This window comes from Ctenopharyngodon idella, chromosome 23, assembly GCF_019924925.1.
Source record: "Ctenopharyngodon idella isolate HZGC_01 chromosome 23, HZGC01, whole genome shotgun sequence".
NCBI classification, from domain to species: Eukaryota; Metazoa; Chordata; class Actinopteri; order Cypriniformes; family Xenocyprididae; genus Ctenopharyngodon; species Ctenopharyngodon idella.
This window is the reverse complement of record NC_067242.1, coordinates 4,404,045-4,464,992: the sequence shown is the minus strand read 5'-3', so window position 1 is coordinate 4,464,992 and position 60,948 is coordinate 4,404,045. Positions and strand designations below refer to the sequence as shown.

Below are 60,948 nucleotides of genomic sequence, written 5' to 3'. Positions count from 1 at the left end.
ATCATTTTGGAAAATGTTTTTTTTTATTTATTTATTTATTTTTTTTATTACTTTAGTTACCATTCAATTCAATTCACAATTATTTGTATAGCGTTTTTCACAATACATATAGTTTCAAAGTAGCTTTACAGAAAATGCATGTGTCTACATTACAATTTAGAGTAATTTGTTACCAGAGGTGACTGTGTCCCAGTAATGTCCATATGTCCAGAAATGTACTGTTCTAAGGTAATGCATCATGCAGTCAGCTAACATCTTGTATTCATTTAGGCAGAAACAATGATCTCATTATTATTACAAGTTGTGATCATAATGATTGCTATATATAGAAATGGGCACTCCGATGGGCACCCCGAGGTAGAAAACAGAAAAGCAAATGGAAAATAATTAGCGTAGCTAGCTGCTGTTCATAACTTTTCAAGCAAAAGATAATCATATGCATTTCATCTGATATAACTGGAGTACAGGGTTATAAGATGTATTCTGTGAATGCTTGGCTAAAGAGATGTGTCTTTACTCTAGATTTGAAATGGGAGAGTGTGTCTGAGCTCTAAACATTATCAGGAAGTCTATTCTAGAGTCTAGGAGCCAAATGTGAAAATTATCTCCCTCCTTTAGTGGACTTAGATATCCTATGTACTACCAAAAGTCTAGAGTTTTCTGATCTTAAAGAGTGTGATTGATAGTAGGACGATAGATGATATTTTGGGCCTTATAGGTCAGTTGCAATACTTTGTAATCAATACGGAACGTAACAGGTAACCAGTGTAGGGATGATAAAATTGGTGTTATATCATCAAATTTTCCTGACCTGGTAAGAACTCTCGCAGCTGCATTTTGGACTAACTGTAGCTTGTTTACTGAGGATGCAGGACAACCAGCTAGTAATGCATTACAGTATTCTAGTCTCGAAGTCATGAATGCATGAACTAGCTTTTCTGCATCAGAAACAGGTTCCGTAGCTTAGCAATGTTTCTGAGGTGGAGGAAGGCTGTTTTTGTAACAAATGAAATATGATTTTCGAAAGGCAAGTTGCTGTTTAATATAACACCCAGGTCTTTAAATATAGATGATGCAAATTGTATTCTAAGAGATTCTGTGTACAGGTTTTTGGTCCAATAAGTAATACCTCAGTATTATCTGAATTTAATAGAAGAAAATTACCGGTCATCCAATATTTATATCTTTAACATGCTTGGATATAATTTAGAGATTTCATCTGTTCGTGATGACATATATAACTGAGTATCATCGGCATAGCAGTGGAAACTAATTCCGTGTTTTCTAATAATATTACCAAGGGGCAGCATGTATATTGAAAATAGCAGAGGGCCTAACACAGATCCTTGAGGCACTCCATAATTTACTGACGTTAATGTTGGATAAATCGTCTTTTAAATAAACAAAATGGTAACGGTCTTGATAGGTATGATCTAAACCACCTTAATACCTGTCCCTGAATACCAGTGTAATTTTGTAATTGATCTAAGAGTACGTCATGATCTATAGTGTTGAACGCAGCACTAAGATCAAGTAAAACTAGTATTGAGATGCAGCTATGGTCAGAAGCTAGAAGTAAGTCATTTGTAATCTTAACAAGCCCATGATGGGGTCTGAATATCGGACTGAAATTTATTCTTTTTTTGCAGGAAGGAGCACAACTGAGCAGAGACAACTTTTTCAAGTATTTTAGACATATGTAACGGAGGCCAGCTAGTCGCTGTGCGAGTAAACCTCACTCCTCTGATCTCAAGAGATGCTCTATCGACTGACGCTAGGGGTTGCAGCCTTTAGCCTCCTTATAAGATTGCTGACTCCCACACCAGAGACCCAGGTTTGAGGCCCGCGCAGAGCGAGGCGAGTAGGACCTGGGGTGAGGGGTTGCATTGGTGCCGTGACCTGGATGGGAGTGAGGTTTAGGGGGGTGAGTGTAACGGAGGCCAGCTAGTAGTCACTGTGAGAGTAAACCTCACTCCTCTGATCTCAAGAGATGCTCTAGCGACTGACGCTAGGGGTTGCAGCCTTTAGCCTCCTTGTTAGATTGCCGACTCCCACGCCGGAGACCCAGGTTCGAGGCCCGTGCAGAGCGGGGCGAGTAGGACCTGGGGTGAGAGGTTACATTGGTGCCTTGACCCAGATGGGAGTGAGGTTTAGGGGGGTGAGTGTAATGGAGGCCAGCTAGTAGTCGCTGTGCGAGAAAACCTCACTCCTCTGATCTCAAGAGATGCTCTAGCGACTGATGCTAGGGGTTGCAGCCTGTAGCCTCCTTGTTAGAGCGTCAGACTCCCACGCCGGACACCCAGGTTCGAGGCCCGCGCAGAGCGGTTACACATAAATGGAAGATTTGAAATGGGTCTGATATTTGTCAATTTATTTGGATCTAGTTGTGGTTTCTTAATGAGGGGCTTAATAACTGCCAGCTTGAACAGTCTCGGGACATGACCTAGAGATACAGACGAATTAATAATATTGAGAAGGCGCTCTTCTGCTACAGGTAACAACTCTTTTAGTAATTTAGTGGGTATTGGATCTAATAAACATGTTGTTGGTTTAGATGTAATGAGTTTATTTAACTCTTTCTGTCCTATAGCCGTAAAGGACAGGAAGATTTCTTTACCAACGTTGGTTTCCTTTCATTCTGTAAACCTGTTTTGTGATGCAGGCCTATGAGCAATGTAATTTCCAACAAATGTGTCTTCAGGTTTCTTTGGAACTTCTTTTAAACTAAAATTAAAAACATAGGACAAGGCAACTTAGCTTCTCATTTGGGTCAAACACCTCAGATCATGTCACAAGTTTCATTTCCCTGTAATTTCAAACAATGCTTTACTGACATGCCCTCAGAGACACTTCCTGATATGGACAAGAGGACAAGATATATTTATGCAATTACTGTAGCTTGTAATTGTCACACAGCCGCAGTGAAAAGAAGGGGTGAGGGTTCAATTGCAATAAAGTTTATTTTAGAAAACACAGACGGAGGTGCAGATACAGGAACAAGAGGTTCAACAAACAAGTCCGATCCATGGAGGCTCCACCTCGCAACTTACAACGAACAAGGAACAAACAAGGAACATAAGATAAATCAAAACAAGGCTGAAGAAATCCAGGCAAAAACACTAATTCAAACGATGCGGAAACAAACTCAACAGTTTTACAAGAGGGATGTAAAGACTGAAACACAGGTGTATACTGTATATACACAAGATAACAAGGGACAGGTGAAGATTAGGGTTAGGGTTACAAACAAGGGTAACTATGGGGGAAAAAGTCCTACAACACTATATTAAACATTGATGGAGCAACTGATTTTTTTTGTGAAAATAATTAATTAAAAGTGGTTTGATTTGTTTTGTTTATTAATCTTATAAATGAATGAGATGGCAAGGTGGGTCTTTTACAGAAACAAAATTATTTTAAAAAAGTAAAGGAGATGTAAAGAAGATCCCATACCAATTTAATTAAAGTAGTAATAATAAATTATATTTTATTATATGATTTGATTAATATCATATTTCTAAATATGATGGTTTCATTATAAATATGGGGATTATCTCTAAGGTAGACACCCAACTTAATATACACCGATCAGGCATTACATTATGACCACCTTCCTAATATTGTGTTCTTCCCACTTTTGCTGCCAAAACAGCCCTGACCCATCGAGGCATGGACTCCACTACACCCCTGAAGGTGTGCTGTGGTATCTGGCACCAAGATGTTAGCAGCAGATCCTTTAAGTCCTGTAAGTTGCGAGGTGGAGCCTCCATGGATCGGACTTGTTTGTTCAGCACATCCCACAGATGCTCGATTGGATTGAGATCTGGAGAATTTGGAGGCCAAGTCAACACCTCAAACTCTTTGTTGTGCTCCTCAAACCATTGCTGAACCGTTTTTGCTTTGTGGCAGGGCGCATTATCCTGCTGAAAGAGGCCACAGCCACCAGGGAATACCATTTTCATGAAAGGTTGTACATGGTCTGCAACAATGCTTAGGTAGGTGGTACGTGTCAAAGTAACATCCACGTGGATGGCAGGACCCAAGGTTTCCCAGCAGAACATTGCCCAAAGCATCACACTGACCCATGACCCTTCCTTGGACCACTTTTGATAGATACTGACCACTGCAGACCGGGAACACCCCACTAAAGCTGAGGTTTTGGAGATGCTCTGACCCAGTCGTCTAGCCATCACAATTTGGCAAATTTCCACATGCATCTTGAAAAGCGGATGTTTTGGAAAGTGCTGCGACAATTTTTGTGTCATCTACTGGTTTAGAGGATAATAAAATCAAATGATCAGAAGTTCAGCAAATGAAAAAAACATGTCCTGTATGTATGCCAGTACTTTGTCAAAATTCATGAAGACCACTCTTAATCTCCTTGAACTATAATTTACGAACTGAAATGTAAAACCTTTTTAAGAATTATAGGAGTTGAAATGGTATTTGGGAACTTTATGATGTTATATTTGCACAATCAACTTTTTAATTGGTAACACTACCAATTTGTTAACATTAGTTCTCATAGTAAGTTAATGCATAGTGTTACCTTTTTATTTTAGTTTCAGGCCTCAAAGGTAAACTTTAAGGGACAATTGGAAATAGCATAATACCTCGACCAGTCAAATGAAGTGGTTAATTTGATAAATTATCAATCCATTATTTTATTCTTTTAACATATATAATAGAAATATGGACTTCTTTAACAAAAAGAATGAATAAACGTTATGGTTCATAAATCTTTAAATTACTGTCATAACATGTTTCATGCTTAATTGGTAAAAATATTTTATTTTCAGGACTTTAATTTGTCATCTATGTCATCGACAGTATGGAATATGCTGCTGTCATCAGAAGCAAGGTCACAGAGTTGCATATCAGATTGACCTGATCTTGGGATCATCTTGACTTTAGACGTTTTGGTTCCATGGAAGTATTTTTCTCCAGTGGAAGAGGAAGTCTTGAGCCTTTATTAATCAGCATGAAGCTCTTCACCGGCACATCTGCCTGGAGCCTCCTCAGCAGACCCATCTACTCTTCTACACAGATCGTGAGTCCAACGCTTTTAATGATTCTTTCTGAACTTAAAGTTTCTGAACTTTGCTTTCAGTTATTAATAATTTGCCATTACATTTTTAACTCTGTAGGTTTTAACTAATTTCTGCATATTTCTCTTGCCTTACTAAATTCAAGTGCACATTTAAAACTGTTATACAATGAAATATGGTCACCGTGATTTTGCCAAGTAAGACATGTTCCTGGATTAACATATTTTGTTGATCCTGGAACAACATTCCTGTCTGAAAATTTTGTCCTAACTCTATCCCTTCCCATAACTTATCCATAAAATCAGAGGGAAATGATAGGTGAATAACACTGAAGCACTAACCTGCTTCAGTGTTATTGGCGCTCCGAACCGCTGATTTGACACGCTGATTCATAATGCTCCGAAGCTTCATGAAGCAGAGTTTTGAAATCGGCCATCACTATATAAGTCGTTGTTGTTTTTTTGGCGCACCAAAACATATTCTCGGCGCTTTAGGATATTAATATTGAACCACTGTACTCACATGAACTGATTTAAATATGTTTTTAGTTCCAGGACATATTTTGTTGATCCTGGAACAACATTACTGTCTGAAAATTTTGTCCTAACTCTATCCCTTTCCATAACTTATCCCTAAAATCAGAGGGAAATGATAGGTGAATAACACTAAAGCACTAACCCTGGTTGTAAGCCTAAACTTGACATAAACTGTAAACTTGTCCATCTAATCTGATTGGTTGATTCGAAAGTTGTTCCAGGGCCAACAAAGATGTTGATCCAGGTACATGTTGTACTTGGTGAAATTCGGTTCACCTTTACAACATTTCTGCTGTGTATCATTATTTGTATCTACTCGCATTCAGTGTTACTGTATCAGGATTTTATGTAGCACATGCATATTAAAATAGATATTTTATAATATTTATTTCAGTTTTTGAGCTTGTATAGAGATTTTTTCCCCCTTGTTGTTTCCACTATACAGACACAAATGACTTGAGATTTGAGCAAAAGTAATTTCTATTAAGCAAAAATGTTACAAGAGTTAGGGAAAGTTACTTTTAAAAGTAATGTGTTACAATATTGCATTACTATGGAAGCTGGTTTCGGCCATGAAATAAAAAATAAAAAGGTAATTGCAACTTTTTATCTCACAATTCTGACTTTTTTTCTCAGAATTGTGAGATATAAAGTCAGAATTCTGAGATATAAAGTCAGAATTGGGAGATAAAATCGCAATTGCGTGTTGTACAATTGTGAGGGAAAAAAGACTGATGTTTTTAAATCTCACAATTCTGACTTTACATCTCGCAATTGCATGTTATAAAGTCAGAATTGCAAGATATAAACACAATTCTAAGAAAAAAAGTCAGAATTGTGAGAAAAAAAGAATTGCGTAATAAAAAATAAAAAAGTCAGAATTGTCAGAACTTTGTATCTCGCAATTCTGACTTTATAACTTGCAATTCTGACTTTATATCACGCGATTCTGACTTCATAACTCACAATTCTGAGAAATAAAGTCAAAAATGTTAGATAAAAAGTCGCAATTACCTTTTTTTTTTAAATTTTTTTATTTAGTGGTGGAAATAAGCTTCCATACATTACTCCCTAAAAAGGTAACTAATTGTGTTACTTTTTATGGTAAGTAATGCATTACGTTACTTTTGCATTACTTTTTCTCAGCTGGGCTGGGCTTGCTTGCTTGTTTTTCAATTCTAAAAAAGGTTGAAGGTCAGCAGCAAATACAATAGGTAATAAAGTGAAATTAAATACATAAAGTATATTTGTGTTAATTTAACATATCTGATTGCGTAACTTACATTGTTTCAAAAGCTAAATGCTGTTCTTTTGAACTTTCTATTTATCAAAGTATCCTGAAATTAAATGTATCATGGTTTCCAGAAAAATATGAAGCAGCACAACTGTTTTCAACATTGATAATAATCAGAAATGTTTCTTGAGCAGCAAATCAGCATATTAGAATGATTTCTGAAAGATCATGTGACACTGAAGACTGGAATAATGATGCTGAAGATTCAACTTTGATCACAAGAATTAACTACATTTTACAACATATTCCACAATATTTCTCTTTTAACTATATTTTGGATCTAATAAATGCAGCACTGGTGAGCACAAAAGACTTTTAAAAACATTTTTAAAAATCTTACCGACCTCAAACTTTTGAATGGTAGATAATGGTTTAGAAAAATGTTATGAGTAACTGTTTTTGTGATGGGAATGTGACAGGAAGGCTCTTGCTGCTGCTACCGCGTTGCTCAGTTGAGAATGATATTTCATCAGTGCTTTATGATTCTCACAGTTTCACTGAGAGTTAGCTTTTCCTAAAATAGTCTAACACCATATTGCATCACTATCTTCCCACAGGGGAAGACAGAAAGAAATAGATAGAGTCTTGATCATTCAACACACATGTAGACGCATGCACACACCTACTATCTGTCCTTTCCTCTGCATCTGGGAAGAATCACCAGATGTATAGAAATACAAAATCTCTGTATATTTCAAAATTCTCTGTATCTCTGTTTATCTAACGTTAACATGATCTGTCCTCCAGGCAAACATCAAGATATCTTGTGTACATCATGTCACTCCAATCCTACCCTACTTGGTCCTGGGGACGTGGCCGTATTACCATTGACAAATCAAACTCCGATGAGTCTAATCTGCCTGAGTTTGAAGCTTTTGATTCTGTGACACCAAGAGCACCCAGTAATGTTCTATTTACATTCTTATTCATTCATATTCAATTGAAATTTTTGCTATGTGAATCAATGGTTTGGATGCACATTTAATGTAATTTTTCCTTAAAACACCCCACACCCAACTATAATGAACCCAACTATAATGACAACATTGCTATGTTCTAAAATCTAGTGAGCTGCCTATCCAGACAGCATCATATGCCAACTGATTAGCAACTTTAGCTTGCTAATGTCAAAGTTGCAAAGGTTCTACCTTCTGTACTGTCTAACAGAGCATTTCAGTTGGTCCGTTTGGAAATTAAGACTTTGCATTTGCTGTTGTGACATTTTGGAAGCATGTAGTTTGTCGTTACACAAACTGTCAGGGACAGATAACAACTGTCAAACTTAGAGTTGTGCCTTAGCCTGTAAACTTGACTAATGTACTGGCAAAGTTCTCTGAAAGTTATGAACAAATGTTTAAAAAAAATTCCCTTCACAGTTATCTGGTTTTTAATAATGTTCTCAAAGCTTTAGCACAAAAACAATATTTGTGACGCGTGCTGACAAAATGAGTCACAATGAGCAAAAATTAGTTATTGTGAATAACTATAACTACTATAATTGTTATTATGAAGCTTCGGAGCGTTATGAATCAGCGTGTCGAATCATGATTTGGATCGCATGTCAAACCGCCAAACTGCTGAAATCATGTGACTTTGGCGCTCCGAACCGCTGATTCGACACGCTGATTCATAACGCTCCGAAGCTTCATGAAGCAGAGTTTTGAAATCGGCCATCGCTATATAAGTCGTTGTTGTTTTTTTTGGCACACCAAAACATATTCTCGGCGCTTTATAATATTAATATTGAACCACTGTACTCACATGAACTGATTTAAATATGTTTTTAGTACATTAATGGATCTTGAGAGAGGAAATGTCATTGCTGGCTATGTAGGCTTCACTGAGCCATCGGATTTCAACAAAAATATCTTAATTTGTGTTCCGAAGATTAACTAAGGTCTTACGGGTGTGGAACGACATGAGGGTGAGTAATAAATGACATAATTTTCATTTTTGGGTGAACTAACCCTTTAAAACCTTCAAAATGATGTACGATTTGTTGGAATCCGACAAAAAATGAGTGAGCTACACCTGTTTGAAGTCGACAGAGTCAGCAAAGTCAATTCTGAGAAAAAATCGAGTTAAAGTTTTCTGAAGGTTCCAAAACAAAATCACCTACCAACCATACCTTAAAATCCCTGGTAATACTACCAAATTTGGCACAAACCAAGTCAAACCCCATATCTATAGGAAAAATATATATATTCAACTTTTTTCCCCATGATTCCACAATTGTTTGATTAACAATAATGAAACATACAGCCTATATTAAGACCTAGCCTACTGTATGGATCTAATATAATGTATCAAATATTTTTCCCCAACAGTTAACCAAACGTTCACTTAAGACATAACATATAATGTTTGCGTGAATACTCGCCAAGACAGATTTTTTTGAAATACTGTAATTCTGTGTATATGCGTATATCCGGATCGCGCTCTGTCTGAGGCGTCTTTGTGCGCGCGCTTCGGATCTGTCAGTCAGCGTGAGTAAGATCGATTTGTTTACATCAGCAAAAATTTGAAAATTTCATTGGTTCAGACTCGTGCCATTGAGAATTGGCTATGAATATTCAGAAAGTTGGAATGCGGCACTTTAAAACAATACCAAATTTGTGCTTAGAGGAAGCGCTGGTAGTCGAGAAGCGAGCAGAGAAAAACAGCATTTTCATGGCCAAAGGAAAGGTACTTCTCTCAGAAAACATATATACAAATAAAGATACTTTTATGTTTAATTGCTATTTGGAGCATTGGGATCACTAGACAAGTGCTTAATGAACAAATTTTTGTGAAAACTTCAATTTCGACCAAAATTGACATTTTTCACTAGTTTTGCCTGTAGCTTGAAATTAGCCCGTGCGCATTCAGACTCATTTTGCCAGCACAGGTCATATTTATACTTTGTTCATGGAATGTTTTTTTTTTTTTTTTTTTTTTTTTTTTTTAAACAGTTAGATGTTTGCCTAACATATTTAAATGTTACTACTTGTTCAAGAATGTTCAGAGAACATTCAAAAGTAATGTTCCCATAATGTTTGCAAAATGATAAAATGAAATGTTATCTTAACATTTGCATAACCAAGAATGTTTTTAAACATTTTTAAAACATTTAATAAACTGGACGTTTTGAACGTCCAGAGAACATTCACAAAAAACTTTTTCATAACTTAAAGGGATAGTTCACCCAAAAATGAAGATTCTGTCATCATTTACTCACCCTCAAGTTGTTCCAAGCCTGTATGAGTTTACTGCTGAACACAAAAGAAGATATTTTGAAGAATGTCAGTAACCAAACAGTTGACGGACCCCGTTGACTTACATAATATTTCCCCCCGCCCTTTTATGGAAGTCAATGAGGCCCATCAACTGGTTCCCCATTTTCATCAAAATATCTACTTTTGGACGTACAGGATGTAGAAAGAAAGAAACTCATACAGGTTTGGAACAACTTGAGAATGAGTAAATGATGACAGAATTTTCATTTTTGCGTGAACTATCCCTTTAATGGGAACGTTATCCAAATGTTCTTAGAACATGTTTTTGTTGGCTGGGTAGATGCTCATCCATTGTCATTAATCAATAAGATTAGAGAAAGGATGCCTTTAAATACCACACCATTTTTTGCCTTTTTTCCAGCGACACAAACTCTCTCAGTACTGGGTGTTGATATGCGTGCAGCAGACAACAAGAGAGTCCACAACACCAGCAGATACAAGAACACCAACCTCATTGTGCGCAGGAATAAAGAATTCATCATCACCATCAGCTTTGACCAACCCTTCAATAACCAGCGGGACAATGTGCAGATTGAGTTCCTGATTGGTGAGCAGATCTTTTAAATCATATAATTTCCAACTGTCATGAGAAAACTTGTTGGCAATTTCTTAATAATTTGTGTGCTTCTAACAGAAAAATATTAGTTAGAAAGCACCACTAAACCTAATCGTCAGTGGGGCACAAGCAATTTGTACAAAAACTTACAAATAAGATAGCATTGATTAACACAAATTAGCCACCAAAACATAATAGTTACAAACTGACATAGGCGTCTGTTGCAATTTATTTGAAGGACAGTTACATGTTTTCTTGGTTGGTAAACCATCCTCTACTTCCAAGTTCCAGGAACTCTGATTCCTAAAGCACTGGAGAAACACCAAATTTCTCCACTATGGTATTATGGTAGGATAAAAGAATGGCAGAGAGTCGCTGGGCTTCTTAAAGGGATAGTTCACCCAAAACTTAACAATCATTGACTCACATGTCGTTCCAAACCCATATGACATTATTTCTTCTGCGGAGCAAAAAAGAATATATTTTGAATAATGTTGGTAACCAAACAGTTTTGGTGACCATTGATCTTTGTATTGACAAAAAACACTAAGACATTTCTCAAAAAACTTCTTTTACGTTCCACACAAGAAAGTCATACAGGTTTGGAACTAGACAAAAGCAATTTTCATTTTGGGGTGGACTATCCCTTTAAGAAAAGACAGTGTAGCGATCCATAGTATTGTGTCTAGTTAGTACTGAACCTGACAAAAGCTGTGAAGGTGCCCACACAGCAGAGGAGGAGAAAAATAATGACATCATGAAATGGATAGGCCTGAATGACTTGGCTTGAAATCGTGAACCAGAAATAGACATACCGAGATAGAATTACATCTGTGATGTTTTTAATGCTTGAGAGGAACATGAACTTACATAAACAATGCCATTAATGGACTGGATATAACTCTCACCATTTAATTCAGTCTCAATGTCAGTTTTGTGTTCATTATTGCCGGTCCTGTGGGAAGATGTCCTCATGAGATTTGTGTCCTTGTTACTGGAGGTGATCCTGAGAGCGCCATTGTTTTTTGTTTTGTTTATTTCACTTGGAAAAGCCAGATTTATAAATTCAGCTCGCCCAAACACTAGGTATCTGTGTTTGTCCATACAATCAAAGCCAATGGGATCCAATGTTGTTTTGGACCCTGATGACATTTTTTGTATGGGCGAAAATGGTTCTTTAACTGCTTTAAACATACTTTAAAACGTCAGTTTTGTTCCTCATAAGAAAGAAAGTCATACGAGTTTGTAATGAGTACATTTTCATTTTTGGTGGGTGAACTATCCTTTAAAGAGCCCTTATTTTACCTTATTACAAAGTCAAAACATTGTTGCAGCTCCTCTCTTCCCAGTCTGTCAGTAACGCTCTGTTTATTTCTCGTCTCTATGAAGCCCCTCCTTTTGAAAAGCACAATGTGCTCTAATTGGTCGGCTGGACCAGTGTGTTGTGATTGGTCAAGCGTTTCGAGCATGTTTGGGAAATGTCACGCCCTTTACAATAACTGCGAGTTTCAATACACTAACTAACTCAACCAGGCCCCGCCTCTTTATTTTGCGTATGACTTGAGAAGGTATTATTTAAATTAGGAATATTGTGATGTGTCCGTTCCCAGAAGACAACTCAAGAAACAGTGCTTAAAGGATTAGTTCACTTTTAAATAAACTTTAGCTGATAATTTACTCACCCCCATGTCATCCAAGATGTCCATGTCTTTCTTTCTTCAGTCGAAAAAAAATTAAGGTTTTTGATGAAAACATTCCAGGATTTTTCTCCATATAATGGACTTCAATGGACACCAAACGGTTCAAGGTCCAAATGACAGTTTCAGTGCAGCTTCAAAGGGCTTTAAACGATACCAGACGAGGAATAAGGGTCTTATCTAGCGAAACGATAGGTCATTTTCGAAAAAAAAAATACAGTTGTATGTGCTTTATATAAACAAACGTTCGGATTCTCCAAAATGCTTACGCTGTATGTCCTACGCCTTCCCTATTCAACTTACGGAAAAAATGTAACTGGCGCTGCGTTCGTTCCGTAAGTTGAATAGGGAAGGCGTAGGACATACAGCGTAAGCTTTTTGAAGAATACAGAAATGCGGTTTTGGCGCAGGCACTGAGAAGGCGAACGTTTGTTTATATAAAGCATATACAGTTGTATTTTTTTCCAAAATGACCGATCGTTTCGCTAGATAAGACCCTTATTCATCGTCTGGTATCGTTTAAAGCCCTTTGAAGCTGCAATGAAACTGTCATTTGGACCTTGAACCGTTTGGTGTCCATTGAAGTCCACTATATGGAGAAAAATCCTGGAATGTTTTCATCAAAAACCTTAATTTTTTTTCGACTGAAGAAAGAAAGACACGGACATCTTGGATGACATGGGGGTGAGTAAATTATCAGCAAAAGTTTATTTAAAAGTGGACTAATCCTTTAATGATATAGAGAAAAACTTCCTTTGGAATGGATTTTTGTAACTTTGCAGGCTTTTTTCATGCACAAACAGCAACATTACACACTAATTGAAAGTTGAAAATGTAAAAAAGCAAAACAGGTCCTTTTTACTAGCATCTATCTGTCCTCACAGGCAGTTCACCTGATGAAACCAAGGGCACCTACATCATTTTGTCCATTGGAATAGAGAAACTTTTTGGGCGCTGGAAGAGTCGTGTGGTGGAAACACGAGGCAATATTGTGACAGTGGGCGTAACACCAGACGCCAGCTGCATCATTGGCCGCTTTCGAACCTTTGTTGTGGTTGTGAGTGATTTTGGAAAACAGCGCACTCAGAGGAACCCCGACACCGATTTCTATGTGCTTTTCAATCCTTGGGACCCCGGTGAGTACGAGTACAACACTTTGTACTGCGCTCTGATGTCATCTTTATAGATGGCAACAAATTTTAATATTTTTGATTATGATAATGCATGTATTTTGTATATGTTGCAACACAGCGGATCAGGTGTACATGCCCAGAGAAACCGACAGACAGGAGTATGTAATGAATGATGTGGGGATCATCTACAATGGAGAATTCAACAACATTACCTCCCGTTCATGGAACTTTGGGCAGGTTGGCAGTTTTCTGGAGATGTTTGTTCACAAAGAAAACAAACGGTCTTCCGCTTACGGTGGACTATTCAAACTGACACATTCATTGAACATTTTATGTGGTTTCCTATAGTTTGAACAGGGGGTTCTGGATGCCTGTCTTTTGGCTCTGGATGCTGGGAAAGTACCAATACTGTACCGAGGAAATGCCACTGAAATTGTTCGGCAAGGATCAGCTCTGGTATGGTTCAAACTGACAAAGAAAAAATTATCAGCTTGGCGATCACTGACTATCGAGTTCAGTTGCACTTTTGGTTGATTATAAAAACAATGCATATATAACAAATATTATTTGTGGTTTAAATAGGCAAATACTTAAGAGTCGATGACTGGATCATTATTGCTGTGATTATTATGTTTCTGTTATATGTTATATGTTTGGCAACAGTTCTTTTAACCCTAATGGATGGAGTGTGTAGCTTTTCATTTCTTAAACAACCATGTAGGAAGACGCATCATGGCCATATTCCAGGATGACAAAGCCAAGATTCATCAGGCTCAGATTGTGAAAGAAAGGCTGGGAGGGAGCATGAAGAATCATTTTTACAGATGAATTGGCACCTCTGAGTCCAGACCTTATATTCATTGAAAGACTTTGGGATGTGCTGGAGCAGACTTTACAGAGTGCTCACCTCTTGCATTGTCAATTCAAGATCTTGACCAAAAATTGATGCAATTTGCTGATGCAAGTGATGTTATTTCCATCAAGAGGTGCATCAATTTTTTGTCAAGATCTTGTATTGACAATGCAAGAGTCAAGCACTCTGTAAAGTCTACTCCAGCACATCCCAAAGTCTTTTAATGAATTCAAGGTCTGGATTAAGAAATTAAAAGCTACACACTCCATCACACTGTTGCCAAACATACAACATGCTAGAAACATAATAATCATTGTAATAATGATCCAGTCATAGACTCTTAAGTTTTTGCATATTTAAATACAAACAGCAACTTTTTTTTTTGGGCCGGGCATTGTAGGATAAACTACTGTAATAAAAGTTTTTTTTTTCTGACATACTTCCTAAGCAGCTGGTCTTATATGAATTCACATGGCATGTATACTTAGGCTTTTTGGTGGTATATTTTCAGATGAACTCCCAGGACGATGATGGTGTCCTGGTTGGCAACTGGAGTGGTGATTACTCCATTGGCACAGCACCCACTGCCTGGACAGGAAGTCCTGAAATCCTGCTAAAATATGCCAAAGAGGGTTGTGTGCCTGTGTGCTTCGCTCAGTGCTGGGTGTTTGCCGGGGTGCTGAACACTTGTGAGTAGGGCCATTGCATGTTTATTTTGTTAGTTCCAAAATTTAGGTTATTTAGACCCTTGCAAAAAAGACTGTGGTGTAATCATGACACTTTGATGGTCTCACCCAGTTATGCGCTGTCTCGGGATCCCTGCACGGGTCATCACCAATTTCTGCTCAGCTCATGACAACACAGGCAACCTGAAGACAGATATTGTGCTGGATGAAGACGGGAGAGTGGACCGAAGCCGAACAAGAGATTCAGTCTGGTGAGATACAGTCTGATAGGTAAAGATGGTCAGGGCCGTCCGCACCAGGCACTGTGGCGAACGTGAATGGACCAACCGATGGGGGCCCGGCTAACTCTAACTCACACTGGACCCTGCCTCATGCTTGGGACAGCTCTGATGATGGTTTAATGCTGTTTAATGACAATGTCACTGTGTTCCACAGGAACTACCACTCCTGGAATGAGGTATACATGAGGAGGCCTGATCTGCCTGAAAAATTCTCTGGCTGGCAGGTGGTTGACTGCACTCCTCAGGAGATCAGTGATGGTATGATCCTCAACATCCTCTACACACACAGGCTTTCCTCTAAACTTAACTGATAAAGTAAGTAGGCACTATCCATGAAAAGATTCGAAAATTGGGGTCCCATTACTTTGCACATTAGGCAATAAAGGCACAAATTATAATGCTGAGTGTATCTGTCAGGGTTAACCTTTCAACACTGTTAACTAAGTTATTGTAAGAAAAATGACAGAACAAATATGACCTGTTCATCAGTCATCTCTGCCTAGATAGCTATTCTACTGCTATTCTATTTATTCTGCTATATTCTATCTACAATGTCACCAAGGCTCGCCCCAGTCGGCCTGATGGTGCACGGCAGTGATCAAAAGTACATAATGGCTCATAACTCCTAAACCATTCGTTGCAGGCTCAAGTATCGTATATCATTGGAATCAATGGCTAAAGGCGGAATTTTGAATTAAGTCCTAGGTATTTTAGTTCTAGGTATTTTGCCAGATCGGAACCAAACCAGTGCAGAAAGATTTTCTGGTGTCTGGTTGTCAGTAATTTTTGGAAAAAAGTCGAAATTTCGATTCATGTCCACAACGGGATGCCAAAACATTCAAAGTGGGCGTGGCTACTTTTACTAAAACGGCTATCCCTCTTGAATGGAATGAGATCATTTCACCAAACTCGGTACACCTTTGGGCTTGGTCTGCGGTCGCGTGAAAAAGGATGCGGCGACTGGCCACTTGGTGGTGCTATAAAATGAAAAAACACAAAAACGGCTATAGCTACACAACAATCAGTCCGATTGACTTGAAAACTGGCATGCAGTGTCTTTGTCCAAGCGATTATCCAACAGGATATTCACATTTCTCATGGCCACTGTTGGCCAATGAAGTTTGAGCAACTGTCTGACAAGATTGACAGAGGCCGATAGGAAATAAATTCGCTGAGCCTGTTTGACTCACGACCCTAGAGGCCTGTGAAAAATTCGAGGGGGGCACCTTAGCTTTTTTCACATGCATAAAGGATTGTATAGCATGTGATTTTTCACACATGCCCACAACATTCTTAAATATGGTAGAACTCCTCATTCTGAGCAACTTTGCCTCTATAGGACCACTGCTGTCAATTGAATCGTTTGTTAAGTGTTGGGGATTGTTTCAAAAACTTACTTTCGTGAACTAGTCCTAGGTTTTTGGCTCACCTCGATAACTGTTAGAAAGCTTTAAAACATATATTTCCTTAGTAAATTGCCTCTTTTGGCTGTAAATGGTCTTTTCCATCTATGATCTATGTGGTTACAGGCTTGCTAAATAAAACATAGTACCTTTTTAAGCATGTGTGTAACAGACGTAGGCTAGTAAGAGCTGTGCGTGTAAACCTCACTCCCCTGAACTCAAGAGGTGCTCTAGCGACTGACGCTAGAGACTGCTGTCTTTAGCCTCCTTGTTAGAGAGCCCACCTCCCATGCAGACGGCCCTCGGTTCGTGTCCCGCTTGGAGCGGGCAGGTGCGAACTAGAGGGGCTACATGTGCTTAAAGGCCTTAAAGCACTTGAACCCTGTTAATTGCTGCTTGCAGCTATATTTTTTATGATAATTTTATTAGAACCTTTAGTACAGGTTTTCATTTTATATTTATATATTTCAGTTATTTTTGATGATTTTAAAATGAATTTACATACAAATCGTGGTAACAGGGATAAAAAAAAAAACGGAATAAATGACTAATAAAATATAATATTTATATATTATTTTATTATTTTAAATATACAATATTTTCCAGAGATAAGAACCTCATTTCACTGATACCTCTTTGAAAATGGTTTTCTGGCCCTATTTTGTAGCGCGTTCATGGAAAGTGCCAAGAGCTTGAAATAGCATGCTAGTCTTTTAAAGGCCTGCATATAGACCCTCCATCTTCTTGGAGATTTAAGGGATGTCTGAGGTTCTCTGTTCCATTAGTATCTGCTCTGACCTTATGCTTTTGAAACACAGTGTTATATAATAACCTGTAATATTCCATGTGGAACCTTATGGAAATGTAGTAGTGGTACCATAGTGCAGTGATGTAATCAGATGGTAATGGCATACCATTTAATACATTACCATATTCAGATGCTATTGTACATACATGGCAGTTAAAAAAAATACCATGGTATATCATGGTAGTGTTCATATAGTCATCATGGCAATAATATATATTATTTCCTACCTGTTATGCTATATAAAACAAATAAAATTTATTTTCCTTCTCTTATTCAGGTCTTTATCGATGTGGCCCGACGTCTGTCAATGCCATCAAAGAGGGAGAGCTCAGCTATCCGTTTGATGCAAAGTTTGTCTTTGCAGAGGCAAGAAACATGTCAATTCTCTTTGATGTTTTTACCTTTAGATTTACTAACCTCTTCTTTAGTTTCCAAGATCTTAAAATCTCAGCTGCAAATTGCATTCACAAAATGGATAAACTCTTTCTTCTGTCTCCAGCTGAACAGTGATGTGATTTACCGTCAATCTGACAAGTATGGAAATTCAAAGGTCCTCTATGTGGACACTGCGTATGTGGGAAAGGTCCTTGTCACCAAAAGGGTGAACAGTAACACCTATGAGGATATCACTTCTAACTATAAATATCCAGAAGGTAAATTTCATTTGGTCCAAGAACACCTGGACATGGGTCACACATTCCCTGTAAAATCTTTCAACCTTCTTACTGACTCCAGGCAGTGACAAGGATAAGCAGACCATGCAGAATGCAGAGCGTCGTGGCGTTCCTACGAGGGATTACTTGCCAATCACCGAAGCAGGTGTGGACATCGAGCTCCAGGCTGACACCATCAAAATTGGTGACAACTTCAAGCTGACAATGAACATCAAGAACCAGACCAGCCAAACCTGCACCGTCAGTGCCACCATCACTGGCTCTGCGGTGTATTACACAGGTGTCACCAGCACAACCTTTACGCTCGAAAAAAGAACTGCAACTGTGAATCCATGGAACAGTGAGTCAGACTTTTCAAGTCTGTTGTAGGTTTAGGGCACATGCATTTTAGAAATAAAATCATTTCAATCATTTCACAGCCACAAAACTGATGATAGATGTGCAAGCTGTGGACTACATGCCCTACCTGGTAGAACAGGCCAACTTGCTCTTTGTGGTGTACGGACGCATTGAGGAAACCGGCGTGTCCCTTTCGACAATGAGAGTTGTCACTCTCCGTCCTCCTGAACTCACAATAAAGGTATATGTCCTCTGTTACAAACTGTAGAGGAACACGTGTGATACGTTTCATCCTTTATGTTAACAGTTGTCATTATAATTCAACTACAGGTGACTGGAATGCCCCGGGTTGGCAAGGATCTGTTGGTCATCATGTCATTCCGAAATCCCTATAATTTCATCCTGAAAAACGTTCAGCTCCGCCTTGATGCACCTGGTCTGATAACGACCAGAATGAAATCATATGAGTAAGATAACCCATCACAGTTATTTTTCCATTATCCAGACATTACTTAATTAGATGACATTAATTAGATGATTAAACACAATAAAATACAGTATTGTAATGCTGCAAGATATCTATAGATCTACAGAAAGATGTACAAACAATGAGTGTGTGTATGTGGTTCAGGTATTCCCTACATTATGGGGACAAAATGTCTCCACAAAGATGGCAATATCTGAAATCCTTGTGGGGACATTTTTGGTCCCCATGAGGAAGATGTTTTTTTATGAATGTAAAAATGCAGAAAGTTTTTTGTGATGGGTAGGTTTAGGGGTAGAGGATAGAATATACAATTTGTACAGTATAAAAATCATATAGAGAGTCCCTATAAAACATGAAAACATATGTGTTTGAGTGTTTGTGTGCTTGTACAATCTTTCTGAAGACCAGTTTGAGTTTTAGATCATTGAAGTAAGGACCAAGAGAGTAAAGTGAGGACATTTTGGCTGGTCCTCATTTTCTGAGAGCCCTTTAAAAGCCTGTTTAAGAGTCAAGACTTGGTTGTTGGGTCAAGGTTATAATTAGGTTAAGGGTATGTTTGGGTAAGGGTTTGGGTTAGGCATTTAGTTGTGATGGTTAGGGTAATTTAGCTAGAGCTAGCATTCCCTGTTGAAAAAAAACAGCATATGCTGGTTAGGTATGTTTTGAAGCATGGCAGCTGGTTTAAGCTGAATTATGCTGGTCCTTAGACGGTCATGAGCTGGTTTAAGCTGGTCCTTAGCTACTCATGAGCTGGTTTAAGCTGGTCAAGTGCTGGTCCTAAGCTGGTCCTAAGCAACTAGCTCCAGCTCAGGACCAGCTTATAACCAGCTCAGGACCAGCTTAAACCAGCTCATGACAAACTAAGGACCAGCATAACCAGCTCAAACCAGCTGGCATGCTTCAAAACATACCTAACCAGCATATGCTGTTTTTTTAAACAGGGTTGTGTCATTGAATGTCCTTACAAAGATACAGTGGGTACGGAAAGTATTCAGACCCCCTTAAATTTTTCACTCTTTGTTATATTGCAGCCATTTGCTAAAATCATTTAAGTTCATTTTTTTTCCTCATTAATGTACACACAGCACCCCATATTGACAGAAAAACACAGAATTGTTGACATTTTTGCAGATTTATTAAAAAAGAAAAACTGAAATATCACATGGTCCTAAGTATTCAGACCCTTTGCTGTGACACTCATATATTTAACTCAGGTGCTGTCCATTTCTTCTGATCATCCTTGAGATGGTTCTACACCTTCATTTGAGTCCAGCTGTGTTTGATTATACTGATTGGACTTGATTAGGAAAGCCACACACCTGTCTATATAAGACCTTACAGCTCACAGTGCATGTCAGAGCAAATGAGAATCATGAGGTCAAAGGAACTGCCTGAAGAGCTCAGAGACAGAATTGTGGCAAGGCACAGAACTGGCCAAGGTTACAAAAAAAATTCTGCTGCACTTAAGGTTCCTAAGAGCACAGTGGCCTCCATAATCCTTAAATGGAAGACGTTTGAGACGACCAGAACCCTTCCTAGAGCTGGCCGTCCAGCCAAACTGAGCTATCGGGGGAGAAGAGCCTTGGTGAGAGAGGTAAAGAAGAACCCAAAGATCACTGTGGCTGAGCTCCAGAGATGCAGTCGGGAGATGGGAGAAAGTTGTAGAAAGTCAACCATCACTGCAGCCCTACACCAGTCGGGGCTTTATGGCAGAGTGGCCCGACGGAAGCCTCTCCTCAGTGCAAGACACATGAAAGCCCGCATGGAGTTTGCTAAGATGGTGAGAAATAAGATTCTCTGGTCTGATGAGACCAAGATAGAACTTTTTGGCCTTAATTCTAAGCGGTATGTGTGGAGAAAACCAGGCACTGCTCATCACCTGTCCAGTACAGTCCCAACAGTGAAGCATGGTGGTGGCAGCATCATGCTGTGGGGGTGTTTTTCAGCTACAGGGACAGAACGACTGGTTGCAATCGAGGGAAAGATGAATGCGGTACAGGGATATCCTGGACGAAAACCTTCTCCAGAGTGCTCAGGACCTCAGACTGGGCCGAAGGTTTACCTTCCAACAAGAAGGTGACTGTTCAGCTCCGTGACTGTTCTTGAATGGCCCAGCCAGAGCCCTGACTTAAACCCAATTGAGCATCTCTGGAGAGACCTAAAAATGGCTGTCCACCAACGTTTACCATCCAACCTGACAGAACTGGAGAGGATCTGCAAGGAGGAATGGCAGAGGATCCCCAAATCCAGGTGTGAAAAACTTGCTGCATCTTTCCCAAAAAGACTCATGGCTGTATTAGATCAAAAGGGTGCTTCTACTAAATACTGAGCAAAGGGTCTGAATACTTAGGACCATGTGATATTTCAGTTTTTCTTTTTTAATAAATCTGCAAAAATGTCAACAATTCTGTGTTTTTCTGTCAATATGGGGTGCTGTGTGTACATTAATGAGGAAAAAAATGAACTTAAATGATTTTAGCAAATGCCTGCAATATAACAAAGAGTGAAAAATTTAAGGGGGTCTGAATACTTTCCGTATCCACTGTAGAGGTACAAGAATGAGTGTCTGTGTGTGTGTTTCTGCATGCATATACACTATATCCATTTCCACTTGCAGGCAGATTCTACCTGGTGGCTCAGTGCAATACACTGAAACCATCACCCCTCAGACTCCTGGGAAGAAGATGCTGATAGGGTGTCTGGACTGCGCTGCACTGAGGCAGGTCACCAATCAGCTGGAAATCAACGTGCTGTAACGAATAACTGATTGCCATGAGGGAACGGGAGAGAAAAGACAGAGGAGAAAGAGAAAGGATGGATTGGAAAGGGTTCCCAGTACCATTTTGGTGTGTTGCTTTGCTTTCTTCACTAATATTATCAAAATACAAACTAATGTTAATTTTTTTTATTTCTTTACATAACAATCATACCCATATCTGCCAACATTGGATTGTTAAAATAGGGAGATTTATATGGGTACTGTCATGGTTCATGTGGTAAACTTAATGATACAGAGGAATGGGCCTACAAGCATTTTTAAGCAAAAGCTCAGTTAGCCTAACTGTACAAAATACAAAATCAACCCATGGTCCTGTCCCAAATGAAACCCTTAGCCCTTGTAGACTTCCTCTGAGTCCACTCTTTCGTGACCTAATGCCGCTTTGACTGCAGAGTTAGAAGTCTGGTGAGGAGCTCGCAAGGATGCATATCGGCCGCAAGGGGGCACTAAAATGACAAATGGGACATCCTACGGTCTTGTGGACTCAACGGACACGTGCACGTGGTAACCATTGTAAGTCCACAAGACCGCAAAAGCACACGAAGTGTGCCATTTGGGACAGGGCCTGAGAACATTTTCGTGGGTGCGCTCAAATTTCGCAAGCTCACGTGAAAATATGACCTACATAAAAATCTCTTTCACATGCTCAGATTTTCAAGTAGGCCTAAGTGCGAAAGTGTTCTCGTGCCACGCGAAAATCTGAGAGTGTGACAAAATGAGAGCTATGAAATATAATAAAGGTCTATTGGAATTTAAAAGAAATTATAAAAGATTCTTTGAAATTACACATGAATTTAAATTACATATGACTTGTGTAACTTAATTAACACAGCATTAATCGCAATATACTTCTGATTTCATCTGCTACAATGCTATGTTTTACTCATGTAAACTAACAATAAAGATTTAGCATGAAAGATTTGGATTTATATGTTATTTATACTGCAAATCTTCATTTAGACATTAACACCTCACACCATGATATCATGTTCACTGTATCCACTGTAAAGGACATATTCAAAATGACATTCTGGAAAAATGTCAACTATTTTTACTTTATGTATTTCCCCACATTCATGCATTTGGCAGACGCTTTTATTCAAAACTATTTACATGTCATAGCAAACATTTTTTCATGCACTGCCTGGCAATCAAACCCTGACCTTGGTGTTGCTAACAACATGCATGAGCAACAAGCTACAAGAATATAGATCATCTATCATAAATTGATTGGATCATAAAAATGGTTGTATCAGGGGATGGGGTTGACAAGATGAATTTCCTCTGAAAGGATATGATAATGAAGACAAGCAATTTTTATTTGAGAAATAACATGCACCAATAACATGCACAAACTGATTATAAAAACAGTAAAGAGTGTACATTTTTAAGTAGACTTTAATTTTTAAGAAAACCATCAGTGAGCTTCGTTTTCATGAGTCACAGAATTCTTCCACTGTTTTGTTGGTTTCTGTAGAGTTGTTTTGGAACGAATAGGTATGAAATGTTACAGATTGTGACATGTTTCCTAGCCATTCCCTTTCATTATTTAAGATGATTACAGATAAAATCTGCTTCACATATTTTCATGAAAGAAAGGCAAAACTCTGCTGACGCGATCGATTCCTCACCTCGTTCAACTCCACTCCCTCCATTTTAATGAAACATGCGTTCAGACAGAGCCAGCTCCACTGCTGCTGGAATACCCCCTTCTCTCTCTCTCTCTCTCTTTTTTTTTTCTTTTCTGTCTCCCCTGCTTTCCCCGCGCCCACCTGAATGAGTCACCACGGAAAACCTCTCAAGCTACTGAGTAATTGGATGGGGACAAACACATTAAACAGGGATTCCCTATGCTGTCGAAATGACAGTTCATTTAACTCTGAGCTGACGATTCACTCATGAGTTTTTGAGGTTCCCAATAAGACTCGCTGTCTAATATTATTGGTATCAGGCAAAATATGTGCCTTTCTTATCAAAGAGATCACATAACCAAGTTCAATTATCACTGTTGTCGCACACCTCCACCACAAGATGGAGACAACACATGAATAAAAACCTGCTATTGTTTGGACTCCTATAGCATTCTTTATAAAGTAAATCCATGATATTGCATCCCTTCCTGCATTGCAACACAAGCTTCTTTTTTTTTTTTTTTTTTTTTTACGCCTGCGTTATGCAACTGCTCGTTTTTCTCGAAAGGCTTAACGCACGAATCTGCATAACAAAATATAACGCTCATCTACATAGGCTACCATAAGTGATATAAATGTAATTTTTCAAGCTTTTTCGTGACGATTACATATATAGTCCGTCATTCATTTCATATAATGTTGAACAGTATTCATCCATACTGTCAATGGCCAAAGAAAATTCGATCAGATTGTAAAGTGTCCTCAGGGCATCAGTCTATTGGGTTCTGTATAGTCTGGACTCTAAATGAACTGTCAGGGGACCTAATTACTCAGCAACAGCGAAGAGCACAGGGTTTCTACTCACTGGTCGGATTCTCCTTCAGCTAGAATGCCCTAGGTAACTTTTTAGTATTCTCCTCCTGAAGTCAGTGTCTCCGAAAAAAATTGGTGCGCATCGATACTCAGTACTCATTGGTTGGCTACAAATTCCGCTTACGTCAGCGGGAAATAACTTTTTTTTTTTTTTTTCCAGTGATACAGACATCACTACCTTTCTCTCAGTTGTAACGTAACTCATCTCAGCCCATATAAAATGATTTCTCATCTTTCATAGGGCGTATCATTTTCAGTAACACCTCCAGATTATAACGTATGAGGGTACGTACATCATTTATTAGTATTACTCAGTACTTTTTTTCTTTGAGCATCTTTATCAACTTCTTCATATGTTAAGGTTCTCTATATGTTAAAGGCTTTAACATTATGTTTACCTCCTTGACACCAAAAAATATTAAAATAGGCCTAATAGTTGGTTGGATAAAGGGATATAAGTCTCAGGCGCTAAAAGTGTTAAGATTCTGGGCCGATATATAGGCATAATTTTCACGATGTCTGACAGTCTGCTACCTCAATTCACTTCAGACAGACCTTGATAACATTGCCGGAGTGTTTAAGTCATAAACAAATCATCAATAACGATTAGTGCTGCTGCAGTAATAAGACTCAAGAAAAACGTGGGCACTTCATTAATCAAACTATGTTAGCGCCAACTAAATCTGCACGGGGCAGGGTCACATTTCCATAAATGATCCTACAAATCCATTATGTAGCCTATCTTACACAGTCATCTCATTAAAAAGGAGTGCATGGCCTATAACCAACTTCAAGCATCCCGACTACCTCAATCTCTTTGAGATATCGAGCAAAATTCATGCATAATCAGTCTAAGCACCCTGGAGCAATGAAGTCTGCACGTGTATCCATATATGGGTCACGGGTCCACGTGTAAGCTTCATTGCATGAGGGTGGATAGGTGAGACCACCAGAGAGCAGATATATGCGGACATCTCCGCAATCCCTGAAATGCCAGTACAGTGCGAGAGGGGGGAGAAAGGGGCCAGCCCGGTCTAGCAAATGAGAAAATAGAGAAGTGGGGAGTCCGACGGTGAATTTTACGTCAAGCTTGAGATGTGGGCGTGAAGCAGGGAGAGAGAAAAAAAACACGAGGCATTACCGCCTTCTCTTAACGGGGTGCACCATTTCACTTCTCTGCGCCTCGCCGACAACGGGAAAAATCACGAAGAGTTTCTGAATAGCTGCTTGAACTAAACAGCGATGTTCAACGCGCAGATTTGGCAATCTTTTCCCCTCACAACTATCTAAAATTGTATATACTCCAATGGTTTTTCTGGACGTAGGATGGGATTAACTTTGTCTGGAAGATATATTTCATTGTTTCTTGCTGTTCAAATAGGTAAGTAGATTATTTCTGTCGTATATTTTGGGATGGGCTGACTTTTCCCTTTTTTAATCTCGCTTTTTTCATAGATACGTATAACTTGACACTTTTAATTCGTAGTTAAGGCTATTCAAGGGTATACATTTCGTTTTGGTTATATATTTGTAGAGTGTATGTTGGTGGATATTTTAATTGCAACGCTACTGTCCCGGCTGCGATTTAAAGGCTTGGTCTTGATCTGGGTCTTGTATTTTAAATGCATGACATTGGGATAATAGTGCATTGCTTCTCCGTCCAATGTTGAAGACTGTTCCGAAAAATAAAGCCCAGCAAATCGGAGCAAGTTGGTAAAAGTATGGGATCGCCCGATCCTCTCCGTAATAAATTATTCAAACCGATATGGAAAGATAATTCGAAAAAATGCATTAATGTAACTGCATTCACAGATTTAACTTGCAAAGACTAAGTTTGATAGGTTCATCATGAGTTTTATATGGTCCCATGTGTCCCTTTACAAATTACACAAGCATACAATATCATTTAATTATAGTTTCGTGAAAATTAGTTGGCGTTCGATTGTTGTTTTAGAATTTACAGAATATATGAGGCCATGTTCTTGTAATGTTGTGCGTTTTTAAATGTCTTTCTTGTTAGTGCTCTTGCAGGGCTCTGCAATGAAAATGTTGTGCATTAGGATGAAATCAGTAGCGATGATTTTTTTTGTTAGAAAAAACTGATGCCGTTACCTAGTTGAACTACATTAATTTGCTATAAACCCCCTCCTGACTTCATTGAACAGATAATGCGGTGCCAGGTTGACACCGGTAACGCTGACAGGGTCTAGTAAAGTGGTCGTGACCACTAGTACAGTAGGATAGGTGAGTCTATATTAGATGCTCAGTTGTTTCTAAATATAGATCATCGTGCCTACAACGAAACACGGTTTAATAATTCACCGTTTGTTCGCAGTACTGTCTTTTGTGACTGTTAATTCCAGTAGACAGCGAGAACTGAAATGTATTTTAAATATGAAATCATGCATCCCATTAATAAATGGTTTTACAGAGCTATCTGTATGAGCATCTTTGTATTTCGCATCCTCATATCCGCCATGTTGAGGTCTGAATATTTCATTAAGGCTATTTTGATAAAAAATATTAGGATGCACGAAAACATAAAGATTATAAATCAAGGCATCGCATTCACACATTTAATTTTACTCAGTATGGTCTTTTGTAGGAATATGGTTGTAATGTTGAATATACCCGCTTCGTGTAGAAGAAAAGGGCGATCTGTCCGCGATATCACAATTATGGCTAGATATTTCGTTATGTAAGCTTTCAATTGTGCGGCATTACTCAGTAACACCTTTAATCCTCTGTGTCTAAAATCAATATTATCCTTAATTTAATATAATCATCTTTAGTGTTCATTATTCGGTATTTTGTGTCGTTACTGGATGCGTTTTTTCTCTCTGTGGGCGATAAAGAATGCACGAAACGACTGAGCTTCATCTATTTCATCAGCCAAAGACTTTTTACAGTTTACAAAAAAAAAAAAAAAAAAAAAAAATAGAGAATAACAACCATAGTTGCATCTCCGTTTTTTTTTCGTTTGTTATTCAGCGTATATTGATTGTAGAATAAATTATTATAAAGAATGGGACCAATATAAAATAATGTAGGGTAGGCTATATGACATGTAATGCCTATTATGTAGGGACACATATACAACAGAATGTAAGGACATACAGGGCATATCATATAGCTAATAAATATAATATAATTTAGGTAGCATGCTGCGTATATAAGAATACGGGGAAATATACCTAGTATGTAGTCTACTGTAGGCTATTTAATAGCTAATGGATCATATAGCATGAAATGGATATAATGTAACGTAGGGGCATTGGCTAGAGAATATAATAGTACACTATAATGTACATCTTATTACTGTAGTGTATCGACGCAGGATATGTACTTCATACAAATTAGGGACACATATGCAAAACATTTGATATAGCCGAATGTATGGACATACAATGCTTATGGTGTGTGTGTGTGTGTGTAACAGGGTGTGTGCTTCCTACTGTGGTTAATGGGCAGAGGCCCGACCTGATTTGAACAGTGCTACAACTTAATCAATTCACAAGATCTCGTTGTTTAACGAGAAACCACTGGCGTTTATGGTTCGTTAAGCAAAGGGATCTGGTCAATTGATCAAGCTGTGACCTTCCGGTCCAACACAAAGATCGAAATGAAGTGGGAAGGAAAGCATCGGTGTCCAAATCTTCTCATTCTCCCTAATAGATCTGTCATCAAAAAAACAGACTCTTTTCTAGATGTGTAAAAAAAGGGGAGGGGAGTACAAATCACTCAGAATGAAAATCTCACCTCACACAAGCCCACATACCCCCACCCTCATGTAAACCATTACATCATCGTTTGTCCACGCGCCACCCTCATGCTCAACACATATTATTCTAGTGAACGCGCGCACACACACATTTACAAAATTATTGTGTGGATGTGTTTTATGCCTTATAATCGCTTCGATTTATTTATTTACTTACTCACCTATTACTTTCCAGCTATAAATACTTAAATGAGCGGACAGATGAACTGAGAACAGAAAATAACAGCTAGCCTAATTAAAACAAAATCCTGAACGAAATCCAACGAGTCGTTACAGTTTACAAAAAAATGAGCGGAAGAGTCAGATAATAGAAGTTAACCTTTTTTTTTTTTTTTTTTTTTTTTTTAAAAAGGCAACATAAAAATGATAATTTTTCGTTTTCCAGCCTATCTGCTGCAGGCAGTTCGAGCGGCTGGGAAATGTGAAACAGTGTTCAAAGGTTTCTCCAACTGCCTGCTTCAACTGGGAGAGAACATGGCCAACTATCCACAGGAGCTGGACGAGAAGGAAAACCTTCGGACCATCTGCACGTAAGGGAAACATGCATACACACAACAGATGAAATATACGTGTGTGAGAGTGGGGAGGGAGAGAGAGTGAACAGGAGCCAGATGGCACAAGGGGCCCCTTGTTTAATTCGACAGCTCCACGAGCAGAAATAGAGCCGTGCAGCCGGTATATGCGCTATTCACATTTCACCAGTTAATTACAATTAGATGAACCATCTCTACACGCAAAGGCCAAAGGTCAACATCCATAATTGGATCAGATCGGAAGGTAATGCACGATTATTGTAAGCGATCCGCCCTATAAAATAACGGGTTCTTTTACAGCCGTGACTGAGCGAATCAAAACGCAACATTATCTTATTACAGGGACTGGAATTACATTTCCTTTGCCTCTTCCATTTTTTCCCAAAATCATTTCTGCTTGAACTTCTAAATATATATCCAGTCTCCAGATAGTATAATTCAGATTTTAATACACTTTGCCTAGGTATTAAATAACATTAGCTAGATGCGCAAAGCGGCTGACACTGTAAAAAATTATTTTCATGATTTGTTATCACAATTTTTTTTCTTTTGTCAAATCAACTTAATTAATGTGGTTCAGATAACATCATATTTTGAGTTTCTGTTCATTAAACCAATCTACTTCATTGTATTAACTCAAATTTTTAATTTCAGTGAGCTCAAATTTTTTTTACCCACAATTCTTTTTTGCAGTTCACTGGATTTCATTTCCATACACCAAAGCTTCAGCAAAACATTAAAATGTAACTCTATTTTGCTGACTTGAAAGAATTTCCTTTTTAAACTATTCTATTCTATTGTAGCTATTATATTATATTCTAATTTATTTGGAGCATGGCTACTTCTTGTGCCCGTGCGCATGTCCGATTGTAGATGCAGGTCTTAGAATGTGGGTGTGTGTTCCTCCTGAAATATATTAATAAATCATGGGCTCGAGAGTGGGATAGAGGAAGGGGGTGGGGCGCAGGAGGGGAGTTGTAAGAGAGAAAGATGGGGAGGGCACTAGAAGTCACGTGATATGGAGATTTTCCCTTTGGAGCCGCATTACAACTCGGGTTTCCCTCGTGCCCTCTCTCCTCCTTCACGTGGCTACTTGAGGACATGCAGATGCCAGAAGGATAACACTATAATATGAATTATGTTAGAGAGTCTAATAATTCTAGTAGCTATGTGTTTTTTTGTTGGTACAACTTCTTTTTAAATACACTGTTATTTTGATATAAAAATAGACAAAATGTCTATTTTTAATCTGAATAATCATATTCAAAATCAAATGCATATGTACGAAATTGATGTGGATTGTCAAAATAAAAATATGATACTTAAGTGTTTACTTAATGTTATCTCTGCTTAAAATATAAATGAAAACGGAAGTTTAAAGCGGTTAAGGGACTAAGTAAATCCTTTTTGTTGACATAACAACCGAAACCAGAAACTGTTACAGGATTTTAAATGACCAAAAGAGAAATATTGTTTCCACTATTTTTAGTTTCACCAAGTTTCCTCTCAATTAGACATTTTACAAAAAAAAAAAAAAAAAAAAAAAAAAAAATACTGCTACTACTACTACTAACAGCAATAACAGCATGTTCGAACTGAATAGCCTATGTTAATGCAATGTTAAGCGTGACGCAAATCAGACATGAATAATGATTTTCTTTCTTTTCCGAAATATTTGACTTGCAGTTACTGGGATGATTTCCATTCATGTGCGACCACTGCTCTGGCAGACTGTCAGGAGGGAGCCACAGATCTATGGGAGAAGCTGAAAAAAGAGTCCAGAAATCTGGACTTTCGCGGCAGCTTGTTTGAACTGTGTGCGGCTGGGAACGGCGCGAGCAGATCTACGGTTCCGTTCGGCGTAACGCTGATCCTCCCTGCACTGTCTGCGCTCGTGACGTGGATGCAGTTTTAACCCACGGGAAGAGAAGAGAGAGAGAGAGAAAAAAAAAACGAAGAAGAAAAAAACAGAGAAGACCATCAACACAAGAATAATAATAATAATTAAAAAAAGAATAATAATTAATGACGATCAAAATTCATCCTCACCCAAATGGATTTATATGCTTATTTCATCTGGAGAAAAAGACGTTTTTTTGCAAGAGACAATGGGAAGAAGAAGTCTTCTGGGAATGCTCAAGCACATTTGCCTGACTCTGGGTCGATTACATGAAATATTTATCAGATATTGAGTTGAAATGACGGCCTGAATTTCTGAAAGGTCCTGGTTAGAAGCGTATAGTATTTTATAACATTTCCGTCTGTTATGAATGAATTATTATTACTGTAGGCTTTTCACATTCTCAACGGCCATCATATAGAAAGATAGGAATATTCTCCCATCAGTTTGTTTTATATGCTCTTTGTCAATGTTTAGTTTTCATTTATCAAATTTCTTTTAGTCAAGCCAAGTATATGGATGTGTTGATGGGGTTAGATGGTTTGCTGACCCACCAATCGGGAACGTCTCTAATAATTACGATGCTAATAATAGACTATAAATAATAATAAATAATAATTATAATAAATAAACCTCAGGAATGACTACAGGCATATATTTAGTGGAATACACGAGAACAGAGAAAGATTATATTAAAAAGAATTTATTAAAGAACAAAGAAATGTAAAATGTAGCCATGGAAAGGCTTTGAGATGAGTTGACTGTTGCCATTTTTCCCCAAAAAATGTTATTCTATTCCATTCAAAGAATATTTGTCTCTTTTTATGTAGGAAACATAACAGTTTAAAGGTGACACTTTACATTACAGTGTCCATGTTGCATATAACAGTGTGTAATTACATACAAGCAGCTCCAGGAAATAATTATACATCAAGTACACGTATTACGCAGTACTTACATAGTAATTACACTGCAACGTAAAGTGCGGCCTGTATTTCTCCCAACAGTATCGTAGCACGACAATATCTGGACCTTGACATTAATAGTTGGATGAAGTGAATTTTGCTAGCTTTATTTGATGTTGCCAAGGCATAGATCACGTTTCACTGCCTTCAGAAGATGTGTATTTTGTTTGTTCGTACGTTTGTTCGTTTCTGGGGATGTTGCATATGAAATACCTGAATATTCAAAACCATACAAGTAAATAAGAGATGTATGTGAAATGAAAAGAGAGATACTTTAACCGAAACAGTTTTAAAACAGATTGATTATACAGGTATATAAAATAGACTGCTAAAAAGAAGTATTTAAAAGTATTAAATAAAACAGTTACTGTTTGAAAGAGATTTGTGTTGTTTTTATTGCTGAAGTAGCCTTTGTGGTGATTACAATCCTTCTAAAAAATCTTTTTTTTTTTTTAAATGTAATTTAGCCTATAATTCTGCATCAGTTATATAAAGGAGCAATAATTAATAATGGTCAGAGCAGATATATGAAATAAAATCTCTAAAAGGTGCACTTAAAGGATTCAGTTTCAACACACAAGCGTTTCTCTTCCAGCTCCTCAAACGGACGTGAACGAGCACGCAGGCGCGCAAAGGCGAGACTCTGTCGAGTGAAGACGTATTGTTTCATTATTAATAAGGTGGCAGAGAGAGTCATTTCATATTGATTCTCCCGCGCTCAGCATATAAGGCGCTTGTCTGAGCGAAAACAACCACCAGATTGAAAAATGGTAGTCGAGGGAGTTCTTGAGTATTTATTCTGAAAACACGAGAAACATTAGTCTATTACCTTTTTAAGTCTACTGCCTTTTCCTGTGTTTAAGTCAGTGACAAATAAGGATGTCAACATGATAAACAAAAGATAATTAATTTAAAATACATTTAAAAATGTATATAACATTTTCAACATTTAGTCTAAACATGTCAAGTGGTGTAACAATCAAGTGAAAAGCACTAATTACCTTGCACGTGAGTGTACACAGCATCATTTCTTGGCAAGGAAACACATAAATAAATTAATAAAATATCCTGACGTTTTTAAGTCATGAATATCAAGACGTTTTAAAGTAGAGATATGAGTGATTTACAAAATGACCTTGACACAGTCATAAGGTTGTAAAGGGTTCATTTTTGTTTAATAGTTTTCTCATTAAATTATATCAAAGTCTGCATGTTAATTACGCCTCACTGTACTCGATTTGGCGGATAATATATATATATATATATATATATATATATATATATATATATATATAAAAATCTAATTTTTAAGCTAAACTTCATATATATATATATATATGAAGTTTAGCTTAAAAATTAGATTTTTGCATTTTACTGCACCTAGACATTTTGACTTCACAAAAATATTGCATATTTTTGCACGTAAAATGCTAGTTTTAAAATAAATAAAATAAATACTGGTATATTTCCAGTACAATTAATGCATTAAAGCGACTTAATGGCAATAAAATAGCGGTGTTCTGTTTTCGCTTATTTATTTAGTAAAGCCTTTCTAAAAATCAATATAAATCAGACCTTGTATGAAAACAACTCTATTTGATACATTAAGAAATAAACAAGCTTATGTGGACCAGTGGTAAAATGAGCACTAGTATTCTCCCCGGAGGTGTGAGACTGCATGAATGGGACTGAAGTCCTGGAACGCATTTTTATTGCTCCTTTTTGAATTTGAAAATGAGATTGGATTTCATTCTGTCCCTGGAAGGGGATGACGACTACATTTGTAATCTCATTAAAATGCATGTTATTCTGTTGCTGGCACTGAATATATTATCCTCCACAGATCTTTGTGTAGTGCAGAGATACATTTTTTCTTAGATTTTTTCAATTTTGCAACACTCATTGGAACATTTCCTAACCACACAAAGTGAGGAGGCAATACCGGTTGTGACATTTAATCTTTAACAATGAAAGTAAAGGACACACACACACATTCACACTGAGATGGCTGGCTCCCCTACCGCTGCTCCACAACAGACTATGCATGACCATTTTTCAGGGCTGGCAGGATTGATCAATGTGCCCATGCCAGTGCCAGGCAGACATGGCACTGCTTGTTAAGCTGTGCCTTTTCTCACAGTGCTGCAAGCACAAAGGCAGGGCATTACAGTCATGCAGTGCATTATGGAAAGTTGGGTCTTTCCCTCATAACACACTCAGCTGGAGTGGTTGGATACAAAATGATTTTTGCACTGCAAAATGTTTGAAAAGGACCCAGCTTAACATTTTGATGCTGATCAATCAATCAAGTCATGAAAATGATCTATCTATCTATCTATATTTGACTTGCAGTCAGTCAAAGGTGATCCACACTCCAATCCAGAAGGGGGCGTGAGCGGTAATGCAACGCTGTTTGCTAATCACCACAACAGGAAAAACTAAAGAAGAAGAAGACAATGTAATCTATGCATAGATATGTTTACGTGTTTCAACCGTGAAAAGACATCAATAAAACAGCTTGAGAATAATATCTCACGTAGCATTACATTTACCTCAGGCAAGTCATTCAGTGTCCACAGCATGTTAGTTCACTAGAGAAATGAGCTTTAGAGGGGAGAGGACTAAATATATGCAGTATATTAGCTTATATATTCAATATATTTACTTTACCTGTTAGTAATATCTTAATTATTTAATATATGTTTAAAAAAATTTGTCATGAAAACAAGTTATGACAGTAACTGTGTAAATGATTATATTTCAAAAATGAATTGGAATAGAAAAATAATTGAAAAGTAATTTTATAATTAGATTTAGAAGTTAAAGCAAAACCTGCCTTATGTGCTGTTTACATGTTTTGTTTTGTTTTATTTTGAGTGTTGATTATTATATCTAAAAATAAATAGCAACTGAATTTAATAGTTTGGGCTCTGTTGTTAATTATAAGCTTTAATATTATATGTTGTGCAAGAAAGGGCTCCCTGTGTATAGTGTACAGCATTAACTGAGATAGACTTTTTTATCCTTAAGAAAATGTTAATTTGAATTGAATTTATTTAAAGAGAGAGACACGATTTGTTCAGTAAAACACTGTTTAATAAAAAAGAATCTATCTATCTAGGGTGTGACGGTACATGTAGTCGCCCTGAGCTGGTTCGGTGCATACAATCAGACAACAAATACAGTCGACAAATGTTTTGTGATCTACACTCCAATCCAGAAGGCGGCGCGAGCGGTAATGCGACGCTGTTTGCTAACCGCGACAACAGGAAAAAATGCAGAAGAAGAAGAACAGATGATCTGTGAATAGATATGTTTACTTGTAATCTCTCAACCAGTGTTTCAACTGTGGAAAGACATCAATAAAACAGCTTGAGAATAATATCTCACTTAGCATTACATTTACATCAGGCAAGTCATTCAGTGTCCTCAGCATGTTAGTTCACTAAAGAAATGAGCTCTAGAAGGGAACATTTCACTAAATATATGCACAATATTAGCTTATATATTCATTATATTTACTTTACCTGTTAGTAATGTTTTAATTATTTAATATATGTATAAATTTGTCATGAAAACAAGTTATGACAGTAACTGTGTAAATGATTATATTTCAAAAATGAATTGGAATAGAAAAATTGAAATCTATCTATCTATCTATCTATCTATCTATCTATCTATCTATCTATCTATCTCCAGAGAAACAGACTGATAGATGTCTTTCATGAGAGGTCACTAATGACATTAAGATTCACTAGCAAATGAATGAAGAAATTAATCAAATTATTGCTGACTGAACACTTTTTAATAGCACACATGCCTCATAATCTCACCTCACGCAGAGCAGCTCAGTAAAGGGTCATAATTAAAAGCACAAAGCAGGTTAGTTGAATGGCGAGTATGTCCGAGCTGGCCATTTCGTCACATCTGGAAACAAACACATTGCTCTAATGTAATTACAAGAGCTGGCTAATCCAACAGAAACTATTAGTGCCAACCAATAATAAATGTGATGAATTGAAGAGTTAGGCAGGGCAATATTTTAATAACAGACCTCAAAATGGTAAACTAAACTCCAACATCACAGAAATATTTTTTGTCCTTTTTAGTGTTGAAAGTGCTGTTGAGCTTGGGTAAAATATGTTCATTTATTGCTGTCTCAATTTGACATAGTTTGGTGAAGATTGATGGGTTGACACTCAGACTCATATGATGAGCTTGTATAATGCACCACATGGATCCCAACCTTAATGGGACAAAATTGGATCGTGTAGGGGTGAAAATTGAATTAGGGACCATATCAGCTGTAGGGACTACTTGAGCACATTGTTCTCTCTTCTGGATGATGGTGAAGATTTGCTCATCAAGGGGGCAATTACATAAACATGAGTTTCACCTCTATATAAATAGACATCTTTTCATTTTTGCCAAAATGTCCTTAAAAATCACACAACAGAGATCAGCAATGGTGCTTATTGCTTTCTGCTTTTATTTGTGAAGTTTTATCGGCATTACGAGTAAGCTGCTTCTTCATGCTAACATTCAAAGGTGAGCTCTTTGACATGATTTATGCCAACGTTATTGGCAGAATTCATAACTATCAGCCGCGACTGCAGGAAAAATAGTCCCGGACAGGACTTCACCGCATTTATTTCCTCCTCTCATCTTCCTTCTCATATATATTAAGCCATAAAAGGTGCAGGGCCTCGGGCAGAAAAGAATCATTTAGCAAATGGCAATTCCTCAAGACTTTCAATTCCTTGTTAAATCAAAGCATCAATCTTTAACACTTGCCAATGTTCTACAAAGGAGGAGTCAGTGTCCTGCAGCGGCTGCAAAGAAAAATTATTTTTCAGAGGTTATGGTGACCTATTGGATATTGGCAGGGAGCTTGTATAAACTAGAGGGGGAAAATGCACTGATATATGTTTAATTAATATAAAACCTGTCTCCTGTTTGTGAAACAGAGTCATTATGACCATCGAGAGACGTTTGGTTGTGTTTGTGTACACACAACTTTCATGTATAACTGATTCAAAGTACACAGTAATTAATGATTATGGTTCCTGTTCCATAATCAAGATTCAATGAATTGCAAAACAAAACACAGCTCACAGAAAAGAAATGAAATCAGTCTGTTTCAGACTCGAGAGTGTGGTGGTATCTCCTAAACAAGGATGGACTAGTTTTGGAACCAGAAACTAAATATTCCAGAACAGCATGACTGCAAACAGTTCAACAAGCAAGAAGTTAATATTAAATAACTTACATTTTGTCTGTTTTTGCTCCATCAATGAAAATGGTTTCAAACAAACCCACAGCAGAACTGTTGCAACACAGAGCAACACGCAGTAGTGGTGTTTTGTTCCTGAATGATTTTGTGTTTTTGAATAAATTGTCTGAATGAATGAGTCAATGACGCACACATCAAGACAATCAATTGATTCATTATTGAATGAATCAGTAGTTTTAAATGAATCGGTTGGGATATTGATTCAATGACTCCGTCATAAAGACACGCAATTGTTGCTTTCCTGAATAAGCATTTTTTAACAAAGTGGTTGAATAAATTGAATTGAATAAGTTTGAAAAAACTTTTGTTTTCTAATAAATCAATGTTTTTGAAGGTTGAATAGGTTAAATGAATGATTCAGTCACGCACAAGGACAATCACTTTATTCGTTCCTTAATGAATCAGTAGTTTGTACAAATCAGTTAAGAGAATGATCCAATGACTCACTTATAAAGACAATCAAATGTTTAATTCTCAAATGAAACAGCGTTATTGAACACATCGTTTGAATGAACGATTCAATGGTTTATTTATAGACAGTCGCTTGATTCATTCCTGAACACATCAGCAGTTTTTTAATCAAATCGTTGAGAGAATGGTCTAATGACTCACTTATGAAAACAGTCAAATGTTAAAAAAATTAGTGTTTTTGAACGGTTGAATGAATGATTCAGTGACTCAATCATAAAGACACTGGCTATATCCATAATCTATTTAGTTTGAATAATTACTTCACAACAGCTAAAAAAGTATATTCTATATAGTATGAATGTGTGTAGTATGAATGTGATCCGGACATACTACATTTGCCATGGTATCATTATCATGTAACATGCGTCAGTTGCGTCACTTCACTGCCATTCATAAATCCTCTCCTGTGGACTCATGGGAAACTAAAGTGTCCATCATATGCACACTTCAGAATCTTGCTGGAAGTAGTAGTAGTAATTTAACTAACAGTAGTAATTTTTGCCTACTCTTTTATGAGTACAGTGAATTTGGACATACTTCTTTTGTCACATATTGTTTTTTGCCTACTATATAATAGGGAAGTATGTGATTTTGGATGCCGGCTGTCACTTGATTCATTGCTGACTTAATGAGCCATTTTGAACAATTGTTTAAGTGAGCGATTTGCTGACTTGTTGCCACCTACTGGCGAAACTATGTAAACCTGCAGAAAGACTCACTGTAAAATCCTGACTAATGCACAAACTAACAGCCTTATAACAGTGCTCTTGGAATGTTCTCTTGGAAAGGACTGGAACTAACTGTTGTATAGACGGTTTCAACGGCAACAACATAAACAAACGTTTCTGGCCAAGGATGGACTAGTTAACTTATGGGAGACTTCTGCAAAGAATCAATAACAAGATAGTCCCTCTAGAGTACAACCCGAATTTTGGAAAAGTTGGGATGTTTTTAAAATTTGAATAAAATGAAAACTAAAAGACTTTCAAATCACATGAGCCAATATTTATTCACAATAGAACATAGATAACATAACAAATGTTTAAACAGAGAAATTTTACAATTTTATGCACAAAATGAGCTAATTTCAAATTTGATGCCTGCTACGGGTCTCAAAATAGTTGGGACGGGGGCATGTTTACCATAGTGTAGCATCTCCTCTTCTTTTCAAAACAGTTTGAAGACGTCTGGGCATCGAGGTAATGAGTTTCTGGAGTGTTGGTGTTGGAATTTGTTTCCATTCTTGCCTGATATAGGTTTCCAGCTGCTGAAGAGTTCGTGGTCGTCTTTGACATATTTTTCATTTAATGATGCGCCAAATGTTCCCTATAGGTGAAAGATCTGGACTACAGGCAGGCCAATTCAGCACCCGGACTCTTCTATGACAAAGCCATGCTGTTGTAATAGCTGCAGTATGTGGTTTTGCATTATCCTGCTGAGATACACAAGGCCTTCCCTGAAATAGACGTCATCTGGAAATCTTTATATACATTTCAGCATTCATAGTGCCTTCCAAAACATGCAAGCTGCCCACACCGTATGCACTTATGCACCCCCATACCATCAGAGATGCTGGCTTTTGAACTGAACGCTGATAACACGCTGGAAGGTCTTCCTCCTTTTTAGCCCGGAGGACATGACGTCCGTGATTTCCAACAAGAATGTCAAATTTGGACTCGTCTGACAATAGAACACTTTTCCACTTTGAAACAGTCCATTTTAAATGAGCCTTGGCCCACAGGACACGACGGCGCTTCTGGACCATGTTCACAAATGGCTTTCTTTATGCATGATAGAGCTTTAGTTGGCATCTGCAGATGGCACGGCGGATTGTGTTTACCGACAGTGGTTTCTGAAAGTATTCCTGGGCCCATTTAGTAATGTCATTGACACAATCATGCTGATGAGTGATGCAGTGTCGTCTGAGGGCCCGAAGACCACGGGCATCCAATAAAGGTCTTTAGCCTTGTCCCTTACGGACAGAGATTTCTCCAGTTTCTCTGAATCTTTTGATGATGTTATGCACTGTAGATGATGAGATTTGCAAAGCCTTTGCAACTTGACGTTGAGGAACATTGTTTTCCACAATCTTTTTACGCACTTTCACAGATTGGAGAGCCTATGCTCATCTTTACTTCTGAGAGACTCTGCCTCTCTAAGTCATCCCTTTTATAGCTAATCATGTTACAGACCTGAAATCAGTTAACTTAATTAGTTGCTAGATGTTCTCCCAGCTGAATCTTTTCAAAATTGCTTGCTTTTTCAGCCATTTTTTGCCCCCGTGCCAACTGTTTGAGACCTGTAGCAGGCATCAAATTTGAAATGAGCTCATTTAGTGGATAAAAGTGTAAAATTTCTCAGTTTAAACATTTGTCATGTTATCTATGTTCTATTGTGAATAAAATATTGCCTCATGTGATTTGAAAATCTTTTAGTTTTCATTTTATTCAAATTTAAAAAACGTCCCAATTTTTTGGGTATTTGGGTTGTAGATTATTTCTGATAACAAGCAAAATAAATAAGTAAATAAGTAAATTACTTTAGCTAGCATGTCTAAAACTGGCTAGACATAAAACTATGTCTAGCCAGTATTATTTTGGGTTACCAGAAGAAGAAAATAACCGTTACTTGGCCAAACTTAAATGCGACAAAGTTACACTACCAGACCCGTTCAACAAAATGTTGAGGTACACACAAGTCAGTCAGGTACACATCTTTGAATACCTAGTCAAGAAGGAATGTGTATATACAAGGTAGGCATTTAAGGCATATTGCAGCTTGGATGCCTATAACAAACACAGACCAGAAGTTAACTTCGAGCCAGGCGCGTAACCGTGGCAACGCGCCTGTGTCCGATGAAACGGTCTATAGTGACTCAATAAATATGTATGAGGGTGCATGGTTATAGGGTATAGGGTGCATGGGTAGTACAATCCTGACATCTCATCATGAGGAATTGAAGCAAAATTTACTCTATTAATGTCTCCATTTATAATACTGAATTTCTGAACTGCAGAAGCTTTATATCCACTTTGCGGTGAAGCCTAAAACACAGATAGACTGTCTCACCTGTCTGCACCTGTGAAATAAAGGTGCTGTTAGTCTGGAGTTCTGAGCCTCTGGGCAACAGCAAGCCTGTCTGCTGTTGGAGGATCAACCCAGCATTATTTGGTTTGCTTTCAAGTCTTCTATGGGCAGCAAATATAAAATAATATTGGCTTGGTTTCACAGTAAAGAACAGCTTAACTGCACACATACCATATTTCTGAGCTGACGGTGCCCACACAATTCACATCCAAGAAGAAGGCATAAGCAAAGCAAACATATTTAAAGAACGATAAAGCAGAGGGTCAAACAGAAAGTACTGAAGTAGAAACTGAGAGGCGATTATATATAAGGAAGAGGAGGGGTGAAAAAAGACAGGATAGAAGAGAAACACAAGGAAGAAAAAATGACTGACAGCTTGTCAGAGAAAGTGAAAGAGGTAAATAGAGAGAAATGGAGACAACAGAAGGAACGAGGAGAATGAATGACTTTTTGCAAAAGGAGAGACAGAGACTGCGACAGAAGAGAGAATGAACAGAAGAAAGACAGATAAAGAGAGGAAGTCAGACTAATTGCCTCAGTCCTGGATTTGCGCCCGTCAGATGCTGCGCACTGACATTAAAATTGATTTCTTTTCTGCCACGGATCACCTGCGCTGCTGGAGAGAGATCACAGTCGGCCTGCCAGCGCGAGCCTCAGCTCCAGGAGCCGCTGGTGCAGGGGACACGGGGTCAAATCTGCTGCCCTTCAAATGTGTACGTGAGGAAGATGTTTGTACCCTTTAATCTAGAATGAGACAAAGTCCTGAGAAAGATCTATCTATCTATCTATCTATCTATCTATCTATCTATCTATCTATCTATCTATCTATCTACATAAAATATCTATCTGTCTATCTGTCTGGAAAAAGATGATAGATATTTTAGACAGACAGACATAGATAGATAGATAGATAGATATGTTAGACAGACAGACAGACAGACAGACAGATAGATAGATAGATAGATAGATATTTTAGACAGACAGACAGACAGACAGACAGATAGATAGATAGATAGATATATAGATAGATAGATATTTTAGACAGACAGACATAGATAGATAGATATGTTAGACAGACAGACAGACAGACAGACAGATAGATAGATAGATAGATATTTTAGACAGACAGACAAACAGACAGATAGATAGATAGATAGATAGATATTTTAGACAGACAGACAGACAGACAGATAGATAGATAGATAGATAGATAGATATAGATATTTTAGACAGATAGATAGATAGATATAGATATTTTAGACAGACAGATAGATAGATAGATAGATAGATAGATATAGATATTTTAGACAGACAGACAGACAGACAGACAGATAGATAGATAGATAGATAGATATAGATATTTTAGACAGATAGATAGATAGATATAGATATTTTAGACAGACAGATAGATAGATAGATAGATAGATAGATAGATAGATAGATAGATATAGATATTTTAGACAGACAGACAGACAGACAGATAGATAGATAGATAGATAGATAGATAGATAGAGATATTTTAGACAGACAGATAGATAGATAGATAGATAGATATAGATATTTTAGACAGACAGACAGACAGACAGACAGACAGATAGATAGATAGATAGATAGATAGATAGATATAGATATTTTAGACAGACAGACAGACAGACAGACAGACAGATAGATAGATAGATAGATAGATAGATAGATATAGATATTTTAGACAGACAGACAGACAGACAGATAGATAGATAGATAGATAGATAGATAGAGATATTTTAGACAGACAGACAGACAGACAGACAGACAGATAGATAGATAGATAGATAGATAGATAGATAGATAGATATAGATATTTTAGACAGACAGATAGATAGATAGATAGATAGATAGATAGAGATATTTTAGACAGACAGATAGATAGATAGATAGATAGATATAGATATTTTAGACAGATAGATAGATAGATAGATATAGATATTTTAGACAGACAGACAGACAGACAGACAGATAGATAGATAGATAGATAGATAGATAGATAGATAGATAGAGATATTTTAGACAGACAGACAGACAGATAGATAGATAGATAGATAGATAAATAGATAGATAGATAGATAGATATAGATATTTTAGACAGACAGACAGACAGACAGACAGATAGATAGATAGATAGATAGATAGATATAGATATTTTAGACAGACAGACAGACAGACAGATAGATAGATAGATAGATATAGATATTTTAGACAGACAGACAGACAGACAGATAGATAGATAGATAGATAGATATAGATATTTTAGACAGACAGACAGACAGACAGACAGATAGATAGATAGATAGATATAGATAGATATTTTAGACAGACAGACAGACAGACAGACAGATAGATAGATAGATAGATAGATAGATAGATATAGATATTTTAGACAGACAGACAGACAGATAGATAGATAGATAGATAGATAGATAGAGATATTTTAGACAGACAGACAGACAGATAGATAGATAGATAGATAGATAGATAGAGATATTTTAGACAGACAGACAGACAGACAGACAGATAGATAGATAGATAGATAGATAGATAGATAGATAGATATAGATATTTTAGACAGACAGACAGACAGACAGATAGATAGATAGATAGATAGATAGATAGATAGATATAGATATTTTAGACAGACAGACAGACAGACAGACAGATAGATAGATAGATAGATAGATAGATAGATAGATAGATAGATATAGATATTTTAGACAGACAGACAGATAGATAGATAGATAGATAGATAGATAGATAGATAGATAGATAGATAGATAGATACATAGATACATAGAGGCACAAGTGTTTTTCAGCCAGACTAAAATCATACAGATGACATCATCTCTTTCACTTGTACTCACACGTTCCTCTCTCTCTCTCTCTCTCTCTCTCTCTCTCTCTCTCTCTCTCTCGCTCTCCCTTCCTCAGTTTTTCTCCTCCCTCCATTTCTCTCCTCTTTCTACACCATTTTACAGCGATAACTAGATTTCCTCATGTTGGTTGTTTCTGATCTAAAATTCTGTGGCCGTACAGAGAAACATGTCTTCATCAGTTTCTATCAGATGTGAGCTTTGCGGTGAAGCAGACTTCCCTTGATGAGAAGACTGTAGCTGCTGCTGGAGAGAGTCTTGCACCACCTTCTAAAAATACCTGTCCTAAATTCTCAAAACCCAAACGGAAACACAGAAGCACTGAATAGAGCTCGTCTAAAGCTGACATCCGCCAAAATGAGCTGTTTGAGATATTTGCTGTTTCTTTCTTGCAGAACACAAATTATGAGAAATCGTTTTCACCAGGCTTGGATCCCGTGAAATGTTCAAGTACTAAATTCTGAACAGTGAATGTTTGTCACCAGCAATCAAGTTCAATGACTCAAATTGCATCTCCAATATTTCAATCAAAAGCTACTTCCCCTTCTTGAATCAAGTTCAGTTATTCAAATAGCATTTACACTATTTGCATCATGTTCGAAGATTCAAAATCAAATTATTTCAATCAAGTTCAATGATTCAAATACTATTTTCACTTTTTGAGTCAAGTTCAATGATTCAAATAGCATTCCTGACATTTGAATCATGTTCAAAGATCTCAAATCTACTTATTCGAATCGAGTTCAATGATTCAAATTGTAACACCCATATTTTAATCAAAAGCTACTTCCCCTTCTTGAATCAAGTTCAACGATTCAAATACTATTTTCACTTTTTGATTCCCACTATTTGAATCATGTTTAAGAATTCAAATTGCATTCCCAATATTTGAATCATGTTCAAAGATCTCAAATCTACTTTTTCGAATCAAGTTCAATGAATCAGATTGTATCACCCATATTGTAATCAAAAGCTACTTCCCCATCTTGAATCAAGTTCAACGATTCAAATACTATTTTCACTTTTTGAGTCAAGTTCAATGATTCAAATACCATTTTCACTATTTGCATCATGTTCGAAGATTCAAAATCAACTTATTTGAATAAAGTTCAATGATTCAAATACTATTTTCACTTTTTGAGACAAGTTCAATGATTCCCACTACTTGAATCATGTTTAAGAATTCAAATTGCATTCCCAACATTTGAATCATGTTCAAAGATCTCAAATCTACTTATTTTTCGAATCAAGTTCAATGAATCAGATTGTATCACCCATATTGTAATCAAAAGCTAATTCCCCTTCTTGAATCAAGTTCAACAATTCAAATACTATTTTCACTTTTTGAGTCAAGTTCAATGATTCAAATACCATTCACACTATTTGAATCATGATCAAAGATTCAAAATCTACTTATTTGAATCAAGTTCAATGATTCAAATACTATTTTCAATTTTAGAGTCAAGTTCAATTATTCAAATAGCATTTCCACAATTTGAATCATGTTCAAAGATTCAGAATCTGGATTCAAAATGGCTGTTTCCTTGTTGCAGAAGACAAATTATGAGAAATCATTTTCACCAGGCTTGGATCCCGCGAAATGTTCAAGTACTAAACTCTGAATACTTTCCCATTTAGTAAATGTCTGTCACCAGTGTTGCCGCTTTTTAGAGTTGAAATTCATCACCTACTTTTAGATAAAAATCAAGTTTGCAAATCTGTTTAATCAGAGTTGCCTCAAGAGCAAAAGGTTAAACATACAGTGCAGTGCCCAGAAAACATAGACTGGAGAACTGAACGAGATTTTGTCATTACGTTAATGCAGGGTGAAAATTACTGAACCAATGACAACAAAAAATGCATTATTCATGCTGTGATCTACAAGCTTCAATTCTCTGCCAGTCTGGTAAATATCTGAATGCATTTGCATTTCTAAGAGCCCTTGGGAATAAGGAGTTTGCCTTTGGTTCCCTTGCCTCAAGGTGCTGCAGCAGCATTGGTTTGAAACAATATAACCATGTTTGTTCGAGAAGATATCAAGTATCAGTTCAATACCTATTGACGTGTGATAATGCTATCTGCAATTAGAATAATCAGATGAAAAACTTAGGCTGCAATGTCAAATCCACTCATGAGATATATTTCATGCAAAGAACTCATTTTCACAGGTTATATGATGAGCAGGAGCAACAGTGATTATGCTACGGTGAAAAAGAAGGCACATAAAGAATGAGAAAAAAATCCTAAGTGGAGTCAAATTTCGAACACTAGGAGACGTGTAACATCTGTTCGGAGATATAAATGCGAGCTGGGTTTCTTTCTGGCAACCTAGCCAGATTGGACTTGAGCTGAATTTCCATGGCAACCACTTTGTACCACCTCGGTTGCTCAAATCTGGTTGAGTTCCATGCATGCTGGCTGAGACGGCATCTTGTCCTCGCATGCTCCGAACAATCAATCTTCAACACTCTTTATGGCTTCACTACAACAGAGCACGTGGCTTCAGCCTCCCAGGAGAGCAGCTTGATTTCAGCAACAAGACTTGCATGACTCCTCTGAATCATTGTACAACGATTCAAATACTACTCCCACCAACTGAATCTTGTTCATTGTTCCAAAAACTAGTCTTAGATTAAATCCTTTGATTTTGTCTCTGTTATTGTTGGGCATTTGATCAACTTTACTTAATTTGACTTGGCTAATCCTGAATTGCATTCAGTGGTTCAAACAGGACTCCCCCTCTATTTAAATTATATGTTCAAGTAGTACTATTATGTCTATTTTAATCAAATTTAATGAACCAAGTACTATTCCCACTATTTGAATCACGTTCAAGGATTCAAATGCTACGTTCCCTATTGGAATCAAGTGAATTAATTCTACAACCCCTATTTTAATCAAGTCCAATGATTCAAACACTATTTTCACTTTCTGAGTCAAGTTCAATACTTCAAGCTCACTGATTCAAATTGTATCACCAATATTTCAATCAAAAGCTACTTCCCCTTCTTGAATCAAGTTCAATGATTCAAATACTATTTTCACTTTCTGAGTCAAGTTCAATTATTCAAATACCATTCACACTATTTAAATCATGTTCAAAGATTCAAAATCTACTTATTTGAATCAAGTTCAGTTATTCAAATACTATTTTCACTTTTTGAGTCGATCAATGATTCACATACTATTCCCACTATTTGAATCGTGTTCAAAGATCCCAAATCTACTCATTTGAATCAAGCTCAATGACTGAAATTGTATCACCAATATTTCAATCAAAAGCTACTCCCCCTTCTTGAATCAAGTTCAGTTATTCAAATAGCATTCCTACTATTTGAATCATATTCGAAGATTCAAAATCAACTTATCTGAATCAAGTTCAATGATTCAAATACTATTTTCACTTTTTGAGTCAAGTTCAATGATTCAAATAGCATTCCCAACATTTGAATCATGTTCAATGATTCAAATTGTATCACCCATATTTTAATCAAAAGCTACTTCTCCTTCCTGAATCAAGTTCAATGATTCAAATACTATTTTCACTCACATAGCATTCCCAATATTTGAATCATGTTCAAAGATTCCAAATATACTTATTTGAATCACCTTCACTGATTCAAATTGTATCACCAATATTTCAATCAAGAGCTACTTCCCCTTCTTGAATCAAGTTCAATGATTCAAATACTATTTTCACTCACATAGCATTCCCAATATTTGAATCATGTTCAAAGATTCCAAATATACTTATTTGAATCAAGTTCACTGATTCAAATTGTATCACCAATATTTCAATCAAAGGCCCTGTCCCAAATGGCACACTTCTATGCACTTTCGGTATTGTGGACTTACAATGGCTGCCGCGTGCGCGTGTCCGTTAAGTCCACGAGACTGTAGGGTGTCCCATTTGTCAATTTTAGGCCTCAGAAGGGTGTTTGCGAGTGCCCCCTTTGCGACCGATACGTGCCCTCGATGCACACTTTTGCTGAGCCCGCACTGGTGCGAGCTCTGCAGGAGACTTCTTCCCGACAGTCAAAGCAACGTTACGTCACAAAAGTGCGGACTCGTAGGAAGGCCGTGAGTGTTTAGGGTGCCATTTGGGACAGGGCCAAAAGCTACTTCCCCTTTTTGAATCAAGTTCAATGATTCAAATACTATTTTCACTTTCTGAGTCAAGTTCAATGATTCAAATACCATTCACACTATTTAAGTCATGTTCAAAGATTCCAAATCTACTTATTTGAATCACTATTCAATGATTCAAATACTATTTTCACTTTTTGAGTCAAGTTCAATGATTCACATACTATTCCTACTATTTGAACCATGTTCAAAGATCCCAAATCTACTTATTTGAATCAAGTTCAATGATTCAAATAGTATTCCCTATATTTGAATCATGTTCAAGGATTCAATATCTACTCATCTGAATCAAGTTCAAAGCTACTCTCATTATTTGAACCATGTTCAATGATTCAAATGCTACCTCCTGCATTTGAACCAAGTTCAATGAATGAGATACTAATCTTATCTCAACTCCAGTAAATCTATCTCAATGCTTGTCTCTGAAGCTTTCAGAAACATTTATTTATTTATTATGTTTTTAGCATGTTCCAATGTAAGTATCAGTGTTTGTAGCGAAAGTTAATTTGCAATACTCGTCCCTAAAAGGGCCTTTATAAACTACAAAAATTTAAAACAAATTTAAGAGGAAAAAAGTCTCAAAAAGAAGAAAAACAAAAAGTCTTAATGCTGTATTGGTGAGCTGTATTGATTTGACTTATCAAATCCCCCATCTGAATCATGCTCAATGATTCAAATACTTTACGACCCATTTTTTTTAACGAGTTCCTTTATAATGTCTTACAGTCCTGTCTGTTATCTCTCCAGCACTGGATTCTACTCCTGAAATATCAGCTGTGTTCTGTTATCACAATGTATTATTAGAGAAATGATAGAAGCAGATGTCATCCACAGCTCTCACTTGTGCGTCCAAGCAGCTGGAGACTTACATAGCAGAATTTGCTGACAATGACAAGGACCTTATTCTTTGAGTGCAAGTCCCTTGAGGTTTGGAATAAATTTCATTTTCTTTCCATACATATTCACAGCCATCTCCACACTCCAAATGCTAGCTTGGCTTAGAGATGCACTCATAAAATCTGAATACAGCAGCATGACCAATAAAGCATGCACAGGATTCGTGGAAAGTCTACATAATATTCTGCCTGACACTGAAAGTAAAGTTCGGACTGACACAAAAAAATCTGTTCCTGACATCTTAAAAATTATACAAATTATAACAATAACCACGCAGGCCAATGTCGCAGACGATTTTGCTTAATTAATCGTGAAAAGCAAAAATTGTCATCACCATTAAAATACGATTAATAGTGCAGACGATTTCTGAGAAGGCATTATAAAATATGTTACCCTATTTTTGGCTGTTTCTGGAGAAAAATAAGCATTTTGTGTTTCTTAATTCAATTCAATTAAATGAAATGAATACGATTAATCGTGCAGCCCTATTTCTTGCAATAACATTCCTACATTTGTAAGCCTGACTGAAGTTTCCAAACATGTTTCAGGTCCACTAGATACTGGAAATTATGTAGCACTGCTATGAACAAGTTTTGGGAAGTGTCTGAAAAACAATGTGTTGGTAATTTTATTACAGGTTAGTTTAGCTGCTTTTACCTCTTGACAAGCTCTCAGGATCCTTTTAGTGGCCATATCATGTGTAGGACGTTTCTGCAAAACGAACAGGGCTGCATGCTGTCCTCAAAGTCCTCTTGCCTGCTAAATGTGTGTGACTTTCAAGTCTCTGCGAGACCAGTTCAATAAATCTTCCGTCTCAAAGAGATACTTTAATTTTCTGGACCCCTCTCCATATCTCTTTTCAGCTCTTGTTTTTCAGATGACACAAGCACAAAACAAATAGCCCAGGAGTACCCGAGAATGAAATATAACAAGAGAGCACTCAGAAAGCGGTGAGAAATAACTTTGTGACATACACACAGCGTGATGCGCCAATCCTCGCAACTATTTGGAAGATCTGGGCTACAATTCACAAAGGCCTTCCTCACACACCTGAAGTGCTATTAAGTCTAGATTCATGGAGGCAAACGCAGACAGAGTGAGCCCTCCTTCAAACACACTGACAAGAGGAGCAACTTAAATATCCATTGTTGAACAGCATAACAATGAGTGAAGAGCTGAGTGCATTTCTCATACAAGATTGCATTGCATATTAAAGTAGCACTGATTATTAGTCCGCATGAGTTCAACTGGGACATGGGTGTCTATTAATGACTAAAATAAATTGTCCATGTTCTTATTTTGAGCAATTTAATTGGTACACGTTATTCAGACATTTTTTTCTTTAAATAATTGACCCTTCGCCAGGAGTTTGATTGACAGGCGATCTAACCAATCAAAACGCCGAATCCGCCATTTTGCCCGACAAAGCAGTCAGGGGAGTTAGCAGATTAACGTAGGTGGACTTGAACTTGAAAAATGGTGTGTACTGACGTCTTTCCGCGATTGAAACAACATTCCTTATGATGTTCATTCACGTTTATTCGATGCTATAAATGATCTAGTAGGAAGAGACGATCGGTTCATGAACCGCCTGAACTGAGGCACTACAGCGATCTGTCACGACACATTAAAGAGCCACAAAATGGTATGTATTGTTTAAATTTCTTTAAAAATGACAAAATTTGAAATTCGAGACTTTCATATCAAAAGTAACCTGCTCTGTCTTGTCTGTCGACACGTTGTCAGTGTCCTCTTTGCTCCGCAATGTATTTTTCACTGCGTGAGAACATGATGTGTGTCGAGAGAGCGGCATGGCTTGTCGGACGTAGCAACAGTAACTAAAGGGTCTTTGCGAACGGTCAATTACGCAAAACAACAGTGTTCCGAATACTAATATTCAGGAAACATCATGATTGCAAGTGTATGAAAGTCCAAAATCATGCTCTGGTAAATCATAATTATCAAAAAAGTCATAATTATGAGATAAAAAGTCTAAATTATGGCATGCTAAGTCATTTATGAGATTAAAAACTGAAATTATGACTTGAATTATGTGAATGATGGCACAGCATTCAAAATGAACATAAGTTAATTATTTGATCAACTTTTTATCTCTCAATATAATTATGACTTAGTATGTCATAATTATTGTCAATTGTTATGTCATATTTAATTACTTTTGTCATAATTATGACTTTTTTTGTCATAATTAAATGATTAGTTTACTTCAGAATTACAATTTCCTGATAATTTACTCACCCCCATGTCATCCAAGATGTTTATGTCTTTCTTAAGTCGAAAAGAAATTAAGGTTTTCCGCACTATTATTTTTCTTCCTGAATAGAAGTCTATGGCAGCCCTATGAGCGGAATATGAGAAAATGATGAAATCTGGCACAATCATAGAGATGGTAATGAAAAATGATCTGACCAATTTTGGAGTCTCTAGGACCAACTCTATAGCGCCACCACCAGTTCAAATATTCACTTTTCTAAAGATTATAATTTTAGAGCCCTTTGTTCTAGAAAAATGAAATTCACCCGATTCCTCTCTTTATGTTGATCGCATTCAACATCTTACATTAAGACTCCGCCCAGTACAGTAGTGGCCATTTTGAAAAGTACAATATTCACTTTTTTCAATACTTCTCCTTCAAATTTTGCCCAATTCTTACGAAAACTGCCTTAGATCATTTTTGGACTGAGCCACACAGAAATGACTGAACAGATTTTTTATTCATCTTTGTTAAAAAGTGATGTCACGAACTTAACGAGGTCGACCTCGTTGCCAAACCTTGAGCAATCGAAACGAAAATTGGTACACTTCATTGGAACCATTAGGGCCTCTGGTCTCTTTCTCTAAGTAAAGCAGCGTTACACTTTTTTGCTAACCTTGCAGGCTTGCTTGCCTTCAAGCGGCTTTGGAATGGATCTGCACTTCGCATTCTAGACCAATATAGTTTCAACATACTATGATTTGGAACACACTAATTATAATTTCGAATACTATTTAGGACGGATAGAATGCGAATTGGGACTCAGCAAATCACTTGTTTCTTTCCTGAATCAATCAGTGTTTTTGAACAATTCAATGACTCATAAAGACGATCACTTGTCGCCACCTACAGGCATAATGATGTAACCTCTAGATAGAGACAATAAAATTTCCCCACCATTAACGCAGTTTATTCCAAAACCTTCCGCTGGCATGACTTTAGCTTTTATTATATAATGTTTAACAATAACCAAATAGCAATTTTGGTATTTTAGCTATCCCAATTCAATCTGGCTGCATTTTCTCCAATTGACCATTCGCAAAGACCCATCCCCTTAGTTACTATATATCGCGGAGCAAAGAGTACACTGATAGACAAGTCAAAATCAAAATGTGAGTGGAACAATGATGAAAACATATTGATTTTGTCTGCATCATAGGTTAGAACGGTTGAGTTACATCTTTCCATTTTAGAGGCATAGGTTTGTGGAAAGCTGCTATTCTGAGTCTATTCAATTAAATATTGGAATAAATTTTGAAAGCTGATCTCCATCTTTGTAATTCAGGGGAGCGTTTGACTGTCAATCCAGTGAACACTACAGATTTCTCTCCTCATTTTTTCCTCAGGCCATTGAGGGTGAGAGTGCATCCTGGGAGTTTTCCAGGAGGGGTGGAAGCGGTACAGTGTGATTAATATGGGTGTCACCTGGCAGGCAGAACCGGGAGCTCCATCGTGCCTCATAACGCCATCCGATCTGAATAACCTCTCGGCTTAATGCGCCCTCTCCGTCGCCTGCGGCTGGTACTTTAATGCCATTATTAACCCTTTTCCACCTGCATCAGACATTCTTACTTACTCCTCGAGACACAAGCTTGATATATGACACAATATGGCTCTGATAGAAACCGTTATGTCACCATAGGAGCACATGCAGAAGGCAATGCCTCTCAGCTGGTGAGTTACAGAGCCCTAAAGGGATATATGGTGATTGAAAAAATATGAGATGGGTACTTTTTTTTTTTTTTGCGTTCTCTCACAAATGTTTAGCGTTCACCCGAGAAACTTTGCGTTCGCTCGCAAACTGTTTGAATCCAAACACTATTATCGCCATTTCTTCTTTCTCGTTATTTATTGAAAATTCGCGCCGGGCCACGCGAATGACGCTAATTGGGCGATGCGATTGTCGCGAACACGTGATATTCGCCTCAAACGCGTAGTCCGCGCAAGTTACAATTTCAACTCGAGCGGGAAATTCGCATGACATGTTGTCGAGCAAGACAATCAGTGAAGAGCTTATTGACATGTCCGGTTTGTTTTAGAAAATGGAGGAGAGCATTATTTTAGCCGTCTGCGAGCATCCCGAAATTTAAGACACAACTTCTTACTCATACAAAGACCGGACAAAAAAAAAAAAAAAGAGATGGCTTAGAGAGAAAGGTAAGCGAGGAGGTTGGACTACCTAGTAAGTGATGAAAACGTGTCTGTCACTTGATTCTAGCTACGAGCAAATATTTGCTTTGCTTTTGGTGTGCACACACTATCAGTCTTATCGTCATGTTTGTGGTCTCTTACATTTTGAAAATCTTTGAGTATTTTCTTGTTAAGCATATTCCAATAATCTTTGTTTTGTTTGGAATTTCAAAAAATCTTTTTAGCTTTCAATCCTATAGCCACCACATATTGAGTGTGTCCTCACATTTTTCTTTTATTGGTCCGTCTACTCCTCCTTATACTGTCTCTGATATGACAGACACATAAATATTAAGATATTTATTAACATATGTCCATAGAGATCTTGTAAAAACAGGAGTAGATATATTGCTTGCATAGGACACACTCATAAAGTCATGACAGATGCAAGTCTATGAGGAAGAAATCTGCTCTGCAGTATATGATGCAGTACAATATATTTAAGATATATAATTTCAAACATTTAATACTACTGGCCAAACCAATGAAAATGCGACTTTAGCATCAGTATAAACTCTTTAAAAACATCATAAAATCACAGATGTCAAAAGGCAAGTGCCAGAATCAAATCATATTAGTTAATACATAACATCTTTTACTATTCAAACAGTATTTTTTCCTTGTTTGACCGCTTAATGGCTCCACGCTCATTTCATTACTTTTACGATGAGACTCTTAAGAAGACTGTGTGATCCTGAGGAAGAGAAAATTGCATTTCCTTTGCAAGAAAATTGGCTGTAAAGACCTCCAACATGAATTCCAAGCTGAGCTGTTGCACTTTGCCTGAGTGGAAACAATAAAAAGGGATTTAAAATTTATCATATCAGATTTTTATGTATTTGTGCCCATCTTTGAGTTTCAATAAATGGCAATAAATAAACACCTGCACTTTCATCCAACACTTTTTTCTTGGTTCCATGAGGCTTCAGTGATGAATGGAAACAGACAGATATGAAAAAATGAGCATATGGTAACCCTTATATAAGAGACTCACAAACCAAACCAGACCAGCACAGACATTAAAAATGACTTGATCTGAAATGGAAAAAGTTTTTGGTAAAACAAAATGTAAAATTGTTATGCTGATCACAAGATGTACTTTGAACTCTGGATCTTACAGAACGGAGGTTTTAAATCGCATGTGTCCGTTTGAACACAAGTCAAGGGCCGAATGAAATTTTGATCCATTTTTAGAAACGCATTGATCTTTCATGCAGAATCTGATCCAAGTGTTGAGCCCAGTGCTGACACTCCTCCACATACAATTATGTCAAAAAATCTGCCCAAAAGCTCAGTGCAAGTATTGCTCTGACCGTTGACTTATTCCCACAACAGAGATTTTATTTTTCCTTGTTCTAATTCCTCTTGATTGATCCTGTCCATTTCCATGGTGTTTGCCAGCCTCTGGTGCGAGTATTGATCTGTCGAGAACATCCTGGAATTTCTCTAAATCAAGTTGTTCATTCTCGGAGAAACCGGAATATCAGGTTCAATTTCACATTCTCCAAATTGGTAAAACCTTCACATCACATTGCTGGGAGAAGAACCGTTTTGTGTCGTTGTCACGGATCTAGTGGGATTTCTCTTGAAACCACATCATAGTGCAACCATTTTTAGTTTCTTCTGAACAAATTTCATCAATGAATATCACGTTTTATAAATGTACACTGCCATTCAAAAGATTTTTTTTTATGAAAGAAATTAATACTTTTATTCAGCGAGGACAAAAATTGATCAAAAGTGACAGTAAAGACATTTATAATGTTACAAAAGATTTTTTGATTTCAAATAAATGCTGTTCTTTTGACTTCATCAAAGAATCCTTAAAGAAATGTATCACTGTTTCTGCAAAAATATGAAGCAGCACAACTCTTTTCAACATTGATAATAATCAGAAATGTTTCATGAGCATCAAATCATCATATTAGAATGATTTCTGAAGGATCATGTGACACTGAAGACTGGAGGAATGATGCTGAAAATTCAGCTTTGGTCACAGGAATAAATTACATTTTAAAATATATTCAAATAGAAAACAGCTATTTTAAAATGTAATAATATTTTACAATATTACTGTATTCATACGAGATTTTTTAAAAAACAATGTTTTTACCGACCCTGAAGTTTTGAACGGTAGTATATTTGTATAAATGAAACATTTGTTTTTCTGTACATCCTTCATTTTTTGTTTTCTAAAACCAGCATTTACCAAATCCTCTCTCGCATAAATCAAAAGAAATGCATTAACACATAAGAAGCAGCCCCGACGGACCGTCTCATGCTCTGCAAAGAGTGTCCCATTCATTCAGTATCTGATTGCAGCACATCAAAAATTCATTACTGGGATTCTAATTGAGCTTGTTCCCCAAAGGAAGATCCCTGTATTCTTTAGCCTCTCCTCAGAAACAAGAGCGCGACACATGGATCACACCATAAGGGCTCATTAAGATGCAGAGGAGTCTCTGGCCTGCTCCAACAAATGCCATCCTGGTTGGGGTCAGTTTTTCCAATCTGTCTCTGTATACATATGAAGTAGGGCCGGGATAATGGGGATGTATTGTTCATGTTGGATCCAAAAGGGCGATCTGAAGATGAATAATATGTAGTAATCTAAAAACAAACATGACATCTAACAAACAAAAGAAAAGATGAAGGCCAAGATTTTTTCCTATTTTTCCATTAGTGCTTTTTTTTATTTTTTTTTATAAATAAAATAGACTTACTAAAAAGTATAAAACTGGTGTACTGGGTATAAAGCAGAAATGTACACTACAGTGTACCTCAACAGTTTGGGGCCGGCAAGATTATTTAATGTTTTTGTAAAAAGTCTCTTACGCTCATGAAGGCTGTATTTATTTGGTCCAAAAATACAGTAAAAATAGTAATTTTGTAAAATATTATTACAATTTCAAGTACATGTTTTCTATTGTAATATGTTTTAACATATAATTTATTCCTGTGATCAAAGTTGAATTTTCAGCATCATTACTCCAGTCTTCAGTGTCACATGATCCTTCAGAAATCATTCTAATATGCTGATTTGCTGCTTCATATTTTTTTTCAGGATTTGATTTCATTTTATTTGAATTAGAAATCTTTTGTAACATTATAAATGTCTTCTTTACTGCCACTTTTGGTTAATTTAATGCATCACTGCTGAATAAATATATTCATTTCTAAAAACAAAAGTCTTACTGAACCCAAACTTTTGAATAGTACTGTTTTAATAATTTAATTCCAAAGTTCACAATCTGGACAATGATGCAAAAAATAATTTTCATGATTTGTTATCACAAAATATTTCCCTTGTCAAATCAACTTATGATGTGGTTCAGATTACATAATATTTTGCGTTTCTGTTTCTAAACCAATCATCTTCATTGTATTAACTCAAAATTTTGATTTTCAGTGAACTCAAAATGTTAAGGCAACTTACTTTAAGTTAAACCAACAATTCTTTTTTACAGTGTGTTTATTATGTTTACAGCTGTGACACGCAAACATGTTGCTATAGTCATAATTTCACTCAACAATCATAAGTCTGATGAAGTAGGAGTGACTCCTTTTTTCCATACACACACAAAACCACAACTTATGGGATATTAAATGAAAAATAATTCCAGGTACTCCCAAAAATCTGCAGCATTAGTATGGCTATTGGAGTATATAATAAAGGGCACGTCGACATAATTATACCTGAACACAGTTTTATTTTCTACCACAAATGATGATCTGTTAGCCTCCCATTTGCCATTTTACCGTGGAGTGACTTTGAGAAAGCTTTTCATTATCTTGCTAATTTCTGGGCAGCAGCTCATTACAGGCTACCTCATATCTTTCTTAAGAAAACACAAATCTAGAAATAAGAGCTCTTGTTTTCTGCTTATCATCAGGCTGGCATGGATCCAGGTGTGTAAAAGGCCTCTGACATTTGTGTTAAATCTGGCTGTTTGTACCATTATAAAGCTAGAGTCAGCCTGCGGTGTGGGAGTATGTGCAATCAGGCCTAGAGAGGTTATGATGACCAAAAAGGTCATTTCAAGGTCAAATCTTGCAAATGATAAAGGAAAGTTTGCCCCAAATTACAATTCTGTCATTATTCACTCCCCCTCTTGTCATTTCAAACCTGTATTCTGTTTTTTACCTTTCAGTTTCCACACATTTACAGTTTATAGTGACTATGTCTGTCAAGCTTCAAAAATGTACCATTAAAGCTGGGGGGAAGTATCAAAAAGTAATCATATAGAGTACAAAAACTGAATTTTAAAAGGATGGTTCACTCCAAATAGAAAATTCTGTCATCATTTACTCACCTTCGTTTAACACTAGTATGACTTGATTACTTACACAAAAAAGATCAAATGAAACTCAATGCTGACAAATAACTGTTTGGTTACCAACATTCTTCAAAATATCTTATTTTATGTTCGGAAAAATCAAACAGATTCAAACAACACAAGGGTGAGTAAATGATGACAGAACTTTCATTTTTGGCTGAACTATGCCATTAGTAATGTTGTTATTTGGAAAAGAGCTGCATAAAGATTTTCCAACATTCTGCTTAAGGGTTTAGAAGAACAAGATGGTGAGTAAGTAATGACATTTTGGTTCGATTCTCCAACTATGTGCAGTTGTAGCTGCTTTAAAAAGAGTTTCCACATTTTATTCGTTGCCACAGAGAGATACAACTACATCTGTGAATCTCATCATAGAAGGTGGAACATCATCATGTGGGTTTTTGGGAATGTTCAGTATCTTCCCTGCACTCCGAGCTCTTTTTCGGCTGCCTGCTCAATGGCTGTGTGGATAATGCGCACTTCTTCCTGGGACAGGGTCCTCTCCATGTGACGATACTCAACGCGGTAACAGTGGCTCATTCTCTTCGTCCTAGGAGTATAAAAAAGAGAAAAAGATCATCTTTATTTGCTGTATTATTTTTTATAAAACAACAGTTCATTGACCATGAATAACCAAAATATGTTCCATAAAAACAGCTGCTATATTTAAAGTCTTCTGAAGAATAGTTTTGTGTGATGAACAGGCAGAAATTTAAGTCGTTATTGACTGTTGTTATGAGATTTAAGTTGTTTTTATCTTCCTCTTTCAGTGAGCTGTTCAACACTAAAACCAGATCCTTGAGTCATTGAGTTATGAACTTGAGAACTGGATCAGTCTGATTCACGAACCAATTATTCAAATCGGTTTTGTGAACTGTATCAACCAATTCATTAAAAAGATCAGACTCAAAACAACAACAGCGTTCACTCATTTGATTCTCGAGTTGAACTCATTAATCTGGCAGTTCTGGAGTTTATAGCTCAAAGGAGGGGGAGATTATTAATGAAAAATGACTTCAATTTCAGTCTGTTTCTCGTGTCAGTTGCACAACCAGGCTCATAAAAAAAAAAAAAAAAATGTGCCTGTGATGACATTTCAGCAAAATAATAATACATTGCTTTTTGCATGTTTCATGAAAAAAAAAAAAAAAGAAATGAAATGAGCAGTGTTGGGGGTAAAGCATTACAAGTAACGTGAGTTACGTAGTCAGATTACTTTTTTCCAAGTAACTAGTAAATTAATGCATTACTTTTAAATTTACAACAAAATATCTGAGTTACTTCTTCAAATAAGTAACACAAGTTACTTTGATTTCCCATTTGTTTCATTTTTTGTTGATTTTTTTTTATTGTTGAACTTTCTTGTCTGAGTTGCGCCCTCTACTGTACAGGCGTGAATTTGCATTTCCTTCAGCCTGAGGCTTATTCATTTCTAGGGTGTGAAAAGGGCCTTTACATTTGCCAAAAAATAGAATAAATTTTTTTGTTAAAAAACAAACAAGCAAGCCCAGCCCAAATGGGAAAAAGTAACGCAAAAGTAATGTAATGTATTACTTTCCATAAAAAGTAACTAAGTAACGCAATTACTTTTTTAGGGAGTAACACAATATTGTAATGCATTACTTTTAAAAGTAACTGTTCTGTTTATGCAGTTTTTCTTTGACTACCTTGTGAATCAATGTACACGCGCACTCTTCTGATGACGAAATTCGCGTCACGCGCACTGTACGCTGACCCTTGTGTAAGCGTAAAAAGTGCAGTACACTTTGGGCTTTATTTTGCATGTTGGAATGTTTGAACCCAGACCACTACGGGTTTATGGAAGTCCATTTACTAACATTTTTTTATATCTAAGCCCATATATATTCTATTTACGAAGAAAGTGTAAAACTCTCGCAGTTCAAAAAGCTTACGCTATGTCCTACGCCTTCCCTATTCAACTCACGGAAAAAGCTTAACTGATGCGAGGCCAGTTCAATTTTTTTTCGTAACTTGAATATGGAAGGCGGTCTGGCGGAAGCTAGATATTTTACTTCATAACTTGTTAAATATGGATATTTTTCTTACACAAATGCATCGCTTCGCTTCAGAAGGCCTTTATTAACCCCCCGGAGCCACGTGGAGTACGTTTATGATGGATGGATGTGGATGAAAGCACTTTCTTCAGCTCATACTCGTTGATCCTGTTCACTGCCATTATAAAACTCGGATGCGTCAGGATATTTATTAATATTTCTTCGATTGTGTTCATCAGAAAGAAGAAAGTCATATACACCTAGGATGGCTTGAGGGTGAGTAAAGCTTGGGGTAATTTTCATTTGAAAGTGAACTGATCCTTTAATGTATAAAACAACGGAGCTGTGCACTCTGGGTTATGGCTGCAATAAATTTGACCTGCCACAAGATGGCACTGTTTTTGACACTTTCGACAGCTTTTGATGCTTTGAACCTTTTCCAAAAACAATCAGAGAAAAGATTTAAGCAATTAAGTATTTCTCGCAAATGTTTCAATCAAGTTTAGCTGTTTTAGAGAATGTTTACTCATTTTCAGCCTGGTTTTAAACATTAACTATCTGCAATGTCAATTTTTCGTGTGTGGAAAAAGCGGCAATTAAACAAAACTAAACTAGCCAATCAAATTTCTATTCACCCATCCTCCACCCATGTACGCACATACACACATTTGAATTTTCAACACACAAACGCACACCTTTATTTATTCTCATTCTCTCTTGCTTTCTCAATATGTCAGGAGTGTTCACAGATAGATTAATAACCAATTTAAAAATTATGTAAAAATAAAAACGCCATTAATTAGCGCCCTCTCATGGTATGCACAGTGCGTACGGCTGCAGGCGCCACTGATGTGTTCCACAGAAGAAAGTAAGTCATATAAGTTTGGAACGACACAAGGATGAGTAAATGATGACAGAACGCTCATTTTTGGCTGAACTATTCCATTAGTGTTAGTTTAGTTGTTGTACTGCAGATATTTCTGCACAAATAAGTTATACAACAGTGTATGTGAGGTCAAGCTAATACATAGATCAAACTTGTTCAGGGAGCTGCCAGTCAACAAACCCTCTCTCTCACATACATGCAGTAAAGCCTCGTCTCAGGGGAGTAGCTGGATTAACAAAGAACAAGAAACTACAAAGTTTTCACTTACACAGCGCTCTCCAGGGAGAAGACCAAAGTCAAGCATGATTCCTTTTTTATTGTGCATGCTGTATGTAAGCAAGACTGCAGAAAATGAAGAAAAAAGCCAAGGGTTTGGACTCCTTATAGAGCAACGAAGTGAAACAAAATGGCTGACAGGCAACTGCAGCAAAGCAGCTGCTGGGATTCCAGTGCAAATCAACGGGGAGTTGCGAGGCTACATCGGATTCACTTTGCCGATATTGGATTTGCAGTCAGCAGGCCTGGCGCCCATTGGGATGTAAACTGACATAATAATGCATCAGAGGAGCACGCTAAGAGCCAAACAGCTCCAAGATGCTTAGTGTTTTTGACTGAAGGCTTTTTTTTTTTTTGAAATTCTACTCTTCTCACAATCTGAGATTGAGAGGATGGTACAAATGAAACAAATGATCATACATTTTACATTGTGTCTATGCATATGCATATGTTTGCTTTGACTCAAAAACGTACATTATTAATGTATTAGCAGCATCTAAATGGTAAACATTTTATGTATGAACAACTTTAAAGATGTACAAATCCTCTTAGGTTTGTCGAATATTGAATTCATAGAAATAATAAATTGATTTTACTGTAGTTAATCAATAATATTCATTAAAAATATATTTAATGCATT

The 60,948-nt window shown here is 37.0% G+C and overlaps 3 protein-coding genes across 3 annotated transcripts in view; 2 read left to right on the top strand and 1 right to left on the bottom strand.

The window, feature by feature from the left end:
* The first annotated feature begins 1,407 nt into the window (after positions 1-1,407).
* LOC127506487 (coagulation factor XIII A chain-like) lies at positions 1,408-22,688 on the top strand. Its single transcript, XM_051883048.1, has 14 exons — positions 1,408-1,426; positions 10,515-10,700; positions 13,291-13,542; positions 13,658-13,776; positions 13,888-13,995; positions 14,904-15,081; positions 15,191-15,329; positions 15,514-15,617; positions 17,848-17,936; positions 18,070-18,223; positions 18,306-18,584; positions 18,664-18,824; positions 18,914-19,050; positions 21,688-22,688. The coding sequence occupies exons 1-14, from the start codon at positions 1,408-1,410 to the stop codon at positions 21,824-21,826; spliced, it is 2,064 nt and encodes a 687-aa protein (XP_051739008.1). The 3' UTR covers positions 21,827-22,688.
* A 2,653-nt stretch (positions 22,689-25,341) lies between these two features.
* Positions 25,342-31,913, top strand: nrn1a (neuritin 1a). The gene is made up of 3 exons (XM_051882710.1): positions 25,342-25,734; positions 28,520-28,664; positions 30,354-31,913. Exons 1-3 carry the CDS (start codon positions 25,680-25,682, stop codon positions 30,580-30,582), a joined length of 429 nt encoding a protein of 142 aa, XP_051738670.1. The 5' UTR covers positions 25,342-25,679; the 3' UTR covers positions 30,583-31,913.
* Positions 31,914-56,248: 24,335 nt separating this feature from the next.
* fars2 (phenylalanyl-tRNA synthetase 2, mitochondrial) overlaps positions 56,249-60,948 on the bottom strand; it is a 168,397-nt gene continuing 163,697 nt past the window's right edge. Inside the window, exon 7 of the mRNA XM_051881524.1 lies at positions 56,249-57,681. Coding sequence (XP_051737484.1) covers positions 57,543-57,681 — 139 coding nt within the window. The 3' untranslated portion in view covers positions 56,249-57,542. The remainder of the gene's footprint in view (positions 57,682-60,948) is intronic.

Bases quoted from the DNA above. Each gene is read 5' to 3' on its own strand.
- nrn1a (XM_051882710.1), top strand. From the start codon at position 25,680: ATGGGATTAACTTTGTCTGGAAGATATATTTCATTGTTTCTTGCTGTT. The intron at 25,735-28,519 runs GTAAGTAGATTA...TTCGTTTTCCAG, and splicing joins GTTTCTTGCTGTTCAAATAG to CCTATCTGCTGCAGGCAGTT. The intron at 28,665-30,353 runs GTAAGGGAAACA...TTTGACTTGCAG, and splicing joins AACCTTCGGACCATCTGCAC to TTACTGGGATGATTTCCATT.
- LOC127506487 (XM_051883048.1), top strand. The intron at 13,777-13,887 runs GTTGGCAGTTTT...GGTTTCCTATAG, and splicing joins GTTCATGGAACTTTGGGCAG to TTTGAACAGGGGGTTCTGGA. The intron at 13,996-14,903 runs GTATGGTTCAAA...GTATATTTTCAG, and splicing joins TTCGGCAAGGATCAGCTCTG to ATGAACTCCCAGGACGATGA.